Below are 70,837 nucleotides of genomic sequence, written 5' to 3' on the forward strand. Positions count from 1 at the left end.
ATTCTGTGTAAGATACTGATATGATTAGCAATATAAGATGAAAGGATTTTACTTAGTGCAGTTATATTAAGACTAGTTTACTAATAATGATAAAAAATAATAGCTAGCATTTACATAACGCTCTAAGGTTTGCACAGCACTATACAAATAACAAAATAAGAAAGTTGATATCCTGACAAATCAAATAATGATTTAATAAAGCATGGTAGAGGGGAAAAGATGAATTTAGCAATTATAGCATAAAATATAATGTTGCCAAACAGAGACCACATAGCAATATCTATGGGATACAGCCAAAGGAGAACTCAGAGGTAAGTTTATAGGACTGGATGCTTCTATTAACAAAATAGAAACATAGGAAATGGAGTCTACACCGTATACAGGAAAGTCACAGACTCGTGACCCAGAACTTCCGTTGTCTAAGACCATTTGGCGTTCCAGGTGCCTTTCTGGAGCAGGGAGCAGGGAGCAGGGAAGGGTGACCCAAGGATCCCTTGGAATCATGGAGGAGGTACAGAAGGAGACAGACATGATGGGAAAACATGAACAGAACTGTTAGAGCTGAGAGTAGTGGGGGCAAAGAACCTAAGCTATGGGAGGATAATATTCAGGATTTTGTGTTGTTGTTTTTTTTTTTTTAATTTGTGAGGATGATATCATATAGGTATGAAGGAAACTGTCATTCCTGATATTAACTAGAAATTCTTTGGGATTTTAAAAATGAGAAGAGAAAAATTAAAAGTCTGCTTTGTCCACATAAAAGTAACATTATTCGGTCGTTTCAGTCATGTCCAACTGTCTGTAACCCTATTTGGGGTTTCCTTGGCAGAGATACTATAGTGGTTTGCCATTTCCTTCTCCAGCTCATTTTACAGATGAGGACACTGAGCCAAACAGGGTGAAGTGACTTGCCCAGGATCAACATAATTCATGGAACCTGCTTACTATTTCTACATAATTACTAAGCAGTAAAATAACAATTATGCATATCATTAAATATATTGGTTGTAGGTTTAATTGAATTACCATAGTAAGTAAGCTCTATATATGTTTTTCATATTTTATGGTGGTCTCTTCAAAGTTTAAAACAGTTTTGGGGAGCCTTGGCTCAGGGTCACTAGGCAGGAAGGAGGGCTAGAAGAACCATTGGAGCTTAGAGATCCATTGCTTGGCCAGGAAAAGCTAAGAACTGTATGAGGGCATTCCATGCTCAGAGGGAGGATATGGTTGGTGTTGAAGGGAGATTAAAAACCACATCCTAAGTAACACCTGAAGCCAAGCGGGAAGAAATGGGGCCAGAAGCTGTGAAGATGGTCTGCTTTTATAGGCTGCTACTTCAGAGGCAGAGCAGGTCCAACAAATCCTAATTATATGATCCATTGAAATGGAAAGCTGTGACTTTCCTAGTACTTTTAAGTTTGGATCCGGCTCAATCCAACAAACGTTTATTAGGCACTTATTCTACGCAAGGCACTGTGCTGGATACTGGATATACAGATGCAAACAAAGAGAAAGATACCAGTCCCTACCTTTAAGGAGCTTGTATGGGGGATGGGAGGCACACCATTGACACAGATAAGTGCATACTGAGTAATCTGAGGAGGGAGGAGAGAGCAACGGAAAGGGATCAATAAAGGTTTCCCTGGAAGAGATAGCATGTGTAGAAGCTTAGCATCGAAAGAAGTTGGGGATTTAGGTAGACGGAAGGTAGGGGTTTAGATAGATGGAAGACAGGAAGTTCATTTCAGTCACGGGGGACAGCTTGGGCCAAAAAAACCCAAACCAAACCAAAACATAGAGGGCCTCTAGGACCACCAAAGAGAAGACCATGAGAGAGCTCATGACATTGTTTGGAACCTTGGGGAGAGTACTTTCAGTGGAGGGCTGAGGGGGAAAGCCAGCTAGGAAAGTGCTGAGAATCACGAAGGAGGGGAGGAAGTAGAGAAAATCAGCAGAACTGGGTTTTGTACACTCATTTCAAACATAAATCCTGACCCGAGTCTTACCACTTAATGTTTAGAGGAACAGGGTTTAAATGGTTAAATTACTGGCAAAATACTGAATTTTTAAAAATATTAAGTGCTTCATCTAAATTAATTATTCCTATTAGGAATTAATTTAATTATAATTGCGTATAATATAATAAATTTAATGATTTAAATACTTAAGTACTCAGTATTTTAAAATATCTTTTTGTCTTGCTCTATGGAATATTTCATGAGTCCCAAGTTATGTTATATGTATATGTACATACATAGTGCTTTACAAATCTTAAAGTGCTACAAAATGTGAGCCATTAAGTCAAATCAAGTAAAGAAGCATTTATTAAGCACCTCCTGTGTGCCGGACAAGGCGATGGGAGAGTCTTTTGTTCCCGAGGAGCTCACGGTCTAGTGGGAGGGGCTGTGCTTTATTATTCTCCACATCCGAAGTAAGTCTTGCCATCGGAGTGGCTGGTGGCAGCCACCCAAAGTGAAGACATCATGCCTTAGAGGGACTCAACAGCCTCGATGGGATTTATTCTGAACTCTGGAGCGCTTGCTAGAACGGGAAATGTGGGCAGGCGGGGATATGTCTAAATTTGCCACTGAACACCAGGGGAGGGGAGGGGACAGGCTACGTCCATTAAAATTCCGTTCAACAAATATTTTAAATTCCCAGCGCGAGCAGCTAGACAATGAGGGAAACTGTGGTCAAGCTTAGATTCTAGGGGACGTGGGACATGTTCATTAAGAGATAAGATCCTTATCTTATAACATAGATTTAGAGCTGGGGAGGATCTTTAGAGGTCATTAAGTCCATCCTGTCCAGAGTCGGCAAGATGGCACACTTCCTGAAGACAGGAAGACCCAGCTTCAAATCCAGCCTCAGACACTTACTAGCTGTGTGACCCTGTACAAATCATTTTACTTCTGCCTGCCTCAGTTTCCTCATCTGTAAAATGGGGATAATAAGAGCACCTATCTCCCGGAATTGTTATGTTAAGAGGATCAAGGTAAAAGCAGAAAAATCATAGACACACACATTTATCTATTTACATATATGCATATTATATATATATATATATATATAGTACATATACATGTGAGCAAGAGAGAGAGGGAGGGAGGGATAGAAGGAGGAGAGGGGGAGAGAGAGACCAAGACAGAAACAGAGAGAGAAGAATTTAAAAATATTCATAATGGCACTTTTTGTGATCACAAAAACATTAGTAATACGACTTTGGGTAGGTTCCTCAACCTTCCTGACCCTCTGGTTTCCTCATCTGTAAAATAAGGGGAGAAGATAGACATGAAAAAAAAAAAGAAGATAGACATGACCTCTGAGATGTAGATCTATGATTCTATGGTCCTCTATGGGGGCTCATCCAATGTAAAAAAAAAAAGATAAAAAGAAAAATCACTTTTAAAGGGGGATTGATTTATATTTCATGGACGATTGGAAATGTAAGATCCTAGGTATTAGAGCTAGGAGGGGTATCTGGGTCACCTAAGCTGCTCTCTTCATTTCACAGGTGGGCTAACCTAGGCCCAAACAATGGATATAATTCACCCAAGGTCATACAGGTGGTCTGAGCCAGGCTCTGGATTTAGTCTCCAAAGCCAGCATTCTTTCCTGGCCGACACAGGCTGGGGCACAGCCCTTTGTCTAACCAAATTTAACCCTCCATCCCTTTAAATGGGATGTTTTCTTTGTCCCAGCATTTATATGCTGTATTGAACAGAAAGTTGAGTCACAGATGCTGATTGAAGGCCTGGCCCCTGGCTAACGTCCAACCACGGCAAACAGTGTATTTATTCCCCGATCTTGGTGGCAGCCCCAGCCATCTCTCAAGCCCTTGGCAGGGGATTTAATCAAAAGTATCATTGCCCTGAATCATTTCCACTTTTAACTGTCACTAGTTTATGGTATAAAGTCAGGTCTGTTTCAGGAGCAACTTGATTAAATGATGCTCTGTCGGTCCCCTGACTTTCTCCCCTGGAAACAGAGGGTGATGGCTCTGAATGGGAGCTGTCCTAGGTGACTCCCTCTAGATGAGGAATTCTTCTCTCTTGTGTGACTTGGACCCCTCTGGAGAAGCCTGTAGATCCTTCTCAGAATCATGATTTTAAATAATTGAAGGAAGTACTAAATTTCACCCAGAGGTTAGTAAAAATATGATTCAAGTTCACAGACCCCTTGAAATCTGTTGTTATTGTTGTTTGATCATTTCAGTCACATCTGACTCTCCATGACGCCATTTGGAGTTTTCTTGGCAAAGATACTGCTGCAATTTGCCACCTCCTCCCTGAAATCTGTCCAGGAACCAGTTGGGGGAGTGCTTCAAGCCCCCAGTTATGAACCCCAGCTTTAGCATTTCTTTATGGAAGGAGGATTCTGAAAGACATGAGAACTCTAATGAATGTAATGACCAGTCTTGGCATCAGAGGATTGAATGAGAGTAGAATAGAAACACTTCCTTCCCTTGGGCAGAGAGGCAGTGGACTCCTGGTGGGGAATGAGGCATACAGGTTGGTTTTGTTTTGACGGGCTATAATTTTTGTTGCAAGAGAAGGTCCCATGGGAGAGGGGTAATGATGGGAGTGGGAGATTTTGACAACAATGTTTAAAATATTCAAGAAAACATTTATTTAAAAAACAGCTTCCTTCCTAGTTGGTGGTAAGGGGAGATTATCATATGACCACAGCCAGGAAAGGTCTCCATTTCTTATGACCTCTCTGTAGTCTGGAGTTTGCTTTCTGACCTTTGAGGCAGACCTACCAGGGTGGGGGCTTGCACACCTAGAGGCGAGTAAGCTCAGAGAAAATTGGTTGATGCTGTCACCAGACTCACGCCAAATTGCTTTAGGCTCGGAAGCAATTTAATAATTTACTACAAGAACTACAAACACTAAGGTTGGCAACAAATTCCGTCCTGACTAGGAGGGGTTAGAAGGAAAATCAGATTAAAAGAATAAAGCTCATACAATCTGAGCAAGGAAGATATGTGCAGGGTTGTGGAATTTAAAGTGAAAAAGGAATCTCAGTTATCATTGAGTGCAAGGCCCTCATTTTATAGAATAGGAAAACACCTATGAAAATATACATCAATCCTCTTTGTTTTGTAGATGAGGAAACAGCCTATAAAAATGGAAGTGACTAATGCCGGTTTTATGGATGGAGCCGCTTGCCTGGGCGGGGTCAGGCTGGTGAGCCCGGTTGTAAGTGGGTGCGGGACCGAAAGCTGGGTCTCCTCAGCCTCGAAGTCCTTGGTCAGCCTAAGCTCTCACCCGGCCAACCTGCCTCGGGCTGAGCTGACCCCCGCCGCCGGCTTGGTGTCGTGTGACCAGCTTCCAGGGCACTGGGCCAAGGCAGGAAGGGAATTTTCAGCGGCACACACCAGGCCCGGAAGCAGAACTGCTCAGGTGGGGACGGTCGTGGCACGGTGGGCGTCAGAGGGTTGGGGTCCCAGGCCTGGCTCTGCCAGCTGGGATACCTCCGTGACCCAGGGCAAGGAGTGTCTCCTCCTGGCCTCAGTTTCCTCCTCTGTAAAATGAGGTGGACGAGTTACGTCACCTTGGAGGTCCCTCCCAGCTCTAGATCGAAGACCCCTTTCTTGGCGCCTCCTGCCCTGGCCCTCCGTTGATTGAAATGCCAAATATACAAATAACGAAAAGACGAAGGAGAAGGTAGTCATTGATTCAGAACAGGGTTGGACAATGGGGTGTTCAGAGGAGCAGTTTATTTTTAGATCATGCCTTCAGGTCTGCAAAGCACTTCCTTCCACAACAAGCCCGTGAGGTGGGGAGCATTTTTGTTTCCATTTCACAGATGGGTAAACTGACACTCAGTTCGAATGATTTATCCAGACTCACACAGCTTCCTGGTATCTGATGGGGGATTTGAACTCAAGTCTTCTAGGTGGTGCAATGGAGGGACCCCTCGGCCTGGGGTCAGGAAGACCTGAGTTCACATCTATCCCTAGATCCTTATTAGCTGTGTGACCCTGGGCAAGTCATTTAACCCTGTTTGCCTCAGTTTCCTCATCTGTAAAATGAGCTGAAGAAGGAAATGGCAAACTGCTCCAGGATCTTTGCCAAGAAAACCCCAAATGGGGCCTCCAAGAGTTCTTGACTCCTGTGAGAAGCCTTCCCTGATACGTTTTTCATTTGTTAGCATTAGCATCTCCTGGGTGCATAAACAAAGAAAGCAGCTAGCATTTATAGAGGGCTTTAAGCTTTGTTTTACATTTGTCATCTCATGTGAACCTCACCACAACCCTGCGAAGAAGGTGCTATTATTAGCCTCATTTTACATATGAGGAAACTGAGGCAGAAGGAGGGTAAGTGACTTGTCCAGGGCCACATGGTTGTTTCTGACTCCAGGTTCAGCATTCTATCCATGGTGCTGCTTAGTTGCATTCTCTAGAATGTAAGTTTTTTTGAAGAGTAAGGACTGATCAGTCTTTTAATTTCCACATAGTAGACAGGATAGAGATGGGGATAAGGGCTAGAAGCAAGATTTCATTAGTGTAGGGAACTCCCAGGTGAGGAAACACCCTTTACCAGTGCCAATGTGGCACCTTCCTTACAACCTATCATCTTAGAGAGCCTCCAGAGCCCTGAGAGGTTAAATGATTTGCCCAGGGCAGCTAAGTGGCACAATGGATAGAGCTCAAGCCTTGGAGTCAGGAGGACCTGAGTTCAAATCTGGCCTCAGACACATGATACTCCCTAGCTGTGTGACCCTGGGCAAGTCACTTAACCCTGATTGCCTCAAAATAAAAAATTATTTGCCCAGGGCCGTAGCAGGTATGTACTAGGGACTTAAACCAGAGGCTTTGATCCCACCTCTATCGATTAGGCTATGCTGCCTCTCTGCCCATAGTAGTCTTGTAGTTTGGGGTACTGGGAACCCAGAAATGCAAGGGTACAGGGGTAGGGTCTGCCTTGAAAGAATTCGACCACCCCAAGTTTATTGTGACAACAAAGGAAGTAGGAGAGATTCTAAGAATGGTGCAATTTAATGGGGGTAAGATAGGTACTTTTGTACAGAAAAAGAAGTGTGGGAAGATCTGGATGGGATTAAGGAGTGGTATGTAACCTGGGGTGGGCCGGGTGCAGACAATGAAAGGACAGTTAAAAGGATTATTGAGTATCTAGGGAGAAATGTGTGGGAAAGTTCAGAGGTCCAGGTCCCATCCCCCATCAGTAGGTTCTTTAAAAAAAAAAAAAAAAAGAGGCAGCCTGGTGCGTTGGGAAGAGAGCTGGATTTGAGCTCAGAGGACATCAGTTTGAATCACCAAACTCTGTGCCTCAGTTTCCCTGGCTGTTGGGCATTGGTCTAGAAGGCCTCTGATGTCCCTTCCAGCGCTAAGTCTGTGTTCCGGGGGTTCTAAGGCCAGACTGACTCATTACACTGTTTCCCCAGCAAACCTCCATAGAAGAGCCTTGATCGCCCTTAGGAAGCAAGGCCAGGCCGGTTTCTGGACAGTTTTCTTACAAAATCCAGATTTGGAATAAAACATCAGCTTCCCTCGGTAAAGGTCCCCAAAGCCCAGTCATTGCTCTCCTGGGTTCTAAGTGCCTTCATTCGAACGGAGATTGAATCAGAGGACCACAACAGGTGACAGAGTAGCTTAGCCCTGTGCCTGGCATACAGTAAACACTTCATAAATGCTCTTTCTATCTATCCATCCGCCTATTGTCAATAGTCGATAATCACTTATTAAGAACCTGCCTTACACGCCAGGCACTGTGGGGCTAGGAAAATCCCCAGTGCTTAGCCCAGAAAAAGGACAGTCCCTACCCCCTGGGTGCTTACTATCTCATAGAAAATTGGAGGTTGGGGATGGGGAAGGGAAGAAAGAACTTAGCATAGGAGCTCTGTGGGAAGGTCAAAAAGATCTAAAACGAGATCAACGAGGTGGGGAAGGATGTCTGAGGAGAAGCTTGCCCTCTGCCTTGTCCTTAAAGGGAAGACTTCATGGCTCCACCTGACAATCAGAGAGACACAAAGTGCTGATGATTGGTGATTAGAGTAGATTGTGATTGGATAGATTAGATAGACATGATTAGATCTTGCAGGATGATGAAATTTTCCAATAATGAGTTAGTTCCAGGAGGGGGCATGGTGGAGAACCCAAAAACTCCAAAATGAGGGCTGCTGGTCAGGAAACAAGATGTCTGAGATGCCTGTCTGTCTATCCACCCACCTATCCTAGCTAGTCATCTGCCTCTGTCTCTCTGTCTCTCCCTCCCCCTTTCTCCCCCTCTCCTTCCTTGCCTCTGTATCTCTGTCTCTGTGTTTTTGTGCCTATCTCTCTCTGTTTCTGTCTCTCTGTCTTTTTGAATCTGTTTCTCTTTCTCTCTGTGTCTCTGTCTCTCCCTGTATGTCTCTGTGGCTGTCTCTCTGTTTCTGTCTCTGCCTCTTTGTGTCTCTGTCTCTGTCTGTCTCTCTAATTCTCTCTCTGCCTCTCTGTGTCTGTCTTCCTTTGTGTCTGTCTCTTGTATCTCTATCTCTCTGTTCCTCTTTGGGCAACTCTGTGTCTCTGTGTCTCTTTCCCCTTCTCTCCCTACACACCCACCCTTTCCCTCCCTATTTAGAGTTAGAAAGGACCTCCACGGTCCAGTGGTTCTTAACTTTTTTTCAGTCCTGAACCCTTTGGGCAGTCAGTCTAGTTAAGCTACGGATCTTTCCTCAGAGTAATATTTTTATTGCATAAATTCAATAAATGTATAAAAATTATTTTATGCGATTGATACCTAAAATACAAAGGAAACTAATCATGTTAACTTCAGTTATTACATTTTTTTAAAAAGCTCACAGACCCCAGGTTAATACCCCCTACAAGTCTACCTTATCCCTCCCGTTTTAGAAATGAAGCCACTGAGCCCAGAGATGTCAGTTCAATACTCGCTCCACTTGCCTTGGGTCCTCTGGGTCCAAATTCAGTTTTTTCTACTAGGCTGCTCCGCCAGTGGTCTCTTCTCACTCTGAGGCTCTTGTTCTATCCCAGCTTCTCCCTAGGAGGCCTTGAATCTCCCCTGATCTGAGAAGTCAGGATAATTAGCATTGCCTGTGATGACATCTATGGTGGTACTTTATATCACCCAGCTCCAAGCCCGTTGGTATGGGACTCTCTCCTCAGTGGGGGCAATCTATGCCCTGCGCCTGTGTGAAGGGTGAGGTGGACCACTAGTTACTAAGCAAAACAAGGTACCTCAGGCCCTGGGCCAGAGGATCAGGGTGCCATGGGCTCAAATGATCCAGCAGGAATAACTGTGTGAGAGGCTGGGGAGAGGAAGGAGGAGGGCGAGGAGGGGATCTGCCAGTCATTTCCGGAGCCTTCTGAAGAGCGTTAAGAAGGAGCCACAGGTAGGGGCATGTGCCCACTCCTAAAGTTGGCTGAGGGTTGGGTCAGATGCTGGAAACTGGCCTGGGCTTGGTGGGGAAGGCTTGGGGGAGGGAGGAGACCTAACTTTGGTGCTGAGTACTTGGGAGCTGGTAGGCTAGGAGAGGAGAGGAGGAGGGGTGAGGAGACATTCATGGAGCTGAGCTGGAGAGAGAGAGAAGGAGGCAAAGTTCTCTAAGCTAAGTGAGAGGCAGATGGGTGGGCACCAGCTGGGCCTCCAGCAGAGAACCAAGGGGACATGAGGCTGGGGAGCCGGGACCTAGCGTCCTGCTGTCCTTTACTCTCAGACACTACAAGGGAACATGAGGAGTCAGGAGAAGAGGTGGAACTGCTCTCTGAATCAGGTATGGCCTGAGCACTTTCAAGGCTATGCAGAATTTGGGGAGACAGATTTGCCCAGGCTTGGAGGGGCACAGAGGTTGTATATGGTTGGGAGTGATAGTACAATCAATTGATGATAAACCCTTACTATGGGCCAGGCAAGATGCCAGGCTGTGGGAAAACAGAGACAAAAGTGAAACAGCCCCTGCCCTCAGGGACCTTACCTGCTGTCAAGGGAGACGATACATACATGTATGTATGCAAAATATAGCCTATATGATATATACGTAAATGTATACATATGCACATATATTGTTCAGTCACGTCTGACTCTTCATGATCCTGTTTGGGATTTTCTTGGCAAAGATACCAGAGTGGTTTGTCATTTTCTTCTCTGACTCATTTTGCAGATGAGGAAACTGAGGCAAACAGGGTTAAGTGTTTTGCCCAGAGTCACACAGCTAGTAAGTATCTGACGACAGATTTGAACTCAGGTCTTTCTGACTCCAGGCGTGGTGTTCTATCCAGTGCACTACCTAGCTGCCCAAACATATATATGTACATATGTTTATTCTCTCTCTATTAATTATATATATTCTTATACATGTACATGCACATGCATCTACATAGGTATGTGCATATAAATGTGTATACATATGTGTGTATATATACACCTGTGTATATATTTTATTTTATGTGTGTGTGTATGTGTGTATTCAAAATAAATACAAGGTAACTTTGGTGGGGAGGCACTAATATTTATGGTGATCAGGAAGGGTTTCATGTAGAACATGGTGCTTGAGTTGAGTCTGGAAGGAAACTAGAGATGCTAGGAGGCAGAGGTGAAGAAGGAGAATTCTAGGCATGGGGAGACAGCCGGCACAAAGGCACACAGATGGGTTCATAACTGTATGAAACTCAGCCAAAGAGTTTATCTTTTGAAAGAAGCTCTAAACCCTTGACATTTGCCCCCAGTAACAGCAGGGTTGGTCCAAGTGTGCGTTGCCTGGTCAGGATATTGAGTGTGCACAGGGTATCAGAGCTGGAAGGGACCATGGACATTGGCCAGTCTACACCCCTCTTTTTAGAGATTAGAAAATTAAGGCACTTAAAGGTGATATGACTTACCCAAGGTGGCACATGGACATGCTTTCCATCACCCCAAGCTGCCCAAGCAATGTGGTCTAATCATAGATTTCGAAAAGGAAGGCACCAGCTGAAATGGTCTAGTCCAACCTCCTAATTAGCAAGTGGAGAGACTGAGGTCTGTAGACCTAAGGTCATTTGCCCAAGGTCACCTAGTTAACAAGCCTTTTCAACTAGGTTCCACCACATTTCATTCATTCTTAATGATCTTTTGTGTAGGCTGAATGCAATTCTGCCTGTTATTTCTCCAGGCTTGGAGTTCTCTCCTGCTCCTTTGCTGTCCTCACTTGGGGCTTTCCACCTCAAGGAAGTAAGATGAAAATCCCCATGGCTTCTCTTGATGAGGTTTTTTTAATTTCTCCAGCCAAAGATTTTGGAAGCTCTCACCAGGATGTCACTAGCAATATTGAAGACGAGCAATTTCATTTGAGAAGATTGCTGTACAGAGAGGAAATCTCACGTTCAGCAGATTATTTGTACAGCATGTCATTAGCAGCAGGGCAACGAGATGCATGTTTTCATAATAAGAAAGGCACTTGTTTGTCTAGGCCGTGATTAAGTATAGTCCTGGCAGAAGCCAGGGAGAAGCTTCTTACAGATAACCGTTGAATGAGCCACAGAATCTCAGAGCCTGAAGCAAACTGCGAGACCACCTAATTCACCCTCTGCCTACCTGAGAATCCTGTCTACAATACAGGCTACAAATGATCACCTCGAGTTTGCTTGGAAACCTCCATTAAGGGGGGACCCACGACTCTGGGAGGCAATGCATTTCATTTTGGGATAAATAGATAGATAGAGATGGACAGAGATGGATAAATGGATATAGATGGATAGATATGGATAGGTGGACAGACAAATGGACAGACCAATATAGATGAATGGATAGATAGATATAGATGATGAATGAACAGAGATAGATGATAAATAGATATGGTTAGATAGATATAGAGATGGATGGATGGATAGATAGAGATGGGAGAGATGGATGGATAGATAGAGAGATAGATACATAAATGAGTAGCAACTAGGTAGCCCTGGGTAAAGCACTGGACCTGGAGTCAGAATGGCCTGAGTTCAAATCCAGGCTCATATACTTGTTAGTTGGATGACCCTGGACTGCCTGTCTCCTCATCTGTACAAATGGAGATAATAACAGCATGTACCTCCCGGTGTATTATGAAGATAAAGTGAGATAATTTTTGTATTTTGCAAACCTCAAAGTGCTATATAAATGCTCACTACTATTATTATTAAGGATGGATAGACAAAATATTTATTGTTGTTCACTCATGTCTGATTTTTCATGACCCCATTTGAGGTTTTTTTGGCAAAGATACTGGAGCGGTTTGCTATTGCCTTCTCCTCATTTTATAGATGAGGAAATTGAGGCAAACAGGGTTAAGTGACCTGCACAGGGTCACATAATAAGTTTCTGAGGCCAGATTTGAGTTTTGGAAGATGAATCTTCTTGACTCCAGGCCCAGCGCTCTGTCCACCGGGCCATCTAGCTGCCCCAAAGCTTTCTATACCGTCTCTTTATCCTAGAGGTCACTACAGATAAGGTGGTAAGACTGGAAAGCTACTACTCACTTTGTCTGGGGAATATTTGGCCCTAGACGAAGTGATGGAGATTTTTTTATCCAGTGTCTTCTGTATTGAAGACAACACTTTTTTCAGGAGCTGACTGGAAAGAGGTCTTGACCCTCCTGAGTCATCTCAGTGGAGGAATTTCTTCAGCATCTTTTAATGATTCTTTAGATCAAGGTGGTGGGTTGTTTCATCTCTAGCTGTCTCCTTATATCTACATTTTGAGATCTTGATGTACCTGTACTTTACCTTGTAAACCTGTATTTTTGTTCTACCTCAGTCTTAAAATCTGTGTTCCAGGGGTAATAATTCTTCTTGTCCTTCTGTAACCCATACATGACGAAATGCTTTGGAGCTACCAGGGACACTTTCAGCCCAATTTAAATAGTTTAATTTTTTCTCTTTTTTTATTAATTTATTTTTAGTTTTCAACAATCACTTCCACACACTTTTGAATTCTAAATTTTTGTCCCTCTCCCTTCCCCTCTCCCTCCCCAAGACAGGGTGCAATCTGATATAGGCTCTACGTATACATTCCTATTAAACATTTAATTTTTTCTCTTAACTGCCCACAAATCAAATGTTTATTCTAGTGTTTAGTGCCTAGCTCTAAGTACAAATCAAACAGTAAGTGCTTAATAAATGCTTCTTGACTGATAGGGCATTTGTCACCTAGGCCTGGTAGCCCTCTGCCCACACCAGTTGCTTTCACTGTGTTTGATCTCCCAGGTTAAATCACTTGGTTTTCACCAATCTCAATAGCAGGCCACGAATCAGCTTTCAAAAAGCCCCTACTGGTAGCAAACCCTGTCTCTCCCCTGAACACACTATATTTCATTAAGCCCTAGTCATATGGCATTGGCATGAAGGAGTTTACACAGGCATGGACAGAACATAGTCATTTATATAGAAGGCTTTTCTCCTCATTTCTCACCTGGCTGAACCACTTTGAGACTTCTCTGACGGACTCTCCCCTCCCCCCAAACCTTTATGGTCAAATGACATCTTAGTATTATTATGAAAATAGTTTTGGCTTCACAGACCACCTGAAAGGGTCTTTTTTACAGACAAGCTCATTATTGGGATAAGCTCATCATCCAGTAAGACTTGGTGGGATTCCACCTCATCACCACACTCTCTCTGCCTCTCTGACTGGACAGTGGGGCCATAAATGTCAAACCTCCATGTAAAGAGAGACCTAGGCTCAGAACATCTCATTTCTCACTTGGCTATACTACTTTGAGACTGACTGCTTCACCATGTCCCCATACCCAAATCAGGTACCTTTTTCCTCCTCCACCTTCCCCCTCTTTCCAGCCTTTTTTTTTTTTTTTTTGTATAAAATCTTCCCCCATTAAATTGTAAGCTCCTTGAGGGCAGGGACTATCTCTTTTTTTTAATTTGTACTCCAGCACTTGGCACATAGTAGGTGTTCAACAAATGTTTATTAATTGATTTTCTTTGAGCGTAGAATTCATACAAGCAATAAACTACATAATAAAGTATTTAACTACCTGTCCAGCTTCTCAGTGACTCCCCTACACGTTTCCAGACAACAAATACAATGGCCATGCCTTCATTCCCATTGTGGGAAATGTCCAATTCAGTTTGTTCAGCCTCACTGGCTATTCCTGCCGTGGCTGGGCAGAAGAGGAGAAATAATCCAGCACCGTTTGAAACCTGGTGGGACGAGCTAAGGCCTCAGGAACTCTGAATTTGGGATCTAATATGTTATGTGACGTTACTTTATGTTATGAGGAGGGATGATTAATGGGGAAGGATGCATATTTTGAAATGTCTGAAGTGTAAAAATAAAAGATACTATAAACCTTTGAAAAGGAGTAAATAAACCATCTCCCCAAGATTTTGGGGATTAGCCAATGTGGCAAATTGTTTACAGTGGTGTTGATCTTTGAACAAGGCTGTCATGCCATTCTGAAGTCTTGCCAAAGATGGGGACGTGGGGGAGTGGGGAAGGACAGTGTATTACGTACACTACAGAGACGTGTCCCTTACTTACACCTACTCAGCTCTGGATTTCTCCAGACTTTCCCCACTGCAGGCCCTTCTGCCCCTTGGGCCTATTCTCCTAATGGGTAACTTCCTCCCTGAGACCCCCATTTCAGGAAGCACCTGCCATGTTTTATTTCACCGGTGCCTGGGCTTACTTGCAGGCTTCTCCTCCTGTTCCTCCTTTTCCTCCTTCTGTTCCCTCTAAGCCCAGCTTTCTAACTTCTCTTTTGTGCTAGCTTCCCTCTTTAGAAACTAGTAATATATTTGTTTGTTTCCCCAACACTTAGCACCGTGTCTGGCACATAGTAAGCCTTTAAAAACGTTCTCTCTCTCTCTCTCTCTCTCTCTCTCTCTCTCTCTCTCTCTCTCTCGCTCTCCTTCCCTCCTCCCCCTTTCCTATCTACCTTTTTTTTTTATGTATTCTGGCTCTGGGTATGAAGTACTTGTGTGACTTTGGACAGATCATTTCTCTAAGACAGCTCCCTCATTTGTAAAAAAGATGAGCTTGAACGGGATCTGAGTACTCAAGGTGTGGGCCTTGGACCCTTGCAGGAGGCGGGGGGGGGGGGGGGGGGCTAAAGACCCTTTCAGGTGGTCTGTGAAGCCAAAACTATTTTCATAATAATACTAAGATGTCATTTGACCATTAAAAAAAACTCCTCCGTTTTCCAGCTACATGTCTGTGTGAGGCCAGGATTTTGTTTTTGTATAGAACTTCAGCCAAAATAACCTATCCCAAGAGATTGACTAAAGAAGCAGATAAGAGAATCCAGCTGTCTTCTATGAAACATTAAAGAGATTTGCAAAAATATGTGAAACATGCATAATGATACATATTTGTAATGGGTCTTGTTTTCCTTGCCTTCTCAATAGGTGGGAGGTAGAAGAGGGAGGAAGAAAATTCAATGCCAAAAAAGGAAAATTGAATTAAAAAAAAAAAGCAATGTCATTCTTCTCATTAATTTTTGAGCTTTTGAAAATAGTGTTTTTCATAAAAATATGTCAATATGTAATGTGTTTATTATTGTTATTTTTAGTGAATAAATATTTTTAAATAAATCAGTATTAATTCCTAATATGATAAATACTGATAGAAAGAACTACATAAACCGAAGCTCTTTGGGGTTTGTCCTCAATCATTTTGAAGAGCGTAGAGAGACCAAAAATTGGAGACCCTTTGGTCTAAATAATCTCCAAAGTCCCATCCAGCTGTAAATGAATCATGGGATCAACTCTTGCCAGGGATTATCTCAACTTTGCTGAGTCCAGATGTTGAGATTTAGGGGTGCTGGGACCCTGAAATAGCAACGCACGTCCAGCCTCGAATGAATTTGACCCAAGCCTTCTTTCAGCCAAATGCAAGGTTTATGAGAACATCAATCGGGGTGGGTGAGAGTTAAAGAATCCGCCATATTGGCCAGACTCTTAAGGAATCTAAGCATTTGTATCACTAATGCAAGCGGGCCAGATTGAATCTGAGCCCTTTAAGGGAGGCAAGAAAGACTGTGGGAAGGATCTAGGAGTGGCCAAATAGTCTGGACTGAATGCCAGTGACCTGGACCGTGTGATCAAGGGAGAATGAGACCTAGATGGTATTAAGGGTGGGAAGTGGCCAGGGGAGATAGGGAGATAGGGAAGTAACAGACAAAGCAGATTGGACTGGGTCAGAGGTAACAGAGGTGGAAGATTGGGCATACCCACTATGAAAGGCGACTGCCAGAGACTTGACCGTGGAGGGAAAGGAAAAACTCAAGGAGAGTTAGGGGGGTGGTTCCCAGGGCCTGGACCCTGTCACAGACATTAGCCTCTCCCTAATGGTACTTTAGCCACTTTCACTGTCTGATTACAGGGTCTCTCTACCTCAGGCTTTCACATCTTGGAGCCCTCTGATAGCCTGCTGAAGCCCAGGGAACCCGTTCTCAGAGCACCGTGTTTAAATGCATCAAATACAGAGGATTACAAAGGAAGCCAATTCTATTGAAATAAAGACGTCAATTTTTTCCACCCAAGTTCAGGGAGCCCCAAGGGGGTCAATGGACCATGCCCCCTGTTAAAATCCTAGCAGTGAGGCAGCTTGGTTTAGCCAAAGGAATACCAACTTTGAAGTCAGGGGCCTAGGCTTGAGTCCAGGCATCCCTCCTGGGTGACCCTGGCCACTTGCACATAGTAGGTGTTCAACAAGTCAAATCAGACAGCCAGTGAGCATTTAGTGAGCACCTACTATGTGCCAGGCATGGTGCTAAGTGTTGGGCCTACAAGGAAAGACAAAGATACGATCTCTGTCCTCAAACAGCTCTCAGTCTCATGGGGGAAGACCACCTGTAAACCACCATGTTGTAAACCACAAGACATATTCAATATAAATGGGAGATGTCTCAGAGATGTCTCTGCTGTGAGGTAACTATGGTTAAGGAGAATGGGAAAGATGAGGTGTTAGCGGAGACTTGAAGGAAACCAGGAAAGCCAGGAGGTGGAAGAGCCCGAGAGGAGATGCACAGAGAGGACGATTCTGGGCAAAGGACAGCCAGCGAAGAGGCTGAGTCAGGAAATGGATCGAAAACCAACCAGCCTAGGAGTATTTCTAACAGGGCACCAGGAGCCACAGAGTTCTGGGGGAAATGAGGCTGGACTCGGGTCCAGTCAGACGAATGGGTCCAAATGCCATGCGCCTCTAAGAGCGACCGGGAGCAAATCACTTCACAACCTCCAGTTCCCAGACAACTCTAAGGATCAGCCCTGGTGGAGGGAGGGAGGTGAAAAACCCAAGAGCTCACTACCTACCTCTTAGGGGGACTATAACGAAATCCATTTGCTTAAGGGCTATCTCTAAGTAAGCCGTTAGGGGAACGTGGGAAGATTTCAACGAACAACGATGGAACCAGAAAGAATGAAAAAGACAGTGCTGAGTGATTAATAATAATGGTTAACATTTCTTTAGCGCTTTTAGGTTCCTAAAGTGCTTTACAAATATTCATTCGATTCTTACGATAACCCTGGGAGGCAGGTGCTTTTATGATCCACATTTGAAAGGTAAGAAAACTGGGGTCGAGTTTAAGTGACTCGGAGTCACCCACTGTTAAGGAGTGTTAAGGGGTCCCCCCGAACTTGTCTTTTTGAGTTGCCGTATTTTCTAGAAACACTGGACCCAGAGAATGCAGGAGGTCCTGAATGTATCAAGGACAACCCCCCTCCTCCCCGCAACTGACATAGTTAATATCCCAGGCTGGATGTGAAATCAGCTCCTCCAAGACCCCAGCGCTCTATCTGGCTGCCTCTGTTATCAAGGACTAAGCTAATTATTAACACACTCAGCCTTAGAGAAGAGTTGAAACAATGCACCTCCCTTCTTTTCAAAGGTGGGAGACTGTGGCCTTGATTAACGTGTCCCTTGTTTTCTGTAAGTTTTTATTGATATCTTCTGTTTCTTAGTCACCATAGTTAACCCAGTTATCCCTCCGCATCCCACAATTAACATTATTTTTCTGATGGAAACCTGAAAAAGTCCAGAACCCCGGGCCATGTGGCCCTCCAGGACGGGGTGGGGGTGGGGGTGGGGGGGCGCTCAGCGCGTGGTCTGGCTGACCGGCTCTCCCTAGGAGCTGAGGCTAGAAAAGGGAGAAGACGCAGAGGAGAAGTCTCCCTCCCTCACCCGGCCTCAGTTTCCTCATCTGTCAAATGACAGCTCACCGAGGCAGCCAGGCGGCCCTTGTGCATGCTGCACCAGGCTTGGAGTCTGGAAGACCTGAGTTCAAAGGCAGCCTGCGACTTTAGCGCGTCGCCTCTGTCTGCCTCGGTGTCCTCATCTGTCAAATGAGGATAGCAAGAGAGTAAGAGCACCCACCTCCCAAGGTTGGTGTTAGGATAAAACGAACTTAGCCGCTTAAAGCGCTTTGCAAACTTCGAGGTGCATGCAGGCGCTCATTTTTATTAATTGTTGTTCAGTACGTTGATGTTGATGATGACGACGAAGACGATGACGTCACGAGAGGCCCTTCGATTCTAGGGTCCCTCCCCTGCTCCTCCCCTGCTCTCACAGTTTTGCACCTGGGCTCCCTCAAGCCTCCAGGGGACGCTCCCGTTGCCCCTAGGCCCTCGGGGGGGGGGGGCCTCGCTCCGCGACGCCTACGGGCGTCCGGCGGGCGAGAACTACAAGTCCCAGAGTGCTCCGGGGCGGGTGCGCGGGGGCGGTGCTCGCGCGCGCGGGCCCGGGCTCCGTCCGCCCGTCCATCGGACCATGGAGGGGCGGGGCGGGGCGGCCATTGGGCGAGCCGGCCGGGGGGGCGGGGCGGCGGCTTCGGGACGGCCCTGGGGAGGGGCAGGCCGGCGGCTTGACTCGGGGCTGGGCCCGGCGGCAGCTGCTGCTGCGGCCGCTCGTAGCTGGCGGAGCCGCTGCCTCCCGGTCCTCGGTCCGCGGTCCTCGGCCATGGCGCCCCTGAGAGTGTGCATCGTGGGCTCGGGCAACTGGTGAGCGCGGGCGGGAGAGGGGGAGGCGCTGCGGCCCCGCCGCCCCACGCGCGCCGCTCCCCCGCGGGACCGCCCGGGCCTGGGCCCCCGTGGACCGGAGTCGAGACGGGGCACGCCGCAGCCCACGGGCGCGGGTGGGCACCCCTTCCCGCGCCCCTCTGCGGGAGGCCCGAGCGTGTGCGTGGGCCCGCTGACACCCCCGCCCCCCCTGCGCAGCCCAGGGTGCGGGGGCGAGTTTGGCGTGGGCGCGGGCGCGGGCCGTTTCCAGACTCCGCACCTTTGCCTCGTCCGCTCGGGTGGCCCCAGGGGAGGGAGCCTCCGGGAGAATCTGGACCTCGGGCGGAAGAGCGAGGGGCTGGTCGGGGCGCCGTTGGGGTGGGGCTTCGGTGTTGGGGCCGCGCCACATGGAGGCTTCTGCGGGAGAGATTCGGCCGCAGTTTTCAGCCCACTGTGTACCTGCCTCCCACAGCGGCTATCAGCCACCGCGGAGGGCGGGAGCCCGGGCAGGCTGGGAGGGCCGGGGCGGCTGGACAGCGCGTGCACTTTGAATTTGGAGAAGGCTCTGCCCTCTCCCCCCTTCTCCCGGCTCCCCGTGGCCTGACCCCTGGCCTCCATCCTCCCAGGCTCGAGCCTCGAGGCATGACTTTATGGAGGAGAGGTGGCAGCTTCCCTGTGACGGGGAACTCACTTCTCCTTTTTCAGACGCCATCCTCTTTTCTGTACTCAGACTCAGGCTGCTAGGTATGGCCTTGTTGCCGGGGATGCTGTGTCCCTTCTTCATCCCCCAGCACTCTGGGTCATCTCCTGCTTCCCCATCTTTGCCCAGGACAGGCTCCACACCTGGAGTGCCTTCCCACTAGTAGAAGCCTTGGCTTTGCGGCTTTGCCTAATTAATTACGTTCTCTCCTATGTTCCCCCAAGCTGGGAACATACTCTCCGTGTTTACTTTGTATCTTAGTATGAGTTTATCAGTGTCATTGGGCCTCTCCTGCCTAGGAGGTAAGTGGTTCAGGTTTGGGCATAGGTCTGTGTTTGTGTCTTCATCTCCAGCCTAGCACAGCCTGAGTTCAGGTACAGACTTGTATGGACAAGTCACTAAACCCACCGTCAGCCTCAGTTTCCTCTTCTGTAAAACATGCTCCTTGACCTCTGAGGTCCTTTCAGATCCGAGCTTATGCATCTGGGACTTTGTGTTGCTGTTGTTATTTTAGGGGCCTTCTCCCTAACTTCCTCCTGCATGGGATTGCTTGGGCAGCAAGTGCTCCTGTGGCTGGCCTGACCTGTAGAGCCCTGGGAGCGCTGTCCTTCCCTATTGCCACATATCAGGAAGTCATGTTTCCACTGGCACCAGATGCCAAGTATTTATTTATTGAGAGTCTCACTGTTTAATAGACTGAGAGGCTGCCTCTTGGTTCAAGTCTGCCCCTGACCCGTAGGTCCTTTAACCTTTCAGGCCCCCATCTCTCTTTACAGAGAACCTTGCTGTGATCATAAAAACCATAACTAGACCTTTAGGTTTGCAAAGCATTTTGTCACCGGAACCACACCACAGCCCTGTGAGGTAGGTACTGTTATTCCCATTTTACAGATGAGGAGAGACTCACCAGTTTTATGCGGCTTGTCCAAGGCCACACAGCCAGGAGGTGCCTAACTTGGTGATGAAAGCCATGTCTTTCCACCTCCCCAGTTAATACTCTATCCCCTCTGCCCTACTGTGTGCAGGGAAGTAAAGCAGTCAATGAGGGGCATCTGTCTGCCTTTGGCTGCTCAACTTGCCTTGCTCCCAGCAGTGGTTATAGGAGAGAAATGAGCAGGAATTCTGAGCCCCTTCCCAGCATGTGTGGATGGCCCCTATGGCAAAGGGACCAGGTGATCCCCATCCTGGACTTTCACTTTATCGTGGCTTTGGGCTCTAGTGCTTAGCACAGGCCCTGGCACACAGTAGGCACTTTGTAAATGTCGGTTGATTGAATGATCTTTAAATGTGTACAGACCACCAGAGGGGAATGGGTGTGTGTGTTCACATGGGGTGAATAGGCTGTCAGACTCAGACCTTTCCACACCCTGATTTGGGACCCTGTCTTTAGTCCCCTTCTAAGAGGTAGGGTGGGGGACACCTTCTAGCTTCCTCTTTAGCAACAGAGTTCATTGTTTAAAAAAAAATGCTTATAGCTGTATTGCAGTATAACTGGCTTCCTTTGTAATCTTGTATGTTTTATTTTACGCATTTAAAAGCATATTCTGAGAAGGGAGTACATCGGCTCTTCTAGACTGCCTGAGGGGGTCCAGGATACCCCCTCCTTCCAGGAGGGGGCATGGCCTGTGATAAGGAGAGGACTGTATATTCTAGGAGTTGGAGGAGTTAATGTGGAAGGGACCCTAGGAATCCACCTCCCCAGGTCTCTGCTTGGCCAGGGTGACCTGCCCAAGAGTGTTGCCCTTGGGCTCAGTTGACGTTTTACATAATCCTGAGAGACCTGAAAGCAGTTTTGACTTTGGGGAGTGGTGACCTTGGCTTGGCACAGGTATGTGCTCCACATTGTTTTTGGCTCTTTGTATTTTCCCTACCCTCGAGCCCTTTTGTCTGTCCCTAGGCTGGGTCTGACCGCTCACATGGAGACCAAAGCGCCGTTGGAACTGTTGTAATGAGCTGGCATTGGGGGCCCTCTTACTCTTAAGAAGTGAAAAGGTCAGGCAGAATTGGAAAGAGACCCAGAACACCTGTTCGCCATTCCAGCCAGGTAGAATGACCTGGAATGTGCTGAACCAGATGGCAGTGTAGAGAGTTGTCTTTTACATGAAGCCCTTTACAAGAATTAACCATTTGATCTTCATGACAACCTGGGAAGTAGGTGCCATTTATTATCTTCATTTTACAACAGAGGAAACTGAGGGAGATAGAGGTCAAGTGACTCTCGAGGGGCACGCAGCTATTAACTGTCCAAGGCCAAATTTGAAATCAGGTCTTCCTGACTGTAGATACCCAGCCCCTTGATTTTACAGATGAGTAAACTGAGACCCAGAGAAGGGAAGGGACCTAACTCAAGGTCTCCCAGCTATTAAATTGTGGAACTTAGACTCTAGCAGCTAGGTGGCACAGGAAGACTTGAGTTCAGATCGAACTTCAGAACCTCCCTCTGCCTCAGTTTCTTCACCTATAAAATGAGAGGGTTGTAGTTAGTGGCCTCTGGGGAAAGCACGCAAGATGGGAAAAGGTTGAGTTCATGCTGCCCCCCCTTGCCTCTGCATGGAGGAAGCGGGGCTGACAGTATTTTTTTTTTCTTGGCCATTGGGGTTAAGTGACTTGCCCAGGGTCACACAGCTAGTACTTGTCTGAGGCAGTATTTGGACTCAGTCCTCCTGACTGCAGGGCCAGCGCTCTATCCGCTTACCACCCAGCTTTAAAGTTTGCAATATGTCACATCATTTGAGCTTTCTGCCTCTACCTGTTGTGAGGTAATATTTATAAAGGGCTTAGCACAGCGCCTGGCACACAGTTGGCGCTTAATAAATGGTTGCTTCCTTTTTGAGGATCGGGCGAGATGTCTATAAAGTACTCTGCAAACATCAGCCACATGTAGATGCTAGCTGCTGCTGCTCTTAATGTTTGTTATCGTTATTTATTATGAGCAAACGAAGGGCTCGTGACCTTAAAGTGCTCCAAAAGAGAGTTGTTTTCATTTACCAGTAGTAGTTGTCATGGTAGCGGCCAGTCAAGGTGTCATTTGAGTTGATTTTCTAGGAGTGGGAATGAATTGTTAATCATTGAACCACACTCTTTCAAGCTCTGAGCTAGAGAGCCAGAGAGCCAGCCAGGGGCCAAGCGGGCATCCCCGAGCTCCCCGTCATTAGCACATGGGCACTCATGAATGACTGAGTGGGCTCCAGAGAGGAATCAAAGGGAGGGGAGTTAGTGGTGATAGTGGACAGAATTGTGGGCTCACAGGCCTCACACACAGCCCCTTCACTTTGCAGATGAGGAAACTTGAGGCCCAGAGGAGGGAGGGACTCGTCTGAGGTCACCCTGTGAGTCTCAGTGCAGGCTTCAGATCCCGTTAGGAGACTGGCCACCATGTTTCTATTGCAATCATCCTTCATATTCAGATCCCAATTACAGGTGCTTCTGTCAAGGTGCCCTTGACAACAAAGTGCTAGGACCATCTGCCCCCTCCCACCAGCCCCCTCATGTTTCTGGAAATGTAAGCCCTGTGAGAGAGGGGCCTGGTTCATTCTTTGTCTTTCTGTGGGCTTGTTGCTTAAGCAAGAGTGTGGAGCCCAGAAATTTTACTCCACAAAATTGTCACTTGCAGCCCATAGTTACACTTCTGTTACTTTTCTTTGGCAACTGGCATCATGCATGCTGGAATTGGAGTCAGACCTGGGTTCACATCCTGCCCCTGAACTCACTAGCTTTGTGACCTTGAGTTAACTTCCCAAGCCTTGGTTAACTCTTGATAAGATTATAAGATACAGAGGGAAATCACAGGGGCGTACTCTTTATATCTTCTGAATAATTGTATTTCAACAAGCTTGGTCATCTTAACTCCCTTTCATGTCTGGTTCTAACACTAGCTGTGTTGCTGCAATTCAATAACCTTTTTGAAAAAATTCATTGTGACGTTTTGGTTTGGACTTTCCATTGTATACTCAAACAAAGGCTCCTACTAAAACAGAAACTGCATTCATCAGATTGGGAAGAAAAGTTAAATCAGTTGTTAACAGAAAGGAAAGATGGCTCCTTTAACAGTATCTGTAGTAAATTACCCAGGGTTTGGTTGTTTGTAGACAAGTGAAAATAATGGAGGAGAAAGGAACATTGACCATTGTAACTGACCAGAGTTTGGTTTTCTCTGGGCAAGTGAAAGTTACTAATGTGAAAGTAACATTGGTGATTGTAATTGACCAGAGTCTGTTGTCTTTCATGTCAATTACTTTCACTTGGAGACAATTGAAATTGATCAGAGTTTGGTTGTCTCTGTGGTTATTATTTTTTTAACATTATCCAATTCAACAAAACCTCTATTAAGCGGTTTCTTTCACAATTAAATTTTTTCTTCACCACAAAAATCTATTTTCTCTCCCCATACCACCCCCATGGGAAAAAAGAAAAATAAGACTATTGTAGTAAATATGCATCATTAAACCAAAGAAATTGCTGCATCAACCTTATTCAGAAAATATATACCTCAGTCTAGGGCAGGGATTCTTCACCTTTTTATGTGTCCTGCACCCCTTTGGCAGTCTGCGTGATGCCTGTGGGATTCTCAGAATAATATTTGTAATCACATAAAATAGGACTGAAAAGGAAATAGATAATATTGCAATAGTTATTAAAATAGTAAACAAAATCTTAAAAGTTCACAATTTATCCCAGGTTAAGAACTGAGTATGCTGGTGGCACTAGCTATGTGACCCTGGACAAGTCACTTAACTACTATTTCCCTCAGTTTCCTCAGCTGTAAAATGGGAATAATAATAGCACCTGCCTCCTAGGGTTGTTGTGAGGATCCGATGAGATAATTATTTTTGAAAAAACAGCACAAGGCCTGGCATATAATAGGTGCTATATGAACACTTATTCCCTTCCATGATATAGTACCTACCTAGTGCTTGGGCACTGTGCTGAGTCTCAGTTTCCTCATCTGTAAAATGGGAATCATGATATTCTCCCATACTACTGCTTGAGCTTGGTTAGGATTAATTGAGAGTGGTTGTGAAATGGCTGTGAAAGGCTGGTAGGAGTTAAGCTTTTGTTGTTTTCCGGTATTCTAGGCCTGAGCATGTTAGAAAAAGCAAATTCGAAGTTAGGATGCTCTCTGGAGATAAGCCCATTGCTGGCAGTAAAGTAAGAGCTGACAGCCGTGCAGTGAGGGAGCAGGAACCAAATATAGAAAAGCAGAGAGAGAACTAAAAAAAAAAAAGAAAAAAAAAGAAAAGAAAAGAAAAACAGCTTTAAAGCCTGGGGTGGGAGGGAGGCGTTGGAGCAGGTGGGAAACAGCCCTACCCACCATCGTTGAAGCTCCTTGCTTCTCAGCATAGTCTGTGATAGAAGGTGTAACATTTATTAAGCTCCTACTGTGTGCCAGGCACTTGCTGAGTGCTCTTTTACACACATGGTCTCATCTGATCCTCACAATAATCCTATGGGGTAGATTTCTTGCATAACTGTCTTCTAGGCCTGGCTCACCCATAACTAGCTGAGTATGCTTGGGCTACTCTGGTTACTCTGGACTGGAAGCCCTCAGGGGCATGTGAGTCCACAAGAAGGGGAGGAGTGGGCAGCATGGGGATCCTCCAAAAGTAGTCTAAGACCCAGAGGAAGGCCCATCAGCCTGCTGGGTGGATCCTGCCCTGAGTGGATGGAAGGAGGCAGACAGGGTGCCCAGCTCGGGGCGGTGGTGCTGTCCTGTGAGTATGACTGAAATACCCTGGGTGAGGTCCTGTTGAGGAGGGTGAGAGAGCACAGAGCACATTTTCAATTTCTGTCCAGATTCATGAACAAAGATGTTGATGCTTGAAGGGGTCGAGGCTTTTATCTGGCCTATGGGGAGATTCACTTATCTCCCTACAGATGGAAGAAAGACTAGAGGAAGTGGTTAGGAGACCAGTAACTGAATCCAGTATTCTCCCCGCCCCCCTCATTGGAGTATTCTAGCCTAGGCCGGGGAACCCCACCCACCTCTTGCCCCTTCAGGCCGGCACTCAAATGTCCAAGAGTTGGAGGGGGCTGTATAAGCTTCTCACCTCTTCCTCAATTTCTGTTCTCTTCCTCCTCAAGACCTTCCAGTTAGTCTCAGCAAACATTCGTTAAGCACCTACTATGTGCCAAGCCCTGTGCTAAGCTCTGAGAATACTGACAAAGGCAAAGAAGTCCCTGCTCTCAGGAAGCTCCCAGTCTAATGAGAGAATCAACTACGTACAGACAGCTACACACACATTTGATGGGGTGTAATCCACAGAGGGAGGCACTGAGATGTGGGAGGACAGGGAAAGGAGGGGGGACCAGGCAGAGGCAGAGACAAGGGGGCCGGCCAGGGAAGAGGCCAGCAGTGAGCGTCTTGGGCGTTGTTGGAAGGCAGGACACGTGGGGGCCCGGTGGGACAAGAAACCTGGAGAGGAGGGGGGTTGCCCAGGGCTGAGGGGCTTCAGGGGCCGAGAACAGCACTTAGGCTGATAACAGCGCAGGACGCTAATTAGTGCATCGGTGAGCTGAGCAGTGGGTACTCTCTCTGGGTAATAGATATTAATGGCCATATTAGTGAGCGTGGTCTCTACCCTTTAAAAATAGACATTATTATTAATAGTAATAATAAACCAATGACATTCACAGTTAACAATGATCACAATGCAGAAATAGTCATTTGACCTCTTCCACCCCGTAAGTCCTGGGCTGTGTAGGCAGGATGTGTGAGGAGAGGTCAGAAGGGGTTGTTCAGGAGAGTGTTGAGGCTGACCCCTCCCCAAAAAAGTTCCCCTGCCCCTGTAAAGTCAGTCAGTCTCTCTCTCTCCCTTCCTCCCTTCTCTCTCTCTCTCCCCCCCCCCCCCTCCCCCTCCCTCTCCCCCCCCCCCCCCTCCTCCCTCTTCCTCTCCCCCTAATTTGGGATTGGTCACTGGTACCTTCACTAGGTTTAAGACTCTGTTTTTCAGTATCCCTAACACAGCGTGGCAGAAGCAAAGGAAGCCTGGCTTGGGAGTCGGGCAGGACTCTTGGTCCCTTTGAATCTGCTCCAGGTCCTCCTAAGTATTTTGGGGTCCTGGACCCCTTTGGTTGTCAGTCTGGTGGAGCCTTTGGAGCCTTTTCTCAGGATAGTGTTTTATTTTACAGTTGAAGGAAATGCTAATTTTTAGTTTGAGGTTAATTAAAATAAAGATGTCACTTCCCCCAAGTCTAGTTCACAGACGCCCCCCAGGGGATCTGCACTGACAGCCAGGGTGATTGAAGGGGGGTTGGGGGGGGTCTCACCTGGTGATCACCCAAGAGGGAAAGCCAGAGGCCATAGTGTGAGCTCCGTTCATCTCGATGCCCCGACAGAGGCTGGGAAAAATGCTACTTTTTATGTCAGGAAGACTTTTACCTGTACCAGGCTTATCCTGAAGAAGGCTGCACAAACCTCCTCTGCCTGGCTTGGGAGAGCTAGTACAGCCTGGAGGTCAGAGGACCTGGGTTTAAATCCTCACTTCTCTTAACATTCCTGGGCCTCAGTTGCCCCGATCTGTAAAAGGAGAGATTTGACTAGGATCCTTGGGATTCTAGTCTAGAAACATTGAGGAAAATGGAATTCTATGACAACAGAATCTTTGTATAACAAAAAGACAGATCCAGGCAATGGCTCAGACCTCATTCAGTACAAGGCCCAGTAGAGCGAATGAGTCCTGACAATCACGTACAAGTCGGGAGTCCTTCAGGACCGCGTAGTTCAACTTCCCTTATGGTCTCTAACAACATGTCTGACAGGTGATCACTCCCAGGGACGGGGAACTCATTCCCTTCAAGGCGTCCCGTTCCATGGTTGCTTATTTTTAACAGATCTGACACCCGCTAGTTTCCAGCTGTGGTGGTCCCTGTTTTGTCCTGTGGAGCCGCATAGAGCATAGTAAGCTCTTAAATCAGTGCTCATGAATGGTCAACCCCACATTTGTTAAACGCCTGCTGTATGCCAGGCACAGTATTGCTTCCAGACCTCTCGAGGTCATTGTCGTAGTCAGAACTGCTCTGGGAAAGCAGCCTGGTCAGGGCTGGCACTGGCCTTGGCCTCAGACCCGAATTCCCGGCTGGCTCTCACACAAAGTAGCCTCCGATGGGCTGAAGGTGACCCTGGGTTCTCAGGGCTCCTCCAGTGAAGCCCGAGCTCTGCGGGGGATGTAACAACCTGCAAAACTTGGGGTTGGGGCCTGATTGGATGGTCTTTGTGCCTCTTATCTGAGAACCAGACCCAAGGACCAGATGCTGTCCAGGCAGGCAGCCTGGCACCTGGGGGGCATGTGCACCTTGTGGGTGTTGAGGAGAGGAATGAAGGCCGTCAGGACAAAAGGGATAGGAACCCCTCATCCTCCGCCATGGAGAACTGGAGGGACCTTGGAGGTCGTCTGATCTGCCCTCTCCCCACTGCCCCCTCCTCCTCTTCACATGAGGCCCAGAAAAGGTAAGTGACTTGACCAAAGTCACGCTGCCTTGAAGTGGCTGAGCCAGGCCCGGAACCCAGGCCCTCTGACTCTGCTCTTTCACATTCTGTTCCACGGTCAGAGGTGGTAACAGACAAAACCACCTTTGTTAATGAAGTGGAGAACAGCTTCTCCATTTCTAGGGGGGAGGGGAGAGTTTGACTCGAGCTCACCCAGGAAGTTAGGAGCAGGGCTTGGAAAGCCAGCGATAACCTTGGAAGCTTAGAGCACCAGGTGTGTGCCAGATGCTGTCTGGAGACAAGCCTGGGAAGAGTTCTCTGGCAGAGACAGCCAGGGAGGTGCACACTCGCTCTCTGCCCGCGGGTCTGCCTGCCTGCAGCCTTGGTGCGCCCTTTGTGTGACTCCCCGTGGATCTGAAGCCGCAGCCTGTGGGCACCAGGAGGGCTCTGAGGGCGGGCCAGGGCAGTCCTGGCCAGAGGGTATGGACCGGTCGCTACGCCACCCCTCCTCGGAGGCTTGTCCGGAGCAGGGATAGTCCTTTGTGCTGAGGGCTCCCGGCCTCCCTGCTGCTGCTGGTTTGAGCATCCTTCTGCACAGGCTAGATGGTGCCGTGCGTTTCCTCCAGACCTCCTCCTTGCCCTGTGAATTTGGTTCTGTGCCTGGCATTCTCCTCAGTGCAATGAAACACAAATGAATTTAGCTACCAGTCATTCCCTGGACCTCGGTTTCCTCTTCTGTAAAACAAGGAGGTTGGGCTGGGGGTGTCCCTGGCCCCCTCCTGCCTGGTGTCTGGAATCCAAGGATCTTTCCTTTCATCTTTATCTCGCCATCTCTCCCTTCATGCATGCCATGTTCCAGCCACTCCTGTCCTTCCCTGGCTCTGTGTCCTGGCTCTTTGGCTGCCTTCTGCCTTCAGAATGACCTCGCTCCCCCAGGTCTACCCCTTAGGAACCTGGGCCATCCTCTGACACCTCCTCCTTGCCCGCCAGAGGTACTTCCTAAAACTGGGAGTTGACCTTTCTTTGCTAGTCATTCCCCGAGTCCTAATTAGGGATCTCCTCTGGGGCAAGCACCCAGTACTGTGCATAAACATGTACAGCCTAATCTTGTTAAGGGCTTTGAAAGTGTTGCTGAAAGACAATGATGATCCCCTTGTCCTGTGCCCTGGACACACCCCATCTGGCACACAAGGTATAATTCTGAGCGAGCTAGCCCTTCCAGAAGGAAGTGACCAGAGATCCTGCCGGATCCCTCGGGGGAAGGGGAGGGAGAGGAGTGGGTGGTGGGCCTGGGGCCAGGGCGGAAAAGACAGCAGAGTAGTGTTTGAACAGCTGTCACGGGAAAGAGTACAGACCTCTCTTGGCCCCAGAGGCCAGAACTAAGAAGTGGGAGCAATCAGAGAGAGAGAGGAGATGAGCCGAGATTTGGATGCGAGCCTGAAAAGGGGGCTGCCTTCAGACATGGTGGCTCTTCTAGAGGACCACTTGTGGGTGTGTCATCCCTGACAGCTGAGAGATCCTGGCAAGGAGGGAAGGAACATTCTGAGGGTTTTGTGAGGAAGAATGGAATGGGTGGCCCTTCAGGGTGTGTGTTCTGCAGCCCCGGAGCGGTCCACAGACCCCAGGAGTTGGAGAACTGTTTGTCTCCAAAGGGAGGCCCACAAGGAACAACCCAACCCAGCCCCTTCTTAGCCACTCGGGTGAGAGATTGCATCCTCAGAATCGCTGCCCATGGTGCGATTGGGGGACTTTGGATTCCAGTTGGCCAGGCCAGCTCCTGGCCTCCCCATGGGCTTGGACAGGTGTGAGTTGACATTTTCTTTCAGGGCCCATATCATCATGGGGGATCATGGGGGGCCCAGTCAAAAGACTGAAGGCTTTTAAATGCTTCTGTTGAAGAGGAAACATTTATTAAACAAATAGGCTCCTGGCCTTCCGAAAGTGAATTGAGATTCAGTTATATATATATATTCAGTATGTATAAATATGCTCCTGAGTGTGTATGTGTGTATGTACATATATATATAAATTTTGCCCCTATAACACCGATACACATACATAAGAGTTTATAGAAGATTCTTAGATAGATTGGAGAGTGAACTCCCTAAGTAAGGAAGCGTCTTGGAAGAGATGAAGGGAACTTTAGTCAGGCCCAGAAGAAATGAGAACATCTCAGCTGGCAGAGCCGGCCAGGGCCCGTGTTGTGCAGGCATGAGGAGGCTGGCATCCCACAGAGCGGTGGGACTGGATTCAGGGATGTTTCTTCTGAAATCCAATATGAAAACATGTCCGAGTGCCCAGAGCAGTGAGTTTCCCCCTCTTGGTTTATAAAGAATTCTTTATCTGTCTCTCTGAAGTAAGGCGCTCTGGATCCCCCAATAAGCATCTCGTTGAGTAGATTCCCCTTTCACTTGTCAGGCCCCGTGGGTCCTCTGTAGGCCCGCGCCTGGTGAGGCTGAACTGCGATGGGGAAGGCTGCGTGGCCTGGCAGGGGGTCAGGCTCAGATAGAAACACCAATCTCTGCAGACCACATGTTGATTTAGAAAACCACATGTTTATAAATTTCTTTTTTTTTTTATTAATACATCAACACATTAAAATCAGAAAGGAAGTACATTTTTATTTGGTTTGGGCCCACACTTAGGAATGTTGTGGGCCTGGCCCCACATGACCCTTGTCTGTTTGACGCCTCTGGCCTAGTGGATGGAGGGCCGACCTTGGAGTTAGAAAGATCTGGATTCAAATCCTGCCTGGGGCTGGTGGCTTACCCCTCCCTACCCCCAAGATAGGCAGTGGAGGGATTTTCCATAGTGGATGTTTCACACTTAGTTTCCCCAATGGGATGTAAACCAGGGATTCAGTATTTGTCTTGGACCTCCCCCCCCACCCCCACCACTCCTCCCCCAAGGGCAAAGCCTGCTTTGGAAATGCTCAGCTCAGTGCTGGTGCAGAGTTGATGCTTAATAATATGGTGGCACAGTAGGTGCATAATAAATGTTTGTCTGTGTTAGGATGCATAAGGGGCCTCAGTGCCGAGGCTTTGACCCGGCCTTGGGACGCTTACTTCATCAGCACCCTCGGATTGGAGGGCAGAGAAAGGGGTCCTCTGCCCACACCTGCCAGCTGTCCACATCCTGCTTGGCTACGCTCCCTAGGACTTTTCCATTGGGCCCCTTCTCCCCATCCCCTTTCTGCTCCCTTTTTTGTGTCCTCTTCCCTGTTAGACTGTAATCTCTATAAGGGCAGGGACTGACTTCCTTTTCCATATTTGTCACCCACTGAGTTAGTGTGGTGCCTGACGCATAGTAGGGGCTTAATGTTTGTTGACTGGCTGACAGACACAGGAAAGGGAAAGATTAGCTTTAGACCCTGCCTGGAATTGTTTCCTTTCCCACGTGTCAGGCCAACAAGTGCCTTGAGGCTCCCCTGGCTCCTTTGTTCATGTTTCTCTGAGGCCCAGCCTCCTCTCATCAACATGGCGCTCTTTCCAGACTTGTCAGCAGTGGCCGGTCCAGGCCTGGTCTGTCCTCTGAGGTTGTCTGGGCTCCCCTGGGAGGGCAGGGCATCTGAGGTGAGTGAATTAGAATGTCCAAGATGTGCCAAGTACTGTGCTGAGCGCTGGGGGTCCCGAGGACCTCTGGCTCCTAAGGAACAGAGTCGTAGATGACTCCCCTCGCATCCAAGGTGGGGACTGCTGAGTGGAAAGGGGGGAGGTGGGCCACCACGCCGATGGAGTCTGGGCAGGGAGAGGCTGATGGGAAAACTCGGCATTGGGGGTCTTCCCGGGTGCCAGCGGGGCACATGGGCTGTCTGTCCGCTGGTTATTCCTCACTTGCCACCCTCTCCAGCTCTGCATGCAGAGGCAATCCTTGATGCTGTGACCCCCTCCCCCTTTCCTCTTTGTCTCTTGTCCCCCCCCCCTTTTGTGGAGACTGGGCTTTCCAGTGCCATCCAGGCTGGAGGCCGAGTGGTCATTCGGGGCCCAGTGCCGTTGCTGATTGGCACAGAAGGTTCAGCCCAATCACCCCCCACTTTTGAGCGCTCCCCAGATTGGTGCCAGACTTAATACGTTCACCTGGTGGGATGCCCCGGCCTCAGGGGTTCTGGGCTTGTGCCCCGGGGCTGCATGTCTCTGTGGCCTTCAGGGCCAGCCTCAGTGTGGAGTGTTTGGAGGCCAGGCCTGCCCATGACCCCATCTTTGTAAGAGATGGGCCTTGGTTTCAGGGAGAAGTTTGGAGTCATTCAAAGAACTGAGCAGTGTTCCAAGGCCATCCGGCCCACTGGCCGCCCAGCTCATTGTCCAGGACCCCTGTTCCCCACGGTCTAGAGGCTGAAGGGAAAACAGCAGGTTCAGAGCCAACTGGCCTCTTACCAGCTGGTAAGGGCAGCTGCCTGACCCCAGGCAAGTCTCTGAAGCTCTCTGAACTTCAGTTTTATCGCCTGTGAAATGGGGGTGATGATGTCTGTGCCGATGTTCAGGTGGCTCTTCAGGCCTCTGAATGCTGCCTTCTTGTCCTTGTGTGTGAAACTCCTCTAGAGCTTCCCTGTCCCTCAGAGACCAGTTTTCTCCGGTGTTTCTTCTTGTTTTTTCCTGTTTCAGAGTCCTCAGGGGCCGGATGGCTGTTCCTAAAACAGAGCTCTGACCCTCATTCCTTCCCATCACCCCTTTGGTCTCCTCTGGGCATTTAAAGCCCTTATTGTACATTTAACCCCCCCCCCCCAGGGAAGCTCCTCAGGTTCAAGGACTTGGGGGGGGTCCCAAAGTCATGGCTTTGACTCTTCCCCTCTGGGAGTCTGGGCCGTTCACTAACCCCTTGAGGCTCCCAGCCTCTCTTAAACCTCGGGTTGGGTTGTCTGGCAAATTGAGTTTTTAAGTGCATAAAGTGAAATGCAGAGATCATAAGAGAAGCCAGTATATCACAGTACAGTGATCAAACACTCAGAAGCCCTGCTCAGAGACTCTGAGAAGGCAATCTGCATGCGTGGAGGGAGTTTCCTCACACGAGAGTTCCATGTGTCGACATTACAGAACCCACCGAGCCCCTCCCCAGCACCTGGCACAGGCCATGGTGCCTGATAAACGCCTGTAGAATTGGGTGGGCTTTGGGGTGATCCTTGAGCCGACGGGAACCTGAGCTCTTGGGAACGAAATCAGCCTCTTGTGGTTTTCACCATGTTCCCTGCGCCTGCTCTTGTTGGAGCAGACCTTGTTCTCCCCATTTTATAGATGATGTCACTTGGCCGGGTGTGGGGCCAGCCCCCGACCCTGGCTTTGCAGACCTTGACCGTGGCCAGTCCTTTCTGCTCTCTCTGTAGGGGCTCAGCCGTGGCCAAAATCATTGGCAACAATGTCAAGAAGCTTCAGAAGTTTGCCCCAATGGTCAAGATGTGGGTCTTTGAGGAAACAGTGAATGGACGAAAACTGACAGACATCATCAATAATGATCATGAGAATGTAAAGTACCTCCCCGGACATAAGCTGCCTGAAAATGTGGTAAGTGAGGCATGGTGAGATGTGGCATGGCGTGGCGGCCCCATGGGAGGCGACGACATAGGGATCCACCTACCTCAGGTGATTACTCCTCCACTGAGGCCTCACCAGGGCAGAGGGGACCAAGGGCTCTGGAAGGCAGTGAGAAGCAAGCACTAGTATGTTGCAGACATGGGTCTGGGGGTGCCAGGGAGGCAGGAGATGGAGAGCAGCTTTGGGGATGCTGAGTGGGCCAGTTCATAGAGGATGTGGGAAAGGGTCCTGCAGCCAAATGGGGAAGGATTGGCTGGGGAAAGGGGAGACTTCCCCAAGGGTCACATGGCTAGGCTGTAAAAGAGACAGGATTTGAACCCAGGTCTTCCCAACTACGAGTCTGGCCATCCATTGGCTGTTTCCCAGTTTTGTGTTTTCAGTGGTCATACCTATGGATTCCTCTGCCTCTGTCTGCTTGTCCTTCCTCCCCTGGGAGCAGACTGCCCAGGCTGCCTCAGTCCTGTAGGGGAGACAATTAGGTGACTGGGATCCCTCCTTTGGAGGAGGTCATGATCATGGGGAGTGTTTATCCCTGGGTTTCTGGGCCTTGATGAAGCTGGACCCAAATGACTGAGCCTTCAGACTCTAGATCCTGGAAATTTCTTTTAAAAAGCTCTCCTGGCCCTTTAGTGTTTGTGTAATTAATTAATTAAGCCACCAGCTGTTGAGAAAGCAGAGCCTTGATGCCTGGGGCCCACCCTGGTAGCGGGAGGCGTCTTGTTCAGGCCAGGGCAAGGCCAAGCAGACGTTGCTTTTATTGGAAAGTGGCTTCATTAGTTGAGAGGTTGCCAAGCCCTGTGCCAAGATCCCGAGCCAGTGTCACCAATGTGCTTTGTGCCTGAGTGAACAGAGCACCAGGCTGGGGATTGGGAAGCCTTGGGCTCCAGCTCATGCCTCTTACTCTCACTGTGTCATTTCTTTAGGCCTCAGTTTCCTCATGTAGGAAATGGGTATAAGAGCCTTGGAGGGCTCTTGTGAGAGTCATTACCTTAAGGCAGGTAATAGAGAGGGGATAGAAACCCCTGGAAAGCCATTGGTGTAGGAAGGCTGGTGCCGAGGGGGTTTCATCACTCCACAATTTTCTGTACCCACAAAATCACCAGCCCAGCCTCTGCTCCCCCATTCCAAATCCACGTTAAAGTTCAGGGAGCCCCCTCCTTTGCAGCCAGGAGCCTCAGGAGCTGCCCAAGCAGAGACAGCTGGCCTGGCTCGCTCACAGTCACGTGGTCATTGTGTGACATGGATGGGCAAAGCCCTTCGATGACCTCACACTGCCCTATCCACATCAGCTGTCATTGTTAATTTACTGTGAGCGTGGACAAGTGGCCTGAGAAGGCACGGTGCTGTTCAATCCAGGCAGCAGCTTTTAAGCACCTACTATGTGCTAGGTGCTGAGGGTATTAGGAGAAACCAAAGGTGCCTGACTTCTTTTAGAACACAAGACATTCGTGTCCATAAGACTTTCCTGCTTATCTGGTAAAGCGAGCCCTGACCACCAGGGGATGAGGAAAGGCCGCCCAGTGGACAGGGCTCATAAGCTGAGCCTGGAAGGAGGCTGGGCACTCTTAGAGTTGGAGTGAAGGCGGGAGAGCGATTCTTAGGTGTGGGGCACAGCCTAGGCAAAGGTGTGGTGGTGGCATTTCTCGTAAGTCTACCACTCCAGCTCTCTTTCCACTGCATCTTGACCCTTCTCTTAGTTTTTGCTGGTTTTTTGTGTGGTGTTGGGCATGGAGTAGAAGCTTGGTAAATTCTTGGGGAACGAATGAGGTTGTGTCTGCAGCATTTAGCTGTGGGACTCCCTAAAGGCTCTTTTCCTTCACATGTGCAGATTGCTGTCCCAAGTCTCAGTGACGCTGTTGGAGACGCAGACCTCCTGGTCTTTGTGATTCCTCACCAGTTCATTCGCAGGATTTGCGATGAGATCACTGGGCGAGTTCCCAAGAAAGCTCTGGGGATTACCCTCATCAAGGTAGGTGGGGTGCTTTGATCCTTTGTGGGCCTGGGGACTCCCTGATGTGGTCCTTCCCTCCACCAGTGCAGATCGCAAGCCCACGTCCTGTGTGGTTGTTCCCTGCCCAGGTCTATCCATCCATCCTCCATAGAAGCCAGTCTTTTTTTAATCAGACCTGTAATATCCTTGGTTTAGAGAGAACTCGGGAGTAACTTCTTCCTACAGGGCAGATCAGTGCCTACTCTGTTGTCTGGCCCGCAGAGAGGTTAGTGACTTGCCTAGGGTCACACAGCCCCAAGCTGTCAGGGGCAGGACTTGAACCCAGATCTCGCTAGCTCTGAGGCCAGCTCTAGTCAGCATGCTTCTCTGAGAGCTGAGACAGCCGCCGAGGCATCGGTGGTGACAAGTGGTCAGATGCACATGTGGCTGGCCCGACGCGATTGACTGTTCATCCACCTTCGTGTCGTGTGCCTGGGTACGCGTCTTTTTCATACTGTTTTATTTTTCTAGTGGGGCAGTTAGACCAGTCTCTGTCCTCCAGGACCGAGGCTGAAGTCTGCTCTTTAACGTTTAAAGCCTTCCTCTTGCTGAACCCTTCCCTCCATCGCGGGCTTCCGTGGGCCTTCGGGTCCTCCACACACACTAGAATCCAGCCACCCTGGCCCACTGGCCGTTCCTTACACGTGACTCTCCCTCTGTCCCCCAGACCCGGAACGTGCTCCCTCCTCCTTTCTGCCCGGCACTGCCCTGGCTTCCTGCAAGCTGCAGCCCAGTTCCCGTCTTCTGCAGGGGGAGGTCTTTCCTGGGAACACTCCCCAGCTCGGAGGCCTTCCCCTTTGAGGTGACCCTGTCGCCTCCTCATTAGAACGCGAGCCCCTCCAGGGAGGGCGGGGATTGGCTTTGTATCCTCACTGCTCAGCTCAGTGCCTGGCTGTGATTCGGGAGTGCTTAATAAATGCTAATTGACTGGCTGACCAGTCCACACAGATGTCATAGAGATGAGTGAGTAAGCCTGGGTCAGTAGTGACTGGAGCCTGGCCGTTTGGCTTAAAGACATCCTCCGTGACTTTTTATTCTTTTAGTGTCTTCACATCTTAGCTGTGTCTTGGAAATCAGACCCCAAGTCCTTCCTCCGGTGTGGGTTTACTCTTGGGCATTTGGTCTGGCCCACCCAATTTCCCCATGTGCCATGCAGCCTCCTGACATGGGTACGTTAGGGACTGCTTTGGAGGCCCATCCTTGAGGAAATGCCAGCCAGTCTGTTCCATCTTGGGTCTGTTTGTTCTGTGGTTTCATCTAAAAATGCCCTGGGCTAGTCTGGCTTGGCTGAAGCCCACTCTGACCAGCCAGCCTGGCTTATAAAGCAGTCGCCCTGACCTTCTGGAAAGTTCTGCAAACCTTCTGGATCAGGTGACTCTTGGTCACCGGGTCGGTGCAGAAAAAGAATGTGGGCCGGCTGAGGTTCCTTATGAGCTCCTGGCCTCTGCAGCGTGGTGACCGCTTAGAAGCAGGGAAGGTCTAACGTCCTCACTTTGTCTGCTCTCGCGCCCGGTTTTGGGCCAGGAGCTTGTTTGAACGCCTGTGTAATCAGCCCCAACCCAACATGGTGCGTTGGCATTGAAAACCAACTTGGCTGTCACCCTAGGCAGCTGTCCCCTGTCTCCCAAGAGACGGTCCATTTTTTCTTCATTAATGTCATTGGGCGCTCAATCATGCCATGATTTTTTGAACGGAGTATGTATGATGTATAAGAATGAGGCTTCTGAGTAGCCCACAAGCTTTTGGCCTCTTTCATTTCTCTGCGAAACATCCATTCAGCAGCGCACAATCTAATAAGCATTAATTAGCAACACAGAGCATAGAGGGCCAACCATGGTCAGCAAGTACTTTTTACTTCCTGAATCAGGAAGACCCAAGTTCAAAATCAGCCTCAGACACGTACTAGCCGTGTGACTCTGGGAAAGTCATATCACCTTGTTTGCCTCAGTTTCCTCATCTGTAAAATGGGGATGACAGCAGTAACCTCCTGGGGTTGTTGTGAGGATCAGATGAGCTAATACTGTAAAGTGCTTCACACAGTGCCTGGCACATGGTAGGCAGTATGGAAACGCTTGTTTATTAATTGTGGTCCCTCCTATAAGTCAGTGGTTCTCAGGGATCCCCAGCATCCACAGAGTCAAAACTATTTTCTTAATAGTATGAAGCCATTTCAATGTCTAATCGTGGTAAATATTATAACTCACATAAAGAAAAACTCTTGAGGGAGGGGAGCGTGAGCAGCGCGGTCCTCCATTTTTAAGAACACGAAGGCGTCCTGAGACCAAAACATTTGCAATCCCCTGCTCTGAGTCTCCAAGCAGCAGAGGAGGTGCCCGTGTGCACTGGTGGACCCGAGTTTCCCTAGCCGAGTTCCCCACCGCGCCCCAGACAGTCCTCTGGTAGCCAAGCATCTCCTCAGCCCACCTGCCCACCTTTTGGGTGGACGTGGCCCCGGCGTGCCACCCCGGGTTGGCCAGACCTGCGGACTCTTTCCTCTGCTCCCTCATGAGTGAATCTGTGTGCCTTAGCTCCACTTACTCCAGGGTGGCCTGAGCTCCTGAACGTTCATTTGAGGGCACTCGGAGAAATCAGCACCCTGGCTGGCCCATCCGCCCACCCTGCCCCGGCTGCCGTTTCTCTGACGCCTCCTACTCTCGGTTGTCAGGCAGAGGTGCCGAGCGTCCAGGTGGGCAGCAGCTCACACGGTCAAGTGTGGTCGGTGCTGGTGGCCGGCCCAAGAACCCCGAGCCTTGGCACCTCTGCCTCCTTTCCCATCTCTCCGCTGGCCTCCTCTGGCAGTGGGAGGGCATCTGAGAATGTGGCCCCTCGAGGCCAGGCACAGTCTGTTTGCTCTCCTTGTGTCCCCAGATGCCTGGTACATAGAACACTTAACATGCTTCTCCATTGGGTGCCAAGGGCCGTTTTGGGGGTGATAAGTCATCCCTGGTCGCCGTCCTCCTGGGAACAAGCCTGCCTGAGCAGAGCGGCTCCTGAGACATGCCCAAACTTGACCCTGAATCCTTTCCAGCTCAGTCAGACCTGCCCGTTAGCTCACGCTCCCCCAGTGGGGAAGAAGCCAGGGTCTCCTCGCCGTGAAGAAGCAGCTTTGGGGACGAGCTTCTGTGCAGGGGAGGGAGGGATGCTGAGATAGTGGATGGGAGAGGCCTTAAAGGTGATCTGGTGGCTGCTAGGGACGTCGTTGGAATGTTGGGGCGGAAGGTTGGGGAAAGTTAGAGGCCTCTGTCTGAAAACTCTTTATTTTCTTCCAAAAGGTGCTGCTATAAATATTAGGGTGTGTATGGGGCTTTCTTTATGTCTTTGACCTCCCTAGGTTACGTGCCTGGTGTTGGGATCTCCAAGTCCAAGGGTTTGTACCTTCCCTTTCTTGGCATAATCCTGCTTTCCTGAATGGTTGGACCAAATTTGCAATTCCTCCAACAATGTATGAGTGTGACAATCAAATTGTGGATCCTGGAATCGTTGAACTTGAGCTGGAAGGGACTTAGTCCAACGCTTTCAGTTTACAAATGAGAAAATTGAGTCAGTGAAAAGACAGCCATGCACAAATTAGTCAGGCATTTATTAAGCACCTAATATGTACTGGCACTCTGCTAGGGATTGGGCTTACAACCAAAAGGATTAAAACCACCCCTCCTCTCAAAAAGCTTAACTAAATACAAACGTGTGTGTGCGGGCATGTGCGTGCATGTGAGTGTGTGCGCGTGTGTGTGTGCGCATGTGTTCTGCGCTAACGAGTGGACGGAGGTCGTCTTTGTTCCCGTGATTCTCGGCTGCCCTCTTGATGTCGCCGCGGTCAGCATTTTCTTTGTTGCTCGCTTCACACAGTCTCCCTTTACCTCTCCGCCATCCGGCCTCGGAGAACACTCTATTCAGCCCGTCCCGAGCGCTGGACATTAGGTTGTTTCCCATGGTAGGAGCGGAGCCGCCATAAACATTTTTGTGCAGAGTAGAGCCTGAGCGTTGGTGGATCTTGGGAAGAAAATGAGTCATCGGCTTTTGACAAAAATGAGTAAATATTCCCGGGGAGAAAACCAGAAAACCTGCGGGCGGGCGGGCATCATCAAGGCTGGCGTCACGCTGGCATCCGCAGTCGCCGTCATGCCCGTGTTTCCTTTTCGCCCTTTGTATGAACTCGGAGGAGAGGCCGAGCTGACCGGCGAGCGGGCTGTCGAGCGGCCTCCTGGCATTGACGGATTTGTCCGTTTCCTCCTTGACCTGGTTGCGTCCTGTTTCTAGGGAATTGACGAGGGTCCCGAAGGGCTCAGACTGATTTCCGACATCATCCGGGAGAAGATGGGCATCGATATCAGCGTGCTGATGGGCGCCAACATCGCGAATGAGGTGGCGGCTGAGAAGTTTTGTGAGACCACGATTGGTAAGGGCACACGCGGAGGCCAGAGCAGGCAGCCATCCTTAGCTCGGAATTCCTTGATACTGGGGAAAGTCTTGGGTTCAGATCTTGCCACGTACTAGTTCAGTGATCTTGGGCAATTCAGTTCAACCAGCACTTACTAAGCAACCGCTTATACCGCGCACTATGCTAGTTTGGGTGGATGGGGCAGAAATAGATCCAAAGACAAAACAGAACCGGCCCTGCCCTTAAGGAGCTTAGATGCAGAATACACACAGAGTGATTTCTGGGAGGTCTGGTAAGAGGCGTGGTTTGTTAACAGGGCCTCCAGAGGACCCCGTAGAGCCATGCTGCCCACAGCTCAGATTCACAGGAAGCAGCCCTGGGGTACAGTGTAGTACAGTATACAGTACTGGGGTCAGAGGCCTTGGGTTCAAATCCTACCTTTCTGATCATGGGCAAGTCTGCCAGCTCCTCTGGGCCTCTGAAAGGGGGAGGATGGACTTGGTGACTTCTTAGTGATCTCCCTGGAGGTATGTAAGGTGGTGGGGCTCAGGAGGGACGTTATTATTGAACCGTGGGGGCGGCTCTGTCCCAGGGCTCTCCCTGATGTGTGGTAAATGACCCGAGCCTCAGATCCTCATCTGTAAAAGGGGGCATTGTGCGTGTAGCGAGCCTCACAAGGTGGGCTTTGCAGTGAGGATGCCTTTCCTTCAAACTTCAGCAGGCTCTGGCTTCCTCTAATTGGCACAGCGCAGCTCTGCATCTCGGCCATCTACCGGGAGCTTTGATGTTCCATTCCCTGGGGCCGGGAAGTTCTCCCTGGGTTCTGGCGCTGAAGGAAAGTCTCTGGGCTCTTGGGGGGATCGAGAGAGTCGCTGTTGGCACAGGCGCCTTCGCCGGCGTCATTGTCATTTATTCTGTTGTGATTTGGGGGCCTTTGCCTGCGAGGCTCATCTGTGCTGCAATTATGGAATTAGGCCGGCACACCTGTTAAAAAGCAGGGGGGGGAACCCCACGAGTTAATCTGCACGGAATGTGATCAGGCCTTGGGAGCCCCCTTGGCCAGAAGTCGAGTCAGGAAGACAGCCTTGGGTGCTAGCTTTGTGACCCCAGACATGTCACTCTCCTGCCTGGGCCTCAGTTTCCTCATCTGTAAAATGAAGGGGTTGGACCCTAAGGTCCCTTCTAGCTCTAAATCTGTGACCTGTGATCCTGCCTGGACCTCCCTGGATTGTGAAACTCTTTTCAAAGGGCCTGAAAGTCTCATTCTTTCTGCCCAGGCACCATGTCCTAAGAGCAGGAGTCTTTGTAGAGGAAGGGCCGTTGGTTTAGCCTTCTGTCGAGGCTACTAGGAGGAGGTGGTCTCAGGCCTGGCTGTCTGGAGGGGCCTGCTGGGCCGGGAGCCTGTGGCCTTGAGTGCTGGAGGAGAATAAAGCCTGGTCATCAGCCTGGTCCTGACCAGCCTCGGGGGTGGGAGCCTGAGATTGTGACAGCGGGGGCTGTTTGCCTGGGGAGTCACACCAGAGGGGAAGCTTAGAACAGAGAGGTTACTGTTTTCAATCAGCATGAGTTGTAACTGATTTTATTTTGATGGCCCGAGTATATTGGACCCGGGATTTCATTGGCACAGGGAGCTCCCCGTGTAGCCTTTCTTCATCAAGGCAGCCCCTTCCTTGCTCTGCATTTTAGACCCTTATGGGGTAAATGATTTGACCAGGGTCACACAGCCAGTATGTGTCAGAGGGAGGTTTGGAACTCAGATCTTCCCACCTCCAGGTCTGGCCCTTGCCCAGTGTGGGGCAGAGATGGGTGGATGGAGGGGGCTCCCAAATGCAAGACCAGAGCTCATTTGCACCATCCCAACCTACCAACGGTCACAAAAGCTTTTAAGAAATACCGACCTCATAGTAACACTAACCCTGAAGGTAGCCCACACCTGAGCTCCCCCTCCCCCGCCTCCCAGCGTGCCTCCCTTTATCCAAACCCAATGCATCGCCTAGCCGATGGGCCTGGGCTAGCCCGTGAGCCCGGGCTAGCCGATGGGCCCGGGTCCAACTCTTGGAGCAGTCAAGGATGAAGACAACCAGTGGCCCCGCCAGACTGTGCAGTCTTCGCTGGCCTAGAAAACTGGGGTAACCTGTCCAGCAGGGTGATTATTCCTGGCCTGGGGCGCCTAGCTTTGATCTCTATCTGCTCTGTGCCGATGCTTTTCCTCCTCCTTCCCCCAGCCCCCTTCAGTCCTTACTCCACCTGCTGTCCGCAGGTGCCCAGGCTGGCCTGCCTTAGAGGAGGCTGTGACGCTTGCTGCCTTCCCTGGGTCATTCCTCTGCTGCCTGACCTTGGGATTCTGGGTCTGGGCCCTCCCCCTCCCTCCCCCACCCTACCATTAGTTTTGCGTAATAAAGTTGCCTTCCTGGTTCTTTGAGGCGGGGTCTTGACCCTAGAATGCTGTCACAGACACTTGTTGGAGGGGGTGTCCAGAGACCCCTTCCTATACCACAGATCAACTGCCAACTAGCAAGGCACAAACTGGCACTGGAACTCCAGTTGTTGTATGGGTAGGGATGTAAGGGGAGTCTGGGGAAAGGGGGTGACTACTGGGGAGGAGCTGAGCGGAAGGCCAGAGACAGCCCCAAGTGGAAGGGAAGAGGAGAACGGGGAGGGAGACCACCGGGAGACGGCCAAGGCAGGTGCTTTCTTACTGCTCTCCCTCTCCTTTCATTCGATAAGCATTTATTGAGCACCTACTATATGCCAGGCAGTGTACCAGGCACTGAAATACAAAGCCCCAAAGGAAGCAGTCCCTCCCCTCATGGAGCTTATGTTCTGTGGAGGGAAACACGGACGCAGATCAGTGAAAATAACAAATATGACAACGTCTGGTTACTGCAAGATAATTTTGAAGGGAAACGCTAGTAACTAGGAAGCCAAGTGGTTCAGTGGATAGAGCATGGAGCCTGGAGTCAGGGAGACTCAGCTTCCTGAGTTCAAATCTGGCCTCAGACACTTCCTGGACAAGTCACTGAACCCTGTTTGCCTCAGTTTCCTCATCTGTAAAATAAACTAAAGAAGGATGTGGCAAACCACTCCAGTTTCTATGCCAGGAAAACCCCAAATGGGGTCACAGAGAGTGAGCATCTGGTATCTAAGGGAGACGCTGATAAACCTCATTGAGGAGGTGTTGGAGCCCCACCTTTACAGAAGCTCGGAGTTCTCTGAGGCAGATGCAAGGGGGAGGACACTTCAGGCCCACGACCCCTGGAACTAAGGCCTGCAAGGGCCGGGGGGAGGGGAGGGTTTTAGGCCATTTGGTCCAGAAGGGGAGCTGTGTGAACAAGTCTGGAAGTGAGGCCAGGGGCAGGTTGGGGCAGGTTCTCGATGCCAAAGAGGAGTTTGTATCTTCTCCTGCAGATGAGGGGGCCGGGAAGCTTCATGAGCAGCGCAGCGCCGCGCCATGGCCGCAGCCCCCTCGCTCGTCCTTGTGGACGATTCCTCGGGTTTGGAGCACAGAGATTCTGGCAGGAGTTGGGGTGGTCAGTGAGAGCGAGTAAACGTGAGAGAAGAGCCCTGCTGAGGAAAGGTTGTTTCCCAGGGGATGGTTTGGTTTTCTTGTTTAATTCTGAGTCACAAAGCCCCTTCTTCAGAACGCCCCCAGGCAGTAGAACATGGGGAGAATCCTCTTCTGCCTCTGAGGAAATCAAGGCCCAGAAGTCCGCTGGCTTGGCTGAGGTGAAACCTGTTAGTCTGTGGGGCCGGACTTTGGCGGGGGGCTCTCCCAGCCCGGGGTGGGAGCCAGGACATCTGCTCACAGCTTCTCTGGAGTAAAGATAAAGAAAAGGAATATGGAGAAAGGCAGAGAGCTCAAACCCATAGTGAGAGAGAGGGCACCAGTGACTGAAGGGATCAGGAAAAGCCTGATGTGCGAGGAAGAAAGGGGCCATGAGGGTAATGGGGATGGTGAGTGGCTCGGGCATCCCCCCCCTTCCCTGGAATGCATCCCAGCCTCAGACACTTCCTAGCTGTGGGACAGTGGGCAAAACTCTGAACTACTGCCTGCCTCAGTTTCCCCATCTGTAAAATGGGAAACACCTACCTCCCAGGGTTGTTGTGAGGATCCCATGAGATAATATGTGTAAAGTGCTTTATATATGTATGAGCTCTCATTATAAAATCCCTTCAAATCTCAGCTCAAAGCTAAACAGCTTAGCTGTTTGATTTCACTGTTTGATTTTTCTCCCTTCACTCCCCCTAACCCGAGGTGCAAATGCCATCTCTCTAGAAATAACGAGTATTACTTTTCTTTGTAGATGTTTTTATACCCAATAGAATGTAAGCTATCTCCAGGGCGGGGGGTGGGGGGGGGTTGTATTGCTGTCTCCTGTGCCTGACACAGAGAAGGTGCTTAATTAATGTAAACATTGATATCACGGCGAGCTTGGTCCATGCTTGAAGCCCCCCCCTCCCCCCTCCGTTGGTAGGACCCACCTAGTCCCCTGACCTCTCTTTGGAGAACCCTCAGCCACCTCAGTGAGACGATCATGCCTCAGAGGAGGAGGGCTCCCATGGACAACTTAGTGCCCACCTCCTAAGTGATGAGGATGAGGATGATAGCTTGTATTTGTGTGGCAGTTTAAGGTCTCCCAACTGCTTGAGAAAGAGCATCTCATTTCACTGTCCCAGTAGCCCTGGGAGGTAAATAGGGCAGGTATAATATTCCATTTCACAGACAAGAACATTGAGACTGAGCAGTTAAGCTGCGTCCATGATTAAGCAGCTGGAATGAATGAATGAAGGAGCATTCCTGTGCGATGTGCCAAGCCCTGGGGATCTCACATTCTTGATGGGGGCGACCACCCCTGAGCCAGGGAGGCATTTGGGCTTGGAAAGTCATGTCACCCCCTTTGGAGTATAAGACTGTGCTGATTTGATTATAGCTTGGGGGCTGAAAAGAGGAGAGACACTTTGCCTCTCTCGGGCATGTTCTCTGTCCTTCCCCTCCTCCCTCCTCAGAACCCAGCAGTGCAGTGCCACCTCTCCGGGAGGCCTTCCCTCATTCCTTCCCCTTGTCCCGTGTTCCATCTTGCAGGGGTTTTCTCTTTTTTTATTCCAAACCCCCCCGCCCCCCCCCACACTATGCCTTGGGGCTGCCCCAGCCTTCCCTTCTTTTTCTTCCCTTCTCTCCTCCTGTTTCTAACTCAGTAACATTGTTTAACTCATTAAGACGCCCCAGTGACCCTCTACTAGGCATTATTTGTCATTGGCTTTGGAAGCAGAGACTTGCCATCTGTGAGGACTATACAGACTGTTTAAACTGTTCAGTAGGAAACATTCAGCAACAGGATGGTGGGGACCCCCCCCCCCCAACATTTTAAATCTAGAACTTGCACACGAATGTCAATATGCTTTAAAGATTTCTAAAAAATCTCAGTTACTTGTTACAAGAGTTTTGTGTTTTTTTTAACCAAAATAAACAAACAAAAAAGAGAATGAGAAGTCTTGGTTGTTAATGTCTTTTTTCCCTCTGCCCCTCAATAACAGGCAGCAAGATCCTGGAGAACGGGCTTCTCTTCAAGGAACTCCTCCAGACCCCAAATTTCCGAATCACCGTTGTGGACGACGCCGACACGGTAGAGCTGTGCGGGGCACTCAAGGTAAAGCTAATTCCAAGGTGCAGGGCGGCATGAAGACGTTGCAGATACAGCCCAACAATCATTTTGCAGGTTGAACTGGGGTTCTTAAAAATAAGTGGGTGATACTCCAGGCCCTCATGGTGTAACAGGACAGATAATGAAACCTGCCTTTTACCTGTTGGTAATGGTTTTCCTTTTTTTCTTTTTTTTTTTTTACATCATTATCACTTCCCCAAATAGAATTCTCTCTTCTAACAAAGTAGAATTAAGTAAAATGAATATATTGGTTATATGGGACAGTGATCAGTGTATGTCTCATTCTGTACCCACTTTACCATTCTTCCCAAAAGTCCTACCCTTGATCTTCTAAGAAATGAGAACTCTCCTTCCTGCCTGGTTTGTTTGGCTTTTTTTTTTTTTTTTTTTTTTTGTTGGTGGAGTGGGGAGGGAGAATGGGGGCTCAGGGCAGGAGGAATAGAAGAACCAGTTTCTTGCCTGAACTGGTATAGGTGCTCGAACCCCTCCCCTGTGCAAATTGAAAAGCGTTGAATTGAAGCTAAGGCAAGTCTTGGGCCCCGACCAGCTTCTCCCTCTCTCTCTCTGCTTATGTAGGGGGATGCTTGCCCTGCCACGTTGGCAGTGCCTACATTTAAACACTAGCTCAGGCGACTGGACTTTTGTTGGGCCCTTTTTTAAATGTCTGTTTAATGGTCCTTCATTAAGGTAATGACCGCTTGACAGCAGGGGGCACCATTGACATTGGAAAGTGCCTAATTGCTTGGTGGTTGCCCTGGAAACTCCAAGGCTGGTTTTTAAGTGCAGCTGGTGAGTGGTGTGTGTAGCTGGAGCCTGGTGAAATCCTGGCTGGGACCAAGGGGGCTCCTGGCGAGCTCCAGCTGTCAGCTATCACATGGACGGCCCATGTTCGGACTTGAAATAGACAAGAAATGTTCGCTGGCAAAGAGCCTGGAGGTGGGTGTATGCTGGCTACCATTATGCAGAGCGAGTCTTTGGAAGGAAGAAAGTCGGTGAGAAGCCTTTATCGGCCTCCCCAGAATGGGCCTGGGAAACTCACTCAGTAACAGAGGTTCCTGCAGGCTTGTGTTCTGGGTAACGGAGAAACCACAGCGAGAGGGACCTTTGGAACGTCAAGGTCAGAGCTCAGAGTCGAGAGACTTTTAGAACAAAACATGTTAGAGCCAGACCAAGCCTACAGGGCCGTGGACGTTAGTGCCAGACTGGACCTTTAGAGCCAAGGTCAGAGCTGTGAGGGACCTTCAGAGTAAATAGTTTGAACTCTTCAGCTGTGGAAACTAATGACTCCTTCAGGGCCCTCCAGAGCTGGGTCCAGGCTTTCATTCCGTGCCATCTTCTTTCTGCATTCTGCCCACCCTGTTCCTCCAGCTGTTCCTCACATGTGTTTTATGAAAGAGGGAAGCCCTCGTTGGCCCCCTTGGGTGTTACTGAACTGAGAACATCCTCCCCTCAGCCCCAGTGTTGTAGGGAGGATGCTACCATGTTGGGTTGGCTGGTAAGGCCTCGGGAGCATACAGTGCCTTTAGCTCTGTGTGTGTCCTTATGTTCCTGTGGCATGGCAGGCAGAGGGTTAGTCCAGAAGTCCGGCGTCTCTCTTTTTGTCCCCTTTGGGTTTGGAAGAGAGACTTCGCCATTCCACCTTCGAATGAGGCTGGTTAGTCTTGTGCTTGCAGCAAACAGGGAGGCCCCGAATACAGCTGCCTGCTGGAAGAGTGATAATTTTAGCTCAGAAAAGTCCACAGATTTAGCCGCCACCTGTATCATGGTAACTCTCACGGCTGGCTGGACACCAGGGACACCTCGGCCTGTGGGTTTGTTTGTCTTTTGCCAGATGCCTCTGATAGAAGGAATAGGCATTTTAGGGACTGATCACAGGCAATGGTATTCTATCTGTAAGGGAGGTGTACCCTCTAAAGTGGGGGTGGGTGAGGGGAGGGGACACAGGCAGCAGAAAACCCGGGTGCAAATCCTGGCCCTGACACTTAATACTGTGTGACCCTGGGCAAGTCACTTGACCTCAGCTTCCTTGGCTGTACAGGGCGGGGGGACTAGTGGGTGGTTTCCGAGGCCCCTGAACCACGCCATCACCCATTCAGCCATCCGAGGCGTTCTGACCGTCTGACTGTCTGACCGTTTATCGGTGCTTGTTTAGAAACTCTCACGGCTCTTTCCTGAGTGTCCCCCGGGTAACCAGGAAGTCAAAGTTGAGCAGAGCGCACGGGTGCGTGCGGCCCCAAGGGCCCCCTGGGCCCGCGAACAGTTGTGGGGGGGGTGGGCCGCGCCCGCCTCTCCTGCAGCTTGTTGTGATCACCCCCAGAACCACGTTGCTCCGTACCCAGTCACACGAGCCTTGCCATGCTTCTCTGAATTCCTCCTGATCCCTCAAGAAATGCCAAGTGCCAGCACTGGAAGAGCAGGGGCAGAAAATGAAACGTCCTCTGCCCTCAGCAAGCTCCCGTTCACATCTTTTCTTATAGCAAGCAAGGAAGGGAAGGAATAAGCATTTTTATAGCACCTACTATGTGCTGGGACTAGGCACTGTGCTGAGCGCTTTTAACAGATACTATTTCATTTGATGCTTACAACAATCCTAGAAGGTACGTGCTATTATTATTACCATTTTACAATTAAGGAAACTGAGGGCAGAGGTTAAGTCATTTGCCCAAGATCACACAGTTAGCAAGTGTCTGAGGCTGGATTTGAACGCAGGTCCTCCTGATTCCAGGCCCAGTGCTCTATCTACTGTGCCACCCGCTGCCTCTGGAATTATTTCCTTACATTCACAGAAGAGTTTTCTGCCATTTACCAGTAGATGGGCACCCACTTTGTTTCTTGTTTTTGGCTATCACAGAACAGTTATGAGGGCCCTTTGTGCCTGAGACCTCTTTCTGGCGGCACCGTCTATTGGACGCTCCAGTCTAGATTTAGAGCCGGGAGGGGCCTTAGGCACAGAGGATTTAGCCCCCTTTGCTCTAAGGTGAAGCATAAACCCTGCTTAGCGTTGAAAGCTCTTCCCAGCTGAGGCCCTTCCAGCCTCAGTCCACCCTCATCCCCTTCCTGACTCTGCAGTCCGGCCGAACACGCCTTCTCTCCCTTTCCTGACACAGGACACCCCGCGGCCTTGTCTGTGCACAGCTGCCCTTGGCCCGGGCCTCGCTGCCCCTCTCTTGTAGACACAGCTCCCCACACCACCCTGGGCAGGAAGCCCTCCTGGATCTCCCCCAGACTGCCTCCTGGGCATTCTGTTCATGCTGAGTCTTTACATTCATTGTCTGTGCATGGACGGTGTGGCTTTGGTGTGATGGGTTTCATGTGCTACCTAGTACGTTACAGGCAGTGCCTTATGTCGGACAGGCATGTATGCATGTTTGTGTGCACGTGTTTATCATGCATGTGCTTGGAGTGTGCGCACACACGTACATACTATTTGTGGGCATGTACATACGTGTGTGCACATACACACGTGTGCACACATGGCCCCCCAAAAGAAGGGGGGGCTCCTCGAGGTCAGACCCCTTTCATTCTTCATCCAACGTGCCTCACACTGAATCATGCTTGTTCGTCCATTGATGGTCATGGGGGTGCTAAGTGCCCGGGTCACACTGGGAGCCAGCCCCGTCACTGCCTCTCCAGACAAGTTCCTTCCGCTTCTCTCCACACCCACCCTCGGACAAGTGCAGAAAGGCCGTGGAGTCCTCACTTGGGAGAGAGCTCTGTGTGGGGGGAGGGATGATCCTTTTTTTTCCACATCAGTAAGAATCCCAAAGAGCCTGTAACTCCACAGTGACCCCCCCCAGTGGGTGTGGAAGGCATGACCGACCCACGGGCAGGATTCATGGGCCCCTTGGAAATTCCTGGTCTTGGGGGAAGGGCCGAGTGGCAGGGGTGGCCTCCTGTCCCCAGCTTCGTCGCTATGGGACAGAGCTTGGAAGCTAGGTTAGTGCCGAGCTCTCAGGAGCTGACGCCCACTTCCAAGCCGTGTTTTTAAATGTATAAAAATACAGGGGATTACAAAGGAAATCTCTTGAAATGAAGTTATAAAACTGCTCATAAAAACTGCCCCGACTAAGGTGGGCCAAGCCCAGGGGCGGGGGTAAGGGGCCGCTCTTGCCCCAGTCCGGGCGGGTCCCAGCCCTTCTCAGCCTCCATGTCCACACCATCACGTGCTGCCACCCCAGCATCCTGGGGTCTCCCTTTTGCCTGGCTGCCTCCCTGAGGGGTGTGCTGTCCACCACCTGACCTGTGCTCCCACCATTGAGGATTTGTAAAGAACAAACGAGTCCCAGGCTTGAAGGTGCCATCCCCAGCACTTAGCCCAGTGCTGGTACCGAGTGAGCGTTAATGACTCATTCATGCGTGTTGACTGGCTAACAGCCTCCTGCAGGAGATGGTGCTTGAATAGTCTTGGTTTTTAATATTTCATTCTTTCAAATAAAAATCTATTTTTCTCCCTCCCACCTCTCCTCTCCTCCACATCGTAACCGAGGTTGAGTCGGTTAAGTAAGGATTACACAAATTTGAGAGTCTGAGGCTGGATTTGAGCTCCGGTCTTGCCAAGATTAGTTTCAGTACTAGGCCCACTGCACCCCGCCCAAGCTCCCACGTCAGGGAGGCTAGAGATAAAACGTCTTGTGTGAGGAACAGAGGGGAGGCCAGTTTGGCTGGAAAGGTGAGACAGGACCGGGTGGCAGTGGGCCTGAATCTCTGCGGGGTTCAGCAGCACATCCTGCCGCTGCCTGTGGGAGGGAGCGCAAGGATGCGGTGAGCGCCGCAAGACTTTCAGTGATGGGTCTTTGTGATCGTTCATGCCCTCTCTAACTCTGCGGCTTCTCCTTCCTCCCCAGAACATCGTGGCGGTGGGAGCCGGCTTCTGCGATGGGCTCTGTTGCGGGGACAATACCAAGGCCGCCGTCATCCGCCTGGGGCTCATGGAGATGATCGCCTTCGCCAGGATCTTCTGCAAGGGGCAGGTGTCCACCGCCACCTTCCTGGAGAGTTGCGGGGTGGCCGACCTGATCACCACGTGCTATGCGGGCCGGAACCGGAGAGTGGCCGAAGCGTTTGTCAAGACGGGAAAGGTAGTCGGCCTGCCCCTCCCTCGGCCAGTTTCCAGGACTTCCAGGGGAGCCCGTGCCCTGGGGGATGGGGCAGGGTTGGCCTCGGATCCCTGAGCCAGCCTGGGCTGGGGACGGCGCGCTGCTTTATCTTCAGCGATGTGCTGGTGGAGCCCTGGCCGGGGGCATCTCTGTGACGCTCGTCGTCATGACGGTTTGGGTTTTTGGTTTTTAAGGCCATCGAGGAGTTGGAGAGAGAGATGCTCAATGGCCAGAAGCTCCAGGGCCCTCCGACCGCCGCAGAGGTGTATCGCATCATCAAGCAGAAGGGGATCCTGGAGAAGTAAGTGGCTGCTTCTTAGGGGGTGCAGAGCGACGGGCGCATGCCCAGCTCCGCGGGGAGCTGAGGTGGCGGTCCTTAGCCTCATCTGCCGCTTCGTCCCGTGGTGCCTTGATGTCTGACCAGGGCTGCGGTTCCATTGGCTGCATTCCTTCTCCCACTCTGGGTCACCAGTGCGAGGACGTTGCTCAGTACTTTGTATGTCAGTCATTGAGCTTCTGTTCCACACCCGCTGTTTGTCGGGTGCTGTGATAGGTGCTGGGGATAAGATCCAGAGACCAGAAAGAAACAGTCCCTATATTCAAGGAATTTACGCTCTACTAAATTACTCCAGAGCACATGCTTTTTACCTAAATATAGCTCTTGACGTTGAGAACAAATGTTCATGCCCTCACTAGTTTGGGAGCAGATTGTGGGGATCTTTGCCCAAATGCCAGGCTGAGGACCCTGGATTTTATCTAAAAATCAGCACGGAAACATGCACGTGTTTGAGCCTGGCTGATATGCGTCAGACACGTTCCTTAAGAGGCTAGTTTGGGGGGCAGCTGGGTAACGCAGTGGATAGAGCACTGGCCCTGGATTCAGGAGGACCTGAGTTCAAATCCAGCCTCAGACACATAACATTTACTAGCAGTGTGACCCTGGGCAAGTCACTTAACCCCATTGCCTAGCCAAAAACCAAAAAAAAAAAAAAGCCAATTTGGGCAGCGGTGTGGAGGGCAGTTAGCGGAAGGGTGAAGGTGGAACCCAGGAGGCTCAGGTGAAGCCTCTACCACTGATGCGGGGCGGGCCGAGGGGTGGAGAGGAAGGGGCTGGCCTTCCCCACCCCCCACCACCCCCAGTCATGGCGCTCCTCCTCTCCTGCAGGCCTTCGGGGACCTTACTGCTTCATTTGTGATCTATGGCTATGAGGAAGCTCCCCTGCCCAGTACAGACCAGCCCCTGCTCTCACCTCCCAGGCAGGGATGTCCTGGAGAGCAGAGGCTGGGGCTGGTGCCGCCTCATGTCCTTCTCCTCTCTCCCTTATTCGCTTGAGAAGTAGCCCAAGAGGAGTGAGTGCTTTGTCCTCTTACCCAGTGACTCGTCTTTTAAGAGATTAAAATAGACGTCATCGATCCTTTTAAAAACTGCCTCACGTTTCAGGCGGTCTCCTTCCCCTCTGCCTCTCCAGGGGGCCATTGAGCCATAATACCAAAAAAAAGTCTGTTTCATGAGTCCGCCCCCATCCCCCTGAACACGGCAGAGACTCAGGGGGAGGCGTCTTCTCACCTCTCTTCGAGGCCACGTTTGGTCATCGTGAGCTCTCAGCACCTACGTCACCTTTTCATAGAAGCACGTTGTTCTCAGTGAGCGTTTATTAAGTGATAGGGAGTGATCACTGATGCCAGTGAGAGGGAGAAAGGCAGAACAGAGCCCCTGTCCCCAAGGAGCTTCCAGCCCAGCCAGGGAGACAGCGGGGAGAGAGGAACTCTCTCTCCCTCTCTCTCTCTCTCTCTCTCTCTCTCTCTCTCTCTCTCTCTCTCTCGTGTGTGTGTATCTTCAGTCTCTGTTGTTTCCATCGGCACCGTTGTCAGTGCTCTTCCTGATTCTTCCGTCTTCGCTTTGCATCTGTCCGTGCAGGTCTCCCTTTGCTTCTCTGCATCCATTTCACTCATCGTTTCTCAGAGCACAGTCATGCTCCGTGACATTCATCGGCAGGCTGTTTAGACATTCTTTGAGCCGTGGGCGTCACTGCCTTATCTTCTAACCAGTAATTTCATGAGTCCAGGGGGGCTCTGCCGCACCATGGCGCTCTCTTTAAGAAGCAAGGCTCCTGACGTCTTTCAGTAACATGGGGCTAGGATGGCAAAGTGAATTTGCAGATTCCCTTCTTGTCCCTGTTATCCACAACAACCCAGCGTGTCAAAGAGGTGACTCAAACCCTCTTCTTATCGAGATCGAGAGGAGGAGGAAGGCCAGGAAGGGTCCTTTTTGTATTGGAGACCAAGGACACCTAGGGGCCCCTTCTCAGAGCAGTCTGTAAATGTATTAAATAAAATACATAAGATTCCAAAGGAAAACAACTAAATTGAATTACAGTTATCAAAATTTTAAGAAACCAAGCCACACATCCAGGCTAAGAGTTTTATGTCATTTTTCGTAACAACAGTGAACTTAGCTGAAGTCGAGGGGCTGGGGAAATCCCCAGGTTGCATGACGTCAGGGTCATCTGTCACACAGCGGTCCCCTTCCCTCCCGCCTCCCCCAGCCGCTGGCGCGCTCCCACCCAGAATGACCTGGGATCATATTCCGGCTCTCCGCTAAGAGCTCCATCCTCCCTTCTAGTCTCAGTCTCACCTTTGTGAGGTGCTACACCTTAGCATTCTGCCTAGCTCATAGCAGGCACTGAATAGATGCTTGTTGCTTGATTGATCGGTGACCCGTTTTCAGTATAACCTATGACTTCCATCTTGAGATTGTGTAGGAAGAGAGCACCCCTGCCTCGCTGGCTCTGGTCAGTTGGTGTGGCCGGGTCGTCGCCAGGCTAGCCTCTCACCTGCTTCCCAGAGAAGCCTGTTAGAGTCTGCAGACGGCCGGGTCTGTCTCCTGACGGCGCTCTGTCCCTGACCTTTCCTGGGGTCCAAAACAGCATCCCTTTTGGCTGGAGTGGCTCAGGCCTTTCCTGGCCGTGGGCTTTGCTGCAGGTGTCCCATTCATTCCTCTCTCTCCAGCACTTGCCTCGTGTGACTTTATTCACTGGTGCGGAGTTGGGGCAAAATAAAACTTAATCCTTTGCTTTGGTGCAGGGGCGGGGAACCTGCGGCCTTGAGGCCACATGTGGCCCCTAGTGGCTCGGGTGTGGCCTTTTGGCTGAGTCCAGATTTTACAGAACAAATCCTTTATGAAGGGGATTTGTCCTGTGACGTTTGGATTCAGTCCTAGGGCCTCACCTGAGGACCTAGAGGGCCACAGTTGGCCTGGAGGCCGCAGGTTCCCTGCCCCTGCTTTGGTGCTTTTTCTGATCAATTCAAGTAGCAGTGGGATCCTAAGTTGCTTCTTCCAGCAGTCTGTAGCTGGGTGGTCATGTTGATAAGTGAAACAAACTGGGAATAACTGAAGAGATTGTGGGATTTTCCTGTGAGGAATTCAGAGAAGATTGGGGAAGACTTGGATGAGTTGATGCAGAGCAAAGAAATCAGAACCAGGGGACCTGTTGATGCCACGGCTAACAATGTAAATGAAGATGCTGAAAAGCACCTGAACTCGGAACGCTGGCTTACCCGTGAAGTCAGCTGGAGGGCCGAGCCTTCCTGTGCCGAGCCCCTCGCTCCGTGCCTGTCATGTGGGCGTGTTAGTGCATGCTTTGGAGTGACCAGCGGCAGGAGAATTCTTGGTTCTGAAGGGAACAAACAGGTGTAAAGGAAGGCTTGGGAGGCAGAGTGACTTTTTTGGGCGCCATGCAAGCATTAGCCTAGATGGCCTGTCTTACCGCGTCCCCTTCTCCTCTCCCTCCAGGTTTCCCTTGTTTACGGCCGTCTATCAGATCTGCTACGAAGGTCGACCAGTCCAGGAGATGCTTTCCTGCCTTCAGAGCCACCCGGAGCACATCTAACGGACGACATCGCCATGTGCCGGGTGGCCTCTGCCTTTCCAAGCGACCCCCAGGCTGCGGCAGCAGTGACGGTGAAGGCCAGACGCTCCTTGCCTGACATTTTACTCCAAACGTGAATGTTGGTGGATTTCTCCAGGTTCATTCTTTTCTAGCCCAGGTGGAGGAGGATGGGTGGATGGATTTGTGACTCATTTCATTGGCCGAGATGTGGATGTTTAAAACACCATCATGCAAATGTTGCACAGCTCTCCCTGCGTGTGTGTCTGTGTGCGTGTTTGTCTTCTGTGTGTGTGCATGTGCATGCACCTCAAACCCACTCCTGTGGATTTTTGGATCCGTTTTTTGGAATTACTCCGTCGTGGTAGCTTGGGAGATTGGGACTGTCTTGTTTCTTGTTGTTTGTTTTTAAATTAAACTCATTAATATTAGGTCTTTGGGTGGAGGGCAATTTTGTTTTTAAAAGACAATTAACCAGCATTATTGTGGTGGGTGGAAAAGAAGGAATAACATTTATCATCTGTTCAATGCTCCAGATATACAATGAGAATTTTACCTTGTGCAGTCAAGTCAAATCGGCAAGCATTTATTAAGCACCTACTGTGTGCCAGGTACTCTGTTAAGTGCCATGGGGTGAGGGTGGGAGGGAGGCAGTTACAAAGAAAGGCACAAAAACAGTCCCTGCATCCAAGGAGCTTACAGCCCAATAACAAAGCCAGCATTGTTTTTTAGTAATACTGTTGGATGTGTTTTTTTTTTTTTAAATGACATTTTAAATCAGGTTATGCCACCTCCATTGTTATGATCATCTTGGTTGGCTCTTTCATTGGAAGTCCAATGGCAGTGGCAGTGGGCTGGTGTGGGGCCAGAGGCCTCTTCTGCCAGGTTGCTTAGGCTTAGAATTTTCAGAGCAACGTTGAGAAAACTGCATGCCTCCCACCCACCGCCGCTTCCAGAATAGTTTTCTAAGTCTGCTTCGGGCCTTTCCCATCTCTGTGTTGCCACCCAATAAGACGCTTGGTGTAAATAGCATCTCTTCTTGTGCCTGCTACAGCTCACTAGCCTTCAGCATCTCTGGGCCAAGCCATCTGCAGGCTTCCATGGCCTGGCCCCCTTGGTGTGCCTGGCTTTCCAAAGGTTTCAGTACCGCCATCTTGGAGGCCTGGTGCAGAATCAGGCCTGTATGATGCCTGCTATTCAAGGCCACTTCTCTCCTCCTTGGCCTCATCAGTAGTCTAGCCATCCTGTGTGTCTCTGTTTGCAAAGCTGTGAAAACACTACAGGTATGATTTTTAGCAAGATTGAAGTGGGAGGAGAAACCTGGATGAAAAGCCCTGACCTTTGGGCCTCCATCACCAGGGAACCATGATTCTCTGAAGATGACCTGGCCATGGCAGGTCAGGGAGGGCCTAAGAAGATGACCTTGGCTTTTTCCCTTTTCCACATCCTCAGCTCAGTCGCTCTGCCAGCCAGGGATGAGGGCCAAGGGGGTAGACAAAGTCCGAGGGTTCGCCAGAGACCCGGGGGTGGCCAATCACGCACATTAAGACAGACCCATCTACCAGTGTAAGCCTGTCTTCATTTCAGAAAGCTTGCTCTGGGCTCATGGCAATCTTGAACTGGCTTGTTAGCCTCCTCCTTGGTCCCTGTGAGAGACTGGGCATTGTGGTGGCCATCACTATCCGCTCAGATCTCCCACAAATTCTTTATGATGCATTAAGGTGACTCCAGAAGCCAACAGAACCTAGGAGAAATCAGCCTCGCTAATGCGCACATTATGTATCATGTGGTTTTTTTTCATTCTGGGATTTGAATGGGCCTGGGTTCAGCCAGGGGGTTTGACTCATTTCTTTTGCCCACCCTCTAGCACCTGACAAATAGTAAGGGAACAGGTGAATGTCTCCAGGCATTCAGGGTCTGCTCAATCACTTTCTGAGAAACATTTGTTCTTTATTTTTGCTATTGCTGAAAATGATTGTAGATGAATGTTTTATGGGTTTTTAAAAAACTCCATCCCAGATATCACTGGGCATTTTAGAATCAGAAACATGGACACCTGTGAAAAGCACATAAAATGCCCCAAATTGGACCCGTTTTCCTGCTATTATTCTCTTCATTGACTTCAAACCACTTGACTGGTGGGAAGCCTTTTAAAAGTTTGTACATTCATACAAAAAAGTTGCATTTTAAGGTCCCTAAAGGGCTGTCCACTGATCAGGGGGTCTCCTGTTGCAGCTTAATTGTGGGGGGCGGTTGGGGTTTTGTGGATTCTCCTCTGCATAAGTCTCTCTTACTCTGGGTTTTATACTTGAGTATTTTTTTTCTTTAGACAGGCCCTGGTACCACTCCTTCTGAATAAAGTCCATTTAGACCTTAGACATATACAACAGCCACGCAATATGGAAAGGGGCAGATTCTTTAAGAATTTTGCGCCCTGGCGATTCTATTCATTGTTCCACTGGTTGTATCCATCTGCTGACCCCCTGTGACCTTTGGTCTGACGTTGACTTGTGTTACCGCTTCCTACTAACTGGGGGATGCCCACTTGTGAATGGGCAGACCACGTCGGGTGCCTTGCTAAGCGTGGCTGACAGCAGCACGGACCCAGTGTCCACCTCAGATTTCCCATCTAAGAGTGGGATGAAAGAAGGACCTAGTTTATAAACTGGTCTTGCAGCTGTCATGGTCCCGTTGTGTGGACCAGGCGGGTGATGGGGAAAGGAGATGGTGCTATAGTGAGGTGCCCATGGACGGAAAGAATGTTTTCCATTACTAAGCTTACTAACCATCATTTACTTTTACATGGATTGTATTTGTTTGCCTCTTGTAGATGGGCATATGATTAGAAGCTTGGTACAATAAACATTTTATCCCCGAATCCCAGTCTCTGTGGTTTTTTTTTTTTTTTTGGTGGTGGTGGTTTGTTTTTTTGGGGGGGTTTTTTGAGAATAGAAAACTGATCTTGGAGCCAGGAACACCTGTTTGAGCCCCACCTCTGTTGATTACTGACTCTGTGACCCCGGGCTGGCCCTCATCTATAAAATAATAAGAGGGTTGGACGTGGTCTCTAGTGCCCCTGCAGTTCTAGATCTGAGACCTGCCACAGTGGAGGTGAGATCACACACCTTCCTGGGGCGGTTTTTATCCCCTTGTGGTGGGTTGGGTTTTGGGGTTTTTTGATGTCAGTGGGGGAGTACAGTTAAAGGCCGCGTGGATTGTGACATCAAGTTGAGCAATAGTTTTATAAATTGTAAAGCACTCTGCCCACGCACAGTAGATGGTCCCTGAGGCCGGCCTCCAGGCCCAGCGCCCGGTGACCGGCTCTCCCACCAGAGGTCACCGTTGGGCAGACAAATGCCCGCTCCTTCCAGGCCCCGGCACAGGCCCAGACGGGATCCCCACCCGGTATTGAACTTGGCAACACTTTCCGAGAGTTTTTAGTACTGGAAGTTCACCGTTCAGCCTCAAGCATCCCTGACTCTTCGGTACTGAGGATAGAAGGCTTTTCACTTGATTCAGAGTTCAGTCCACTGGCCTGGACCTAATTTGAGGTTGAGGATTTTCCTGGTTTCATCGACTAAAGGGATCCAGCCAGAGTCCCGTGGTGTACAGCTGGGGTCCTCCCCAGTTCTCTGACACCAAATACTGGGCCCCAATGTGGAACTCCAGCTCATATCTATCTTAGGATCCTACACAGTCGTGAACCGGAAGGAATCTGAGCCTGGGGTCACCAGCCCATCTATTCTGGCCGTGCCCCATTCTGCCTGCTCCCAGCAAGCATGCTGGCTCCTCTTGGAAGGGCGACCCGGGGCTGGGGTCTACTTTCTCCCCTCCACCTTCTCCCCTCGCTTCTGGGTCATAAATATAATTTATCAGTGTCTATGTGGGAGCCCACTTAGTTCATCCACCTCCTTCTATATAACAGACTGAGAGGGAAAGAGATTGTCCCAAAGGCAGATACAGACAAAAATGAAACTGTTCCTGCCCCTAAATAGCTTACATGGGGGGGGGGGGCATTTATTAATTGCTTGCTGTATACAAAACATTAGGGATACAAATAGTAAAGTAAGATAGTCTCTGCCCTCAAACATTGAATGAAAAAAGCATTTGCTAATCACTCACTGTGTACAAAGCAGTTACAAAGGGCTTACATTATTTTTTAAAGTGTAATTGAATTTGGAACTCCAGCCAGTGTCCATAGGATCGTATATAGCCAAGAGCTGGAAGGAACCTGAGGAGGGGCAGAGGCCCCAGCGACCTATGGGGTCACCCAGCTGGTCATCGTCTGAGGCAGAATTCCCATCCGGCTCAGCCCTCGGCCCCAGGACCATCGAAGCATTGATTTTGTACTAGAAGGGCCCTTGGCTTTCACAGGGAAGGAAACACCCAGGCTTCGACCCAAGTGCCTGAGGTGGGATTCAGACCTGGGCTTCCCAGCTCCACCTTCAGCTGCCTGAGGGGCTGGCCAGGCCCAGAGAGACCCCCATCATCTGTCGGAGCAGCAGGGGAGCTATTGAACATTACAGATGGGGACACTGAGGCATGTCTCAGTCCCAGGATCTTTCCAGGACCGGAGCTGCCATCAAGCAGTACTGATGCCTGTCATCAGACCGGCCGTGGACACCATCTGTGTCCATTGGAGCACTCCAGAAAGCCCCACTGGGGCTCCCAAAGTCATTTGCTATTCTCTGGGGCTTTTTAAAGAGGAAGGGGAGAGACCAGGCTGCCCCAGGGCCTTCATCCTCTGGGTTCAGCTTACAGCTGCAGGCCCGTTGTTGGAAGAGCGTTCTTGGGCAGTATTGACTGTGTTAGTAAAAGGCCGGTGTTTACCCCAGACTTGCACCCAGGCCTTCAGAGCCAGACACGGATGGTGAAGGAAGTACTTCGTCCCCCAGCTCCAGTGCCGTTTCCAGCTTGATCTTCACAAAAGCAGCCCTGGCAGCCTCCCATGAGGATTTCCTGCTGTCACCCCCGTCCCCTGGCAGATGAAATGACAGGACAGGACCAGACTGGACCTGGGATCGCTCTGATATGGGGAGTTCAGGTGAGAAGCCTGCTGGGCTGCTTAGCCTCTTGGACAGTGGCCTAAGTCAGTAGGCAGGTTAAATGATTTGTCCAGGGTCACACAGCCAGTGTGTGTCACAGGTGGGACTTTAACCCAGGCCAGATCTCTATTATACCACACATAAGAGTCAGAAATCTAATAATGTTTATGTCATAATCAATTTCAATAATCTTGAAATCTAACCATCTCAATTATAAGAAAAAAAATCAGTGGAGACCACAAATGAAGAACCATTAAATGTTTTAGAAGAATAAAAGAGGAAGTAAAAATGGCCCAAAATGGACACCTTCCTTTTTAGTGATTTTTTTAAAATTAAAAGTGGCAAGCGTAATGGAAAAATAAATAGTAAGCTGTACAAGGGATGGGACCAGTGATTTCATTGGTACAAGGAACTCCCGCCTAGAGCACAGAAAAGTTAAGTGACTTGCCCAAGGTCACTCTTGTCAGACATGAGACTTGAACACATCATCCTGGCCTCTAGGACTACCCTCTCTTTAGCACACACGCTACCTCAAGATACACAAATGACAACAACAAAAACTATACCCCAAACCTGAAACTCCCCTTATTTCATTTAAAAAAGATATCTAATTTTAACAAAGTGGGGAGGGGGGAATCTTGTTCATTTATGTGTCCCATTCAGATTTTTTTTTACGTGTATTTTTCCAAATTTTGTTCCTATCGTCATTAAGAAATCTAGGTTAGTTGGTAGAGTACTAGACTCACATGTAAGTTGGAAGGGACCTTTGAGGTCATTGAGTCTAACTTTCTCATTTTACAATTGAGGAAACTGAGTCTTAGGAGCATTCAGTGACTGATTGAGGTCACATGGCAGACCTGGGATCCAAACCAAGGTTCTCAGACTCCAAACCCAACTCTTCCCAGTCTACCATGTTGGGGTGATGAGATCCTGGGTTCAAATCCTACCTTTGAAAGCTATGTGATCCTGGGTATGAGTCACACCTTCTCTGATCCTCAGTCAGCTCTCTCGGACTTCTCTGATAGGCCATAAGGGGCTTGTGGTCAGTGTCCACGCCATACTGATCCTGCTTCCTTCACCCTGTATCTCTTCATGTGAGCACCTGTATTTCTTCATGGTGTCCACATGTGAGGTTTCTCATGATGAACACAATTCCGTCCCCTTTGGGCACCTCCATCTTCATTCATTCCCTAATCACCGGACTCCTATGTTGTTCCTGAATGAGATTTTTTTTCTGCCTGAGCCAGGCTAGTGTTTACAAGTTTAAAAGTCTGACAAATACAGGGGTGGTATATACTCAAAAACTTTCCTGGTAAAGAAGCTGTGATTTCTTCCAAGTCTGGAACACCTTCCCTTAATGCAAAATTCAACCTATCTGGGACTTAATAAACATTTATTAAGTGCCCACTATGGACCAATAAACACTTAAGTGCCTACTATCTGCCAGTAAACCTTTATCAAGCCCCTACTATACACCAGGCACAGTGCTAAGCTGCTTAGTGAAAAAGTCCTGAGGCACTAAGTTGAAGTTAGTTCCTCAGGGTCACACAGCAAGTTTCAGAGGCAGGATTTGAACCCAACTCCATGCCTCGCACCCTGTTCACTTTGTCATGCTTTCTCTCAGGTATGATGGAATATTTACAATCAGATCTAGGAATTTTTATGCTTGGAACAAAACATATATGACTGACTACACAGGAGCTTGTTATAATCCAGAATTGGTTAGCTTACCCTTAAAATTTTTATTTATTTTATTTTTAATTTGTGAAATAAAAGAACCATTTGCATAAGACAGTAGACTAGGGGCAGCTAGGTGGCACAGTGGATAGAGTTACAGCCCTGGAGTCAGGAGGACCTGAGTTCATATCCTGCCACAGACACTTGACACTTGCTAGCTATGTGACCCTGGGCAAGTCACTTAACTCCTATTGCCTCCCCCCCCAAAAAAATAACATAATAGACTAGCTCTTTTAACCCTATGAACTAATTAGTCTTGCTAATTAGATGCTAAGCTCTGTTGTTTCTAGCTGCTGAAGTGCTCATAGAATCGTAGGTTGGGACTGTTGAGGACATCTTGGGGAAACTGAGGCCAGAGAAGTTAAGTGACTTGCTTATAACACTACACAGATAGCAGGTAGCAGCTGATCAATAAACATTTATTAAGCACGCGCTGAGCCGAGTGGCAAAGCCGTGATTCACACCAAGATTTTGGGACTTGAAAACCCAGTATTTCATCACATCTCCTTCACCCCTCTAAATTCAGGCACGGGGAGGCCAAGCCCCATCTACTCTGCCTGATCTTAGTTACAGGTCTAATTAGGCAAATGTAAATTGGTTTCAGGTTTGACAGATAGCACAATCTCACACACCTACTTTATCTGTTCATCTATTCCAAACCACTTAATAAGCCCCTTCCCATGCTCCTAGAACAAGGGAGGAGCCTGGCCCCTGGGCCAGTTCAAAGATGTCTCCCAATCGAGAATCCAGCTCTCAGTCTAAGGCCGTTCCCAGTCTAAGGCCCCTTACCTTGAGATACCAAGGGGAGTGACCCCAGGAAAGCACCCGAGGACCAGGAGTTCCTGAAATCCCCACCAGGTAGGTCTTACAGGTAAGTCTTTGACCCACTTCCAAAGTCCCCAGTTCCTCCAAGGGGCCCAGTCACCCTTGCTGTCCATGAGCCCTGACTGTCTCCTCTGTGTGACGGCCAGAATCTGGACTCAGAGTCCATCTCTAAGTGTCTTTTTCAGAACCAGCAGGCTCATCCCTAAATCTGGGACGCTTGAGGCTAAGTGCCCAGGTAGGTTTCCCTAGAAATGTCCTCCATGTGCCCCGCGGTCCTCGGTCCCCACCGCCCTCCCTCTGCCACCAGGCAGCTTTGCCAGATTCAAGCAGGACCAGCTGTCGCTGACAGCTGGATTTCTGATCTTCCGGACACGTATGACCTTGATAAAGTTCTTTGCCGTTTTCATGGTCATTAGCCGCTTCTTGTCCCCTTTTAATCAGTGCTGAAATGTCTAAGCCATCCTGCAGTCTGGTGACCCTGCTACCTAAATCATAGGATCCTAGAACTAGAACTGAAAGAAAACTCAGAAGCCATCTAGGACCCCCCCCCCATTTTCCAGATGAGCAAACTGAGGCCCAGGGAGCTTGTGACCCGCCCAAGATGACACAGGCAAAAGCATCCCAGGGAGGATTCAAATGAGCCCTGTTCTCAGGGTCCAGAGCTGGAAGGGGCCTTAGAAGCCACTGAGTTTAGGGATGAGGGACCCGAGGCTCCCGTTTGTTAAACAGCCAGTGGTAAATAACGATCCAGGGTCAGACAGGTAGCGTCAGAGGCAGAGCTCAGAACCCAGGTCCGATTCCAGCTCCCTAACAATTTCTAAGCCACTCAGCCTTAGAAAGGAAGTCGGGGGCAGCTCGGCGGTGCAGTGGACAGAGCACTGGCCCTGGAGTCAGGAGGGCCTGAGTTCAAATCCATCCTCAGGCACTTCCTGACTGTGTGACCCTGGGCAAGTCACTCAACTCCAATTACCTCCCCCCAAAAAATAATAAGGGCATCAGCCATTTATTGATTCTATTCCTCCCAGGAAGAGTGGTCTTCTTCTGGGGCAGGGCCAATGTATGGGGTGTATGTGCACTGTCCACAAGCCCCCACGACCACCCCACCCTCACCCGTGTGATAGGGTGGAAGGGACTGGACGTGCCATCCCTTCTTTCATTGTCTACTCCTGCATCTGCAGAGGGGACCCTGCTTCCTGACGGGCCAATCGTGTGTGTCTGGAACGCAGAAAAGGGGTGCAAATCTCCACCCTTGGCTCGGGCTTGTTTGGCCCTCAGGGTGTTAGCAATATGTCTCTGTTGCTAAGGCTCGGAGAATAGTATCCACCTCGGTAGAAAGAGAGAGAAGGAAAAAGAAGGCAGAAGGAGTGAAAGAAACATGGGGTAGCGGACTGAGAGTCAGCAAGCCCTGGCTGTTTACTCGGCCTCTAAGTGCCCCAGGAAAAAAAGGATTATGATGGAAGAGGATTTGGAGCCAGAGGTGCTGCATTTGAATTCAGCCTCGGCCACTATCTGTGTGACCTTGGGTAAGGTGTCCTCTCTGGACCCCAGTCTCCTCATCTAGTGAATGAAGGCGTTGGATGAGACAACCCCTAAGAATCCCGCAAGTTGGCCCCCAAATGGCGGTTAAGGTCCAGTCGCTGTTTAGTCCTGGCAAAGTGGAGTCTAAAAATTAAAGAATCAAAGTGCAGGAAGAGGGGTTAAAAAAAGAAGATGATTAATCTTCATTTCCCACTACACCAAAGGTCCCATTCCCCTGTGGCCTCCCTCTAAATTATCTTCAAACCCATTGTCTCTCCACCTTCCTCTTCCTCCCTCTTTGTTTTTCTCCTTTTCCTCCTCTTTCTCTCTCTGGGCAGAAAAAGAAAACTGATGTGTTTTATTTAGCCTTGTTGTCCTATTAAATAAAGTCTTGGGTTTCCTGTTCTATTTTTTCCATTTTTATTGATTTGGCTTGTTTTTGCATCACCTCCGTTTCCAAATATACCCTTCCTCCCTCTCCCCGAGGAACTCTCTCTTGTAACCAGCAATGAGAAGGAGAAAGAAACAAAAAAAAAAAAATTTAGTAAAACCAACACCTCCACAGACAGAAACGTGCTTTCCTTCAGGTCCCTGGTCCCCTGCCTCGGCAAAGAAGGAGCATGCTCATTTTTCTTCTCTCCTCCTGGGCCAAACTTGGTCATTATAATTACACAGAGTTCTGGTCTCATTCCCTGTTCCTAACGTAGATAGTAGGTAATGGAATGACCTTTCTGTCTGGAAGGATTTAAAAAAAGAAAGAAAACCTCTCTCAAATTGAATTGGGGTTTTTTTGTGTGTTTCTAATCTTCAATTGATTTTTTTTTCTCTCTCTCTCTAGGTCAGTGACCCTGGTTATTAAAAAAAAATGCCCACCCCAGCCTTAGGATAAATGAAGTAGGGCGACTTTTATGAACTGGGCAGAGAGCTTTTTATAGCCACGTCGTGCTCCCCTCACAGGTAGAAGTATTTCAGACTCATCTAGAGAGCTGCCAAACAAGATACATTCCTTTGGGGAGAGGCAGTGCTGACCCCTGGCCAGAGCCTGCATCCAAGTGGAGCCCTCGGGGAGAAGAGGCAGGCCTTGCAGTGGGGGGGTGAGGAGGAGGAGGAGGAAGAAAGGAGAATGGTTGGTTAGAGGCCAGAGAACTGGGATGGGCCTGAAATTTTTCCTATCATTGGCTTAAGGTGCTTTAACCCAATTCAATAAATATTTCTTAATAAACACACTGTTTGTTAGATCCTGCAGATGCAAAGACCATCTCTTCCTTTGTGGAGTTTACATTGTAGCTGGGGAGGCGGGATGCCCAGGTAAATATAATACAAGGTAGAGAATAATGAAGACAGAGGGGGGAGGGGGAAGCTGGCTTCCGAAGCAGGACGACCCGGTTTCAGGGCACACTCTGACACAGGACTGGTTGGGTGGCTTTGGATGAGCCGCGCAGTGCCCTGGGAGTCTCTCTAAAATGATAAGTGACAGAGAAGTAGCCCGCCTGAACTAGGAGATGGAGTTTCCCCACCGGGAGCTCCCTATACCAGATGAGATCATCTGCATCCCTATCCCCAGGCTGCAGAACAGTGACAGGTGTGACCGGTGTGTGTCAGTCCTATTGCGGCTTGGTGTCTGTGGTTTATTTCAGTCTGGACAGGGGCTGCACTGGCACCTGAGGCGAATGAGGGAGAGACTGACCAGTGGGAAATGAGGGTTGGCCTTCCAGCGACTGTGGCGTTCCTAGGGATTGAGGCAGGAGGTCAGCCTAGTGGTCAGCCTGGCTCAGAGCTGACCGTGGGGGTGGGAGTAGCAAAGCCCTGTCTCTCCCTCATTCTATCCCATGAGGCAGCTGGCCAGTCATCATTTATCCATTTGGGGTTTTTTTTGTTTTTTTTTGTTTGTTTTTTAACAAATCACAAGTCACAAAAATAGAGCTGGAAGGGTCCTCAGAGGCCTTGTGATCCAACCTCCTCCTTTTATAGATGAGGAAACCAAGGCCCTAGGAAGGGAAATGAAGTACTCAGGGTCTCTGGTAGTAAGCATCAGACCGGGGATTCGAACCCATCTCTGATAATGAAGCATGATAATGAAGAAACTAAGCCCAAGGCTACACGGCTGATAATCGCTGAGAGGGCACTTGAACTCACATCTCCTGACCCGTTAGTCCAATCAATCAACAAATCAGTCGGGAGAGGAGCTGTCCAAATGGCCAGAGAGTTCACATCTGCAGTTGGAGGACCACCGTTCCTAATTCTAGCTGTCGTCCTCAGCAGACCCGCCTATGCAGCAGGTACGCCGATGGGGGCAGAGCCTCAGGTTTGTCAAAGAGGAGCTTGTCTCCCCTGGCACCCAGAGGGCCCGTGGGGCTCAGTCCTGGCCCGTCAGCTCCCAAAGACAAAGCTACTTCATTCCTATGCTTTAGCTTGGTTTCTGGGTTACTTAATGACAACCCGGCGGCCCACCAGCTGCATGGAGCACTTAACAAAATTCTTCTAATGAGTGAAGATGGTAGTGGCCTGCCTCTTCCCTGAGCAGCCCTGAGAGCATGTCCAGAAGGACTTGGGACAGCCCTGAGCGTGGTCAGGGGCTGGCTGGCTTTTGTTAGACTGTCTCCCCATTGCCAACTCAACACTCAGCTGTGCACTGCTGATAATAATCTTCCCATCCACACGCCCTGGGACCAGAACGGAACAGTCGGCTCCTGGTCTGAAGGAGGTCTGCATGCCAGGCCAGCGTAAAGCTATCAGGAGGCAAACCATTGTCGGCTATCAGATGTCCCCCGTAGCTGGCTCTGGCTTCCTGGGATTTATTTGCCTTTTACCATGTGCCCCACGAGCAATTAGCACAAAAATAGGGCCTTCCGGACCTGGATGGAGAAATCAACAACCACAGTGGCTTAGCAGACCTCTGCTCAAGGCTGACCATCAGACTTGTTTGTTTTTTAGCAGCTGATGTCTTGGCATTTGCAAAAACTTAGAATTCCATGTTTAAATGAATTAAGCAAGTAATTTAACATTGATTAAGTACCCACAGTATACAGAGACCTAGGATAGGAACCAAGAAAGAAGCAAACTTTAGAGCCCTGTCCTCATGGAGCTTATAGCCTATGGTAGAGGGTTTTGAAACATACCCAGTTATCTCAAATATGAAATAATATATGACAACAATTGCTAACACTTAGCTATCTCTTCAAGGTTTGCAAAGCATTTTGTTACATCATTTCATCTGATCCTCACCATAACTCTGGGAAGTAGGTGCTTCCCCATTTTACAGATGAGGAAACTGAGGCAAACAGAGGTTATGTGACTTGCCCACAGTCACATAGCTGGGAAACAGAAGAACTAAGATTTGAACCTAGGTCTTCCACATCCATAGTGCCCTCATTCTTCTCCTAAATTGTACCCCATCTGAGAGTTGAGCTATTTGATTTTTTTTTAAATGATAGTATATGTTATGGAAGTAAAATATATAGAAAGAAAATCTCCAGGTTCTGTTTTAGTTAAGGTTTGGGAAAGGAGGTTTATCAGATTCAAATTAAATCTCAGGCTCTCTTTCAAAATTTGGAAGAACCCAGTGCATGTAATGACCTGTAACGATTGTGACATTTATTTGTGAGGTTTCTTCTGTCAATCTCATCTTTAAAGCCATGGGTCTGACTCTGAATTTGAGTCATGTTTCCATATTCTAAATCTATAAAAACAGTCTATCTTAACCAATATCCAATGCAGAGTGTTCAATTCAATCAACCAACAAGGCAAAAAAGAAAATGTCCTTGCTCTCAAATCAATCACCAACTTTAACTAGGCAGCTAGGTAATGCAATGGATAGAGCACTGGGCCTAGAATCAGGAAGACTTGAGTTCAAATCCAGCCTTAGACACTTATGAGCTGTATTTCAGTATTCCTTAGTTTCTTCATCTGTAAAATGGGAATAATTAGAACATCTACCTCCCAAGGTTGTTATGAAGATAAAATAAGGTAATATTTGTGTAACACTGGTGCTGTTCCAGAGCATTGATCTTCACCAATAAGGAAATAGCATGATACCGATGGGTTTACACTTATAAAGCACTTCACCTATAAATGCTAGCTGTTATAAGCACCTACTGTGTGCCAGTTACCTTGCTAGGCACCAGGAACTCAAAGACCAAAGTGAAATGGTCTTTGATCTCAAGGAATTTAGTTTCCATGGCAGGGGGAGAGACAAAATGCAAACAGCAAAGTAAATCCCAGATAATTTAAGAAGGAAAAGAGACCATGGGACAACCAGGGAAGGATCCTTAAAAGCTCCCCTAGGAGGTAAGGTGTCATTATCACTGGACAGATGTCAGTCAGATGAATGGGAACGCCATTACATTTCAAGATCTTCCATTAGGAAATATTCTGGGCTGGCAAATAGTAAGTGTTTAATTCATGCTTGTCGATGGAATTGAATGTCCTATGTTAGATGCTGGGTATATGAGAGAGACTCTGTCCTTATCTAGTTAGCTAATGCCTTGAGATGGCACGTGGGGCCTCTCACCCCCAGGGTCCAACAGTGTGTCTTGCACATAAATTGTTGTCGTCCCCTCCTATCCTCTGTGACCCCATTTGGAGTTTTCTTGGTGAAGATACTGGAGCAGTTTGCCATTTCCTTCTCCAGCTCATTTTACAGATTGGGAAACTGAGGCAGACAGGGTTAAGTGACTTGCCCAGGGTCACACAGCTAGTTAGTGTCTGGGGCCTAGATTTGAACTCAGGGAGATGAGTCTTCCTGACTCCAGGCCTCAGGGCCACAGAGCTTACAAGTGTCTGAGGTCTGATTTGACCTCCGCTTTGCCTGACTCCTGGCCCAAAGCTCTGTGTACCACTCAAGGCTGCCTTCTGTGCCTGCCCAACAGTAACAGATTTAAAAATGTAATAATGTACAGTAAAATTACCCCAAATTAATCCAATTCCTCCTGGGAAGACTACACAAGTAGACAAGCAAATACAAAGTAATTTCAAAAGGGCCCAGGCCAGTGAGTCATGGGAATCAGGGAAGACTTCGTGTAGGAGGTGACACCGAGGCCATGCTTTTTGGGTAACCACTTCTCCCTAAGCAAAGGTGGGGAATGGAACGTCCTGTGTGGGGCCTGGTGGGGGCAGGAGGAGGAAGGCCAATAAATTAGTTTAACTGGAACAAAGAGTGAAAGGGAGTAGTGGTACGGAATCAAGCTGGAAAGATAAGAGCGAGACAGATTGTAGAGAGCTCCCAATATAAGCCTGAGGACTGGTTTTATCCCAGAGGTAACAGGGAGCCACTGAATATTTTGGAGTGAGGGAGGGATGAGAGAGTGGGGAGGATGCCCTGTTCAGACTTGTGATTCAGGCATATGTAGAATGTAATTTGAAGAGGGAGAAGGCTACTGCTTAAGAGGCAAATTAGGGGGTAGCTGGAGAGTCTGACCCTGTGTTGAAGGTCTGTTTATTGGCTGAGCTGTGACCCTTGTGAGGGGAGGAACAGGAGGTGGGGGAAGGGGGTCTGAAAGACATGGATCTCAATACACAAAGCACGCTTGCTTCACTCTCTGCTCTGCTCTGAGGACTCCCCCTCTCTGTACAGAAGAGGCCCTGATGGAAAGACCCTCCAGAGACAGTGAACCCAATACTTTGCTCCTTCATCTTTTCAAAACACTGATAATCATTAGCTGCAGTTGTTATTCATATGCGAAGCACCCCTCCCAGGCCGGATCTCAGCATTCTTTCTCTTTTCTTTCACTGAGGACCCCGGGACAGCAGGATTGTGGCTTGCCCCAGGACATCCAGAAATTCAGTTTACTATCCCCTGTGAAAAAACCCTGCAGTTTCTAGTTTAAAATTTGCATTTGTGCCTGATGAAAGGGACTTAATATCCAGTTTGTTCTCTGTGATTTTAAAAAACCACCCATTATTCATGACATTAGCAAATGCCCCCAGTCTCTGGATTAACCCATCCTAGCCCCGCCTCCTCTCTGTGCATCTCTCTATAGCCGTTTACTCACGTTTCTGTTGAGTTGTTTCAGTCGTGTCCAACTCTTTGCGACCCCGTTTGGGGTTTTCTTGGCAAATATATACGGGCGTGGTTTGCCATATGTTGACTCTTTCATTAGAATGTATGCTCCTTAATCATTTGGAACTATGCCTTGTATGTCACTAAATGACCCATTAATATCACAATTAGGTCCTAAACTCCACAAATACTGAAGAAAGTTGTACATAGATACAAAACATTTATAGCAGCTCTTTTTGTTATAGCAAAGAATTGGAAACAAAGGGGCTGCCCATCAGCTGGGGAATGACTGAACAAATTACGGCATGTAAATGTGATGGGATGCTATTACGTGGTAAGACACAACAGAAGGGAAGATTTGCATGAACTGATGCAGAGTGAAGTGAGCAGAGCCAGGAGAACAATTTCCATAACAACAGCATAGTAAAAACATACTTTTAAACGCTGGAGAACTCTGATCCACACAATGACTGACCATGAATCCTATGATTAAGTACACTACTGCCTCCTGAAAGGGAAGGGATGGACTCCATACGCACACACACATTTCAAACACAGCCATTGTTGGTATTTATTTTGTTTGACTATACATATTTGTTACGCGGGCTTTGTTTTCCTTTCTAATTGGGGGAGGGAGAAGGGAGAGAGAGAGAGACTGTGTAGTGATAGAGTTGCCAAAAAAAAAAGTCACTGAAGTATTTTTAACGTACGAAACAGAATAAGAGGAAAACACAAAAACAGACAGGACGGCCTTGAAAGTTACAAATTGAATTATTATATATTTAAAGGAAAAGCAAGCTGTAGATAATAGAGACTCACAGCTTCATGGACAATCCTTTTTCTGTTCTACTTTGTATATGGAAATCCTCATTTTATTTTGGTATTAAGTTCAGAATAAAAAAAAATTTAAGAATGCAAGCTTCTTGAGGGCAGGTACTATATTTTTTTCTTTTTCTATGTGTCCCCAGTGCCTGGCACATAGGAAGGATTTAATAAATGCTCTCTGCTCTTGAATGGTTGGCATAGGTAAGTTCACCCCCAAAGCCTCATCATTAAAGCTCTGGTCACTGCGTGATGGGGTATTTTTTTTTTTTAGCCAGGGAAACTTATGTCATCGAAGTCATC

The 70,837-nt window shown here is 49.1% G+C and overlaps 1 protein-coding gene across 1 annotated transcript; it reads left to right on the forward strand.

Moving 5' to 3' along the window:
• The first annotated feature begins 18,825 nt into the window (after positions 1-18,825).
• Positions 18,826-54,688, forward strand: LOC114050467 (glycerol-3-phosphate dehydrogenase 1-like protein). Its single transcript, XM_027872184.1, has 8 exons — positions 18,826-18,928; positions 33,368-33,545; positions 35,404-35,544; positions 39,823-39,961; positions 45,479-45,591; positions 50,451-50,684; positions 50,897-51,003; positions 54,496-54,688. Exons 1-8 carry the CDS (start codon positions 18,888-18,890, stop codon positions 54,590-54,592), a joined length of 1,050 nt encoding a protein of 349 aa, XP_027727985.1. The 5' UTR covers positions 18,826-18,887; the 3' UTR covers positions 54,593-54,688.
• Positions 54,689-70,837: the final 16,149 nt, after the last annotated feature.

Source organism: Vombatus ursinus, unplaced genomic scaffold (genome assembly GCF_900497805.2).
Source record: "Vombatus ursinus unplaced genomic scaffold, bare-nosed wombat genome assembly UNPS02014799.1, whole genome shotgun sequence".
Taxonomy (NCBI): domain Eukaryota; kingdom Metazoa; phylum Chordata; class Mammalia; order Diprotodontia; family Vombatidae; genus Vombatus; species Vombatus ursinus.

Bases quoted from the DNA above. Each gene is read 5' to 3' on its own strand.
- LOC114050467 (XM_027872184.1), top strand. From the start codon at position 18,888: ATGGCGCCCCTGAGAGTGTGCATCGTGGGCTCGGGCAACTG. The intron at 35,545-39,822 runs GTAGGTGGGGTG...TCCTGTTTCTAG, and splicing joins TGGGGATTACCCTCATCAAG to GGAATTGACGAGGGTCCCGA. The intron at 51,004-54,495 runs GTAAGTGGCTGC...CTCTCCCTCCAG, and splicing joins CAGAAGGGGATCCTGGAGAA to GTTTCCCTTGTTTACGGCCG.